General features: G+C 58.8%; 2 protein-coding genes and 1 long non-coding RNA gene across 3 annotated transcripts; 2 read left to right on the forward strand and 1 right to left on the reverse strand.

The window, feature by feature from the left end:
- The first annotated feature begins 14,318 nt into the window (after nt 1-14,318).
- Nom1 (nucleolar protein with MIF4G domain 1) lies at nt 14,319-31,531 on the forward strand. The gene is made up of 11 exons (XM_069997205.1): nt 14,319-15,404; nt 15,662-15,789; nt 18,030-18,225; nt 20,962-21,285; nt 22,711-22,821; nt 23,403-23,570; nt 24,266-24,387; nt 26,486-26,618; nt 27,998-28,129; nt 29,624-29,733; nt 30,803-31,531. Exons 1-11 carry the CDS (start codon nt 14,319-14,321, stop codon nt 30,975-30,977), a joined length of 2,685 nt encoding a protein of 894 aa, XP_069853306.1. The 3' UTR covers nt 30,978-31,531.
- A 16,990-nt stretch (nt 31,532-48,521) lies between these two features.
- On the reverse strand, nt 48,522-52,553 carry Mnx1 (motor neuron and pancreas homeobox 1). The gene is given in 4 exon segments (XM_069997183.1): nt 48,522-49,090; nt 49,332-49,492; nt 51,862-52,150; nt 52,152-52,553. Coding segments are annotated over 4 exon segments (1,215 nt in total). The 3' UTR covers nt 48,522-48,727.
- On the forward strand, nt 50,239-55,261 carry LOC138809978 (uncharacterized). Its single transcript, XR_011366975.1, has 3 exons — nt 50,239-50,396; nt 54,639-54,827; nt 55,102-55,261. It is a non-coding gene; the product is annotated as an uncharacterized lncRNA (long non-coding RNA).
- The last annotated feature ends 14,421 nt before the right edge of the window (nt 55,262-69,682 follow it).

The following is a 69,682-nucleotide window of genomic DNA, read 5'->3' on the forward strand; positions in this document are numbered from 1 at the left end:
CTCTGCCACTTTGAGCCACAGCTCCACTTCTAATTTCCGTAGGTCACTTCTTTCTTTTTCTGAAAGATTAGTTTCAAAAGCATTGCAAATCCCCAGGGGAATAAATCAGGTTAATTTTCAGAATTAAATTTCAGAATTAGCAGGGCTAAGCTTTATTCTGAAATCATGGACGTGCTATTCTAATTAAATTCAAATGTGGTTAATTCCTCTTAGGCATGTGACGGTCATAAATCGTGGACTTGGCGGTAGGAGGTGACTCCCCGGGTCCTGAACAATAATTAAATTGGTTGGCTCACACCGTGTAACATCCAGCGTTGTAAAAACCCCAATCTTCTACTTCTGTCCCATTAGCAAAAACAAATAGTGTTGGAGACACAGACGGATGCTGGGAAGGAACGCAGGACCGTCCAAGGCGGGCGGGGGGGGGGGAACCCCAGGGCTCCCACAGACTGGCCGCGGTCCCTGTCACCGAAGAGCATGGACGTGCCGAGGTCAGCATCTCCCGCCCAGTTCCTCCACTGGGCGACCTGGGCAGGGGTGGGGAGGGCCACGGGGGTCAGCCCAGGTAGGGGCGCTGGACGGAGACCTTTGTCCTCTCCCCGAGGTGGGCAGTGGGAGCCCCAAGTTGTCCGTGCGGCGCTTCTAGGCAGGGGCAGGACATGGCTGCAGCCTCGGGAGCCCCTCACTGCCCCCGCACCCGCCCTCCCGCCTCCCCCCTGCACAGGGCAGGTGCGTGCTGCTGCTCCGAGCTGGCCACTCGCTCCTGCTCTGCGCGCGCACACGCGGGTCAGCACCCGGCTGCCACTCGAGACTCCGGCCAGCACTCTTCCGCTTTCCTCTCCGTTCCCGTCCACTCGCGTAGCTCTCCACGGCTGGCCGGCCCCACGTCGGGCACTCTCCCCGGAATGAGAATGTTTACATAAATTTGTAAGGAAATACTGAATCACACCAAAGAGAATGCTTAACGAGTTCAGCTGTCTTGTGCTTATACTGCAGAAAAAGAGATGTTCAATGAGTTACCTAATTAAACCATCGGGTAATCCGTAAGCACAGGTTAGGTGCAAAGAGCCAGGCGCGGGGGCACACGCCTGGCATCCCAGCTACTCAGGAGGCTGAGAGCTGAGGATCCCGGTTCAAAGCCAGCCCGGGCAGGAACGTCCATGAATGAGACTGTTCTCCGATCAGCCGCAGCAAGCTAGAGATGGAGCTGTGGCTCCCATGGTAGAGTGCTGGCCTTGAGCAAAAACAAGCGCGGGACTGTGCCAAAGGACAGAGTTCACACCCCATGACTTGCGAGAGAGAGAGAGACAGAGAGACAGAGAGACAGAGAGACAGAGACAGACACAGACACAGAGACAGAGACAGAGACAGAGACAGAGACAGAGACAGAGGCAGAGCGAAAGAAAGAGGGAGCGGGAGGAGAGACAGGGAGGGGGAGGCAAAGAACTGTGGAAGGCAAAGGCGGAAGTGGAGGGCCCCGAGGCCGGGCTGGGGTGAGTGCAGCCGGCTCCTCCCAAGGCCCCACGGCCTGACGGATGCCAGGCCGGCGTCTCTGCACCAGGGAGCCGGGGGACCCATTCCTCTCAGTCCAGCAGGAACACTGCCCACAGGCCCAGGACTATTGGGGTTCCCTGGAAACCAGTGACTGGGCCATGTGTGCCCTCCCTTCCCTGAGGACCCGCTGGGGGTGGTGTCTCCGGCCCAGCGCAGGCGGCTGGGAGGCCCTGCTCCCCCCACGGCACAATCAGCGATCAGTGCCTCGTCCAGCTCCAGCTCAAGCAGCCAGACGCGCCATGGTGCTGGGCACCGTGAGTGAAGCACAGCCCGCGGAAGGCGCCGAGGTCTTCCTTCCGAACAGGATGACTGGCCACAAGAGCAAAAAGTCTCTCGGAACGACCAGGGCACAGGAAAAGGCTCTGTCACACCCAGGCGCGGCGGCTCTGCTGGGGATGCGAGGGGATTGTTCCAAGACCTGGCATCAAAAATACAGCTGCCGAGCTCCGGTGGCTCACGCTGGGCATCCTAACACCAGGAGGCTGAGATCTGAGGATCAAACCCGAAGCCAGCCCGGGCAGGAAGTGAGTGAGACTCATCTGCAGTTAACCACCAGGAAACCGGAAGTGACTCTGCAGCTCAAAGTGGTAGAGCGCTAGCCTTGAGCAAAAAAGCTTAGGGACAGCACCCAGGCCCTGAGTTCAAGCTCTATGACCAACAAATAATAATAATGATGATGATGATGATGATGATGATGATGATGATGATGATGATGATGATGATGATAGCAAAAAAGACTGAAGGCATGACTCAGGCAGAAGAACATTTGCCTAGCATGTATGAATCTGAGTTCAAATCCTACTACAAAAAAATGACAAGAACTAGAAAAATAAAAAATAAATAACTACACATTTTCTGGAGGCAAGTAAAAAGAGAAACTTCAGTAAACAAAAAGAAGCTATTCACTAGGGACCAGTGGCCTAACCATATGGGAGGCTAAAACTGGGAGGACTGTAATTTGAGGCCAGCCCAGGCAGAAAAGTTTTTGGAATCCCTTCTTAACTTTTCTTAACGGAGAGCTGAGTGCCTGCTTTCTCAGCTGCAATGGCACACTGAACCAGGTGGGTCATGGCCCAGGTCACACAGGGTAGGAAACAAGATTCTGTCTCAGAAACAACCTGCACAAAAGGGCTGGAAGAAGCTGATCATGCCGGAAGTGGGTGTCAGAGGCCACAGCTGGCCGCCATGAGCTCCCTTCCTTCCTTCTTTCTCCCCTCCTTCCTTCCTTCCTTGCTTCCCTCAAGCCCGTTGGGCTCAAGTCCTCTTTGTCCAGGCCCGAGCCCAGCTCCTTCATGGTGTTAAAATTTCTCATGACAACTGGTGTACAGGAAATGCTGTGTGTGTGCACATTTGTGTATGTGTGTGTGTGTGCGTGCACATAGGCACACATACACATACACCAGTCCTGTGGCTTGAACTCAGGGCCTGAGTGCCATCTCTCAGCTCTTTGGCTCAGAGCTAGTGCTCTATTACTGTGAGCCACTTAGGCATTTTTTGGTTAATTGGCCATAAGAGTATCATAGACTGGCTTTGAAGTGCAGTCCTCAGATCTCAGGCTTCTGAGTAGCTTAGGATTACAAGCGTGAGCCACTGGCACCCAGCCCTAACTTTTTGTCTGTGGTAGCCTAGAACTGTCCCCTGTCTCTGCCCTCTGGAGGGTTACTGGACCACCTTGCCCAGCCACCTGTGAACATTCTTTTTTCTTTTTGGCTATATGAAGACTTAGTCTCAGGGGCCTTTCCCTTACCCAGCTTTCTTGCTCATGACTGATGTTCTACCATTGGAGCCACACCACTAGTCTAGATTTTTGCTAATTAATTAGAGATAGAATCTCTTGGGCTTTCCTGCTCAGACTGGCCTTGAACAGTCTATTCTACAAATCTCTGCCTGCTGAGTGGCTGGGATTACAGGCCTGAGCCACCAGCACCTGGCAGGAAGGGACTTCCTGGACTGATTTGCTGTAGATCTCCTGCTGCAATGAACGTCTAAGCCTGTGATGCTAAGAGTCTGCCTCCCAAGCCAGCCATGGCCTGCCTCACGGGAAGCAGGCCTGGGAACTCCCACCGGAGCCTCACAGAGAGGCACTGGGCCGGGTGGAACCGTGGGAGGACCAAGGAGGGAAGGACCTTCCGCTGCCCCGGCTACCCGGGTCCCTTTCCAGGTCTGCTGAGCCGTGCAGCCCCAGGCCCAGCCCCAGCCCCAGCCCCAACCCTCACCTTCTCCAGCTCAAACCCAGGGTCGCACTCGACAGCTCTATTTGGTGCAAATCAAACACTAAGTGGGAGAGTTTCCAAAAGAAAAAAAAAAAGGTCTAGAACAACCCAACACACCTAAACTCTTCTGGTAAAGCAGAAGAGGCCATGGTGGAAAGGATTAAGATTGGATTCAGATCATCTTTCAGAATGTCTGGCTCCTACGTGATTGTGAGATGGTGGTAAACTGAGGAATTATTATAATTGTACCATAATTTACTAAGATAAATAAGTACCACTGCTTGTGCCCGATTGACTAATATGACCCGAAAAGAAATAAAGTATTGGAGGGGATGAGGTGCCAAGATTAAAGTAGATTAGTGACAGGACCTTTGTGTCCAGTTTTGATATAATTAAAGTCATGATTTAATGTGTTTGGGCTGAGGATGATCATGAGGGTTTCTTCTGTATGCACAGGGGTGCGGCCCGCAGCGAGGAGAAGTGGTAATATGTCTGCGTCTGGCTGGCAGGGGCGTCCAGCCTCCTCCGCAGGGCTGCGCGCTGGTTTCCTTCTAATCAGTCACCGGCGTTATTTAATGATATTAATATCTCAACCCAGGGCTCACAAAGGCCTTGCCGTAAACCAACGGACAAGCCTCCCGACGGGTGTATGCCACGGAGCTGGGAAGAAGCTCCGGGACAGGCTCATCGAAGGCGGCCAGCCTGGGGGGAGGCACCCCAGCGCCCCAGAAATGACTCCAGCGCTATGTCAGAGGAGCTGGCTGAAAGGCACACATGGTGTAAGCCAGGAGCAGTGTGCACGGCTGCCATCCAGCCCTGGAGAGGCGAGAGGGTTGTGAGTTCAAGGCCAGCCTGGGCAGTACAGTCACAACCCGGCTCGTCTCAAAACGGCAACAACTGAAAACATACATGATGTAACTGCAGAACGGAACATCGTGCTTTTTCAGCTTCACATATTGTGGGCTTGTATATTGCAAAATGACACGTCCTGTGTTAGATATGGGCATTAGGAAATAGAAAGGTGCAGGTGCTGTGCTCTTGTTTGCTTGGTACTTGGACAGTAAGGGGCTCCCTTAGTCCCGGACTCCTGGCCTGATCCCCAAGAAGACCCCACCCCGCTCCCCAGAAACAGCTGCAGCTGCTTTCATCCCCCGCTCTGAGCTCTGTTGAAGGAAGGCGCAGACTACCCTCCCTCCCCATGGCTGTGCAGCCAGTGTACAGAGCACGCCTGCAACCGATTCTCTATCTCCAGATCAACCAGATGCCTCCTGGCATCACACCCAGCATGAGTGTGCGCTGGGGGCCACACCAGTCCAGGGACACAGCTGGGTCACCTCTGGCCTTTCCCCAGAGCCAGGAAGCCTGGCCCAGTGAGCAGGCTACGGCCTGTGTCCTGGGGACGCAGGCACTGGGCGCTGGGCCGGGACTGGACGGAGGGGACGCGCGCACTGGGTCAGACAGCATGGTGGAGGGTCCCTGCACAGCCCAGCCCAGTTGGCTCTTCCCCGATGACGCGATACACACCGGGCCGGGCGAGGGGTGGGCCTGGGCAGGGTGGAGCCAGGCCAGCGGCTGCACACTGGGTGCCGGCCGGTCCCTGATTATACAGTGAGGTGTTTCCATCCTGTTATTTATCCACACCAAGTACGAAGACAGCATGTCCTACAGAGAACCGGGAGTGCAAGCTGGTGCCACGCCCACCTCCCCGTCCTCCATGGGAGACACCAGTTCCCTTCTCCACAGGGGGAGGGGGGAGGGGGAAGGGGGAGGGGGGGCTGGCCTCCAGCACAGCTTGCAGGGAGAGGCACTGCCTTACACAATTAAATATGGAATTTGCAGTCAGGCCCTCCCACCCACTAGGGTTTTCTTGGAACCCTCTGACAAAGGCAAACTGGGGGTTAAAAGCTTGGGATCTCTGCAGAAGCAATCACGTCCATCCACAGACAATCCCTGTCTTGGGCTCCATGTACCAAACAGAGGTCAATACATGAGTGAAGACTTCTACATTATTCCCACCCAGTCTTGCTGCAGATACCAGTGGGTGCTGTCAGCCGAGCAGAAAAGAATGTCCACAAGTGCAGTACCAAGTGTGGAGTTTACTCCAGTAGAATGGAGACTGTTCAGGGCAGCGTGGTGCGCAAGTCTCCATCATCGCAGCGGCCGGCCATGCTCTCTGGGTCAGTAGATGCTGAAGATATTTACTCCACAGAAATGATGTTCTATCATCATAAACCAGTATTTTCAACTCACCAGGAAGAAGGCAGAACAAGCAAGTAAATGTGTTTTGGGGAATGTGTGCTGTGAATATGAGTTCCGAATGATGCCGTGATACATGCAAGGTTCCACAGCGCTCAGCCGGGGAGCGGACATTAGACCTAAATGAGCATGATCGGCTAGGGACCGTCAACACCCCCCCAGTCTCTCCAACTCAAAGGATCTCTTTTCCAGCAGCAAGGAGATTAGTCATACATTTCATGAAAGAAGCAGGAAGTTTGGTAATGCAAGACCTTGATTTACAGTGGCCTCCTGATTTATTTTTGTGTATTTTTAAATCAGCCTATTTAAAACACAGCTCACTTAAAAGCTGGTGTTTAGGCGTCACTTGACTATTGCTAGAGACTTCCTCTGGGCTAATAAGAAAAGGGTCCCGCCCACCTATCCAGCCCCTCATCCCAACCTCAAATACAATCATTTGTCAGGTGATAGATACTAGGGGGGGGGGCTCTGGGTCGTTGTTTGTCTTGTTTGTTTAAATGTGACAGAAGCCCACATAAAAACAACACTTAATAGTAACAGTCCTGCTGGTGAATAGAAAGGGTGTTTTTATCAGCCTGTATTACGTGTACAAAGTAATAGGTTTCATTTTGCTTGGTGTGTGTGTGTGTGTGTGTGTGTGTGTGTGTGTGTGTGTGTGTGTGTGTGTGTGTGTGTGTGTGTGTGTGTGTGTGTGTGTGTGTTGGGACTTGATCTCCAGTCCTGAGTGCTGTCCCTTAGCTTTTTCACTGAAGGCTGGTGCTCTACCACTTAAGCCACAGCTCTACTTTTAGCTTTTTGGTTGATTAGCGGAAGGTAAGATCTCATGGCCCTTCCTGCCCAGGCTGGCTTTGAACCGTGATCTGGCCAGAATTATAGTGAGGAGCCAGTGGGTGGCAATGATAGGTTTCATCCCGGCCCTTCCCTCTACGTGCCTGTGTGCCTTTTCCATATCCACCCCCACTGCCTTCTGACCCTCTCTCCCTCCCACATCCCTAGCAGTCCCCACTGTCTTCAGACCCCCACAGCCTAAATTCCGCCCGAGACAGAAGACACGTGATCACGCCCTGAGCCTGGTTTTACCTCATTAATACGGTGATCAGTGCCACCCAGCTCCTGCGTGTGACAGCGCTTCATTCTTTAAGGCTGAATACAGCTCTATTTTCAGACACACCACATTTCCTCTGTGCGTTCATCCACTGATGGGGACCGGGGCGGGCTCCCTGACTTGGCCACTGAGCTGTGCGGTGGTAAAGGGGGCGTGAGGGCGTCCCTGGGGGGCACTGCTGGCTTCCGTGGTAAATACTCCAGCGAGTAACACAGACCTGGGGGAGCCTGAGAATGGGGAGGAAGGCTGGCGTCGGGTCTGTGGGAACACCACCGCGGGGGCCGGGGAGTGGGCCCGGGACATCCTGAGTGGCGTGTCAGGACACGGGTGAACCAGCAAGTCCAATGACAGTTCTGAATATTCACAAGGTCGCAGGCAGCAGAATGAACCCCGTGACATGTCCAGCAAACCACGCCTCCACTCCTCTTCTACGCCGGGGTCACAGTTCTCACCTGCTAACCCCTCACCAGCCCCAGTGGGACTTCACAAGCCGTCTTCACAGCCAGCCTGGACACGGGCAGGGCTCCAGAAAAAGACTCAGAGATGAACCTCACTACCCCCTCCAAAAGGCGTCTGTGTGAGCCAGACGCCAGTGGTTCACACCTGTAATCCTAGCTACTCAGGAGGCTGAGATCTGAAATGGAGGTTCGAAGCTAGCCTGGGCAGAAAAGTCCCTATGAGACTCTTACTTCCAATTAGCCACTTACAAAATGGAAGCAGGCTGGCATCTGTGGCTCATGCTTGTCATCCTAACTACTCAGGAGGTTGTCTGAGGATCATGGTTCAAAGTCAGCCCAGGCAGGAAACTCCATGAGATTCTCATCTCCAATTAACCACCAGAAATCAGGAAGCAGTGTTGTGGCCCAAGTGGTAGAGAGCTAGCCTTGAGCACACAGAGGCTCAGGGACAGTGCTCAGGCTCTGAGTTCAAGCCCCATAAATGACAAAAACAAAAACAAAACACATCTGTGTGTAGGAGAGTCTGATGCTGAGGAAATCGAGAATCAGACTAGGCTCTGCAGAGGTAGAGAACTTGGACTACACCGGACACTTCTGGGTAGCAACCCAATAACTTTTCAGGGCTTGGGTTTTGCATTTAAGCTGCTGTGTTCGATGGTTCTTCCAGAACATACTTTGAAACAGAGAATGCCATCCCAGTCTTCATGGGAAGAGAGACAGAGAAGGAAAAAGTCCAGGAAGGGAGGGTGTGGGGAGGCCAGGCCCCGGCGGGCAGCTAGGCCTCAGGGATATTTGGGGAACTGTCCAGCGGGCCCAGGAGAGGGGAAAAGGGGCCCATGGACCCTCCGGTGCCCAGTCATGAGGGGCTGACACAGGGAGGGTGGGCTGGAGAGGGCAGGCGTGCCCTGCCCTGCCTCACCTTAACTCCTTACAACAGAATGAAGAGTTTTTTGGCTAACAAGGGGTTGAGGCGCAGCTGTTACTGTGGCCGTGCATCTGGATGGGGAGGGAGAGGTCTTGAGGCGAGCGAGTCCGTCAGGGGACAGTGCTAGACGGTGTTGCATGCTTTTGAAAAAATTAGCTCTGAAATGCTGGTACTTTGTTCCTGGGCAAAACGAGACGGCTCCACGGACAGACAAAGGGCACGCACACATGCAGCAGAGCCCGGGTCCAGCTGACACCAGACAGATTGGGGCAGATTGGCTTGTCATCAAATATTGGTGGGAAACAACCTGGGTTTAAGTTTGACTTGCACGAGCACAAAATGTTCGTCCATAAAGCCTTGCACAGAAACTGCAGAACACAAAAAAGTCAAGAAAAAAACTTTACATGACTAACAAAGCAGGTTTGACTTTATCAACAAGGAGAGATGTCCACGTGGCCAAACTGCGGCTGCCCGCATTCAAGGGCACTGAGGCAACTTTGCTGCAAGGGAGACGCGGTCTGTAGACAAGAGGAAACAGAGACAATAGGGACCGTGCACGCACAGCAAGCGCTGAAGGGCTGATGAAAATGAAGATGCAGCTGAGATTCAGCCAGAACAGAGCAGCTTTCTGCTTGTCAGATACTGAAGAAGTGGCCAGCACAGCTTGTGCCAGGGAACCAAGGTTTTGCAAGGACTTTGGCCATCGAGGTAAAATTGATAACCATAATGAAAGCCTCCACATGAACAATACAGGGTCAGCGACACACACGGCGTGTTTACAAATCACTTACTCAGCGTGGGGCCCGCAACGCCCCCGATGTCTCAGCTTTCAAATTTATTTATAGATCCATGTCCTAATGTGATAAACAGTTGGCCTGGAAGCTGAAAGTCACATCGAACCACAGCTTCGTGCCTTCTCTTCGGGTCACCAAGCTGCCGGTCCAGGACAAGTCCTTACTCATCTGACAAATGACGACGGTGTCAGAGGCTGCCAGGCTGGTAACTTCTTCTAAACAACAACCCAGACCTGTGTAAACAAGCTCGGCCAAGACCGCGGACCCCAGCGGCCAGAAGCCTCTTCCCTCGCCAAGGCCCCTCCAAGCCCAAGGCAAACACGCGGCACAACGGGGCTGCAGAAGCCCCGCAGCAAACCCAAGCTCCCAGCTACAGTTCACACCCAGAGCCGCGGAGAGCTCAGCCTCACCTGGGTGGCTGTCTGTACTCCCCTCAATGTAGCCCTCCCCTCCCTCCCTCCCTCCTTCCCTCCCTCCCTTCCTTCCTTCCTTCCTTCCTTCCTCCCTTCCTTCCTTCCTCCCTCCCTTCCTTCCACCATAGACACACGTGTACAAGACACATGTTTTTAATGGTGCATTTTAATAGAACAAGAACGCGTACGTTTGTTAAGTGAATAGACAGGGCATGTGAATGACAACACGGAACCGGAACCGTAAGGAAAGACTGCACACCTGCCATCCCAGCTCTCGGGAGGTAGAGATGGACTGTGAATCCCAGGCCAGCCCGGACTCTACAGTGAAATGCTGTCTCAAAAATGAGGAGGAAATGTGGGAGGAAAGGAGGGAAGGGGGAGAGGGAAGGAAGGAGGAAAGAGGGAGAGAAGGAAGGACGGAAGGAAGGAGGGAGGGAAGGAAGAGAAGGAAGGATGGAAGGAGGGAGGGGGGAGAGGGAGGGAGGGAGAAGGAAGGAGGAAAGGAGGGAGAGAAGGCAGGACGGAAGGAGGGAGGGAGGGAAGGCAGGACGGAAGGGGGGAGGGAGGGAAGGCAGGACGGAAGGAGGGAGGGAGGGAGGGAGTGGATCTGGATCTTGTGGATGCAGCTAGGCCCAGAGCTGGGGAGGGGCGGGAGGGCAGCGTTGCCCCCGCTTCCTGCGGATGATCTAGCTCCCTGCTGACCCAACACCCACAATCTAGATCCATGACACAGAAGTAACCCCAAATCTGCTTCTATTCTAACAGGCTCGCCGTTGAATGCGACGTATGACTTCTGTTTTGTTTCAGAATGCTTTGCTGTGCTTATTCAGTGCTTTAACTACTATATATCCAGGGGTATTTCTTTGCAGTTACTGTGCATTCGGTGCTTTGTATGCCTGCTCCAACTGGATGATTTTTTTCTCAATGCGTGAATGTTTCTGATATTTTATTGAATAGGGCTATCTAAGCCTTTAGTTTCTATTTCTTCTGTTCCTATGATTCATAGATTAGGTCTTTTGAAAGTCTTGTAAATTTCAGAACTATTTTCCTAGTGTCTTCCAATGTCTTTGATTGGCTGATCTAATTTCTCTGCTTTATCTTCAGTCCCTGATGCTCTATTTTTAGTTTGTCCTATTCTATTAGCAAGGTTCTTCTAGTGGGTTTTAAGATCTGAGCTAATTTTCTCTTTCTTACCAAAATTCCAATTTCATTTTTTTCAAAATTTCTCTATCATTACCAAATTTATCTTCTATATCCTGCGGTCTTCTTTAACCCTCCAGCTATTCATCTGAATTCTCTGAGCTCTGGGATTGTCTGTGCCTTACTTTAATTCACTTAGCTGCTCAGATATCTCTTTAATGTCTGATTATTCTGGTCCTCCTTTTTTTGATTTGTTGTTTGGAATTGCTTCCTGTTCACTGTCACTAAAAGAGCAGGTATTGGCTTTTAAGGGAGACATGTTGCTTTGTTTATTAATGAATTTTGTGGTTTCTTTGCTCTAAGATGTATGCACGTGGAGCCTAAATTTTAGATGGAGGTTTCAATCTCCTGTATCCTTTCACTTGATTATTTAAGACTGAGTGGTGGCTGGGTTGCAGTGTATTTTCATGCTACTAGATTGCAGGAATGCAGCTCAGAAGTGGTATGTTCAACTTCGATGTCAATGAGAGACGGTGCAGACCTCTTCTCTACTCTGGGTAAAGAAGCTTAGCTATCAAAACTTCGGCAGATGGGAGCTGGTGGCTCATGCCTGTCATCCTAGCTACTCTGGAGACTGAGATCTGAGGATCACGGTTCAAATCCAGCCCAGGCAGGAAAGTCCATGAAACTCTTATCTCTAACTAACATCCAGAATACTAGAAGTGGGGCTGTGGTTCAAAATGGAAGAGTGCTAGCCTTGAACAAAAGAGCTGAGGGACAGTGCCAGGCTCTGAGTTCAAGCCTCATGATTGACAAATAAAAAATGAAAAAAGCTTTTGCAGTTGAACCATAACCTTGTATGTGGCAGTCACCAAAGAAGGCCAGCCTGGCTACGGCTTCGGTGTCTTTATGAAGATCTGCCTTGATGACCCAGGAGGACCTGTGTGAACCATGCTGGCAAGGGAGCAGTGTGGGGGGGTGTTTAGGTGGGGAGGCAAGGGGGGGGCGCAGCTGAGCTTAACAGCAGGGGCTCTGCAGAGAAGATCTAGCTAATGTGTTGAGGGAGGAAAGGAGGGGGTGAAGAGATGAAGGAACCGACCAAGTGCACACACACACACACACAGAGAATAAGGCATTCTAGTTACCAGCTAAACGCGAAATCGATATAGAAGAAAATATGAGCATGTGATCAGTTCTACTAGTAGAGGAAAGGAAAGCGTAAGTGGAGAAGGTGACAGGAAGGGCGGACACTGGGTTGAATGCTGTTGTGGCTCAGATATGATGACCAGGGAGGAGGAAGAGCTGGAGAGGGGAGGGAGGGGAGGAGGGGAGGGAGGGGAGGGAGGGGAGGAGGGGAGGGAGGGGAGGAGGGGAGGGAGGGGAGGAGGGGAGGGAGGGGAGGGGAGGAGGGGAGGGTCATTGTATTCACCTATGTCACACAGAGTCCATAAAGTCCAACCAACCAAACCAGAACTGCAACAGAAGCAAACAAACTTGCACAAAACAAAATATGAGTTTCCAGTTGTTCCTATGTGGGGTGCAAGAGACCCTGGGTACACTGTGCTTGGGAGAGTCTGCCAGAGGCTCTGCCGCACCGCAGACCAGTGGAAGGCCTTGGAGGGGGCGGCACTTTGCGGTCTCCGGTCGGCTGCGGCCTGGGCTCCAGCGAGGACCACCTCAGCGAGGGGACTCTCCGGCCACCTCGCCCCAACCTTCGGCTCCCGGCTCCCTCAGTGGCCCCTGGGCCAGCACGCTGGGCATGGCTGCTCTCCCCACGTGCCCAGGGCAGCCAGGACACCCACGGGCCTGTGTGTGCCACTACCGGGCCGCAGGGAGTCCTTGCGTCTGCCACCGCCAGGTTTCACGCAGTTGCTTGAACTTTGGTGCCCATGCTGCCCGACGCCGCCCCTCCTCAGCCATCTCCTGTGTCCCAGAATCCATGGCACCGGTCACCAGCCTCCTTGGCTTGCTGCTCCTTGATCCCAGGTCCCCAGTGACCCTGTCTCCGGGTGCCGCCTTCCTATCACTTGCTGCGGTCTGTTCTACATCAAGGCTGCCTCTCGCCCTGGGTGCTCACGGGCTAAGTCCTGCCTGTACGAGCTGGGCCCGCGGCTGGGAGCGGTGGTCTGCTGCCAGGGCGTCTTTCTTCCCTCCTCCTGAAATCCTCACCTGTCCTGCCCCTGCTGGGCGAGGACTCCTCCACGCTTTGCTTCTGTCTCCCCGCCTCCTCCTTTGTGCTTCCTGGTCTTCTTCCTCCCTCTCCTCCTGCAGAACCTCGCAGTGCGCAGCAGGCTTGGAGGCCAGGGCAGCGGAAGGAGGCCTCCTGTGCCACACTTCCCTGGAAGGATGGACAGACACACGCACGCACAGTGGGGATTGGCTCAGTGGCGAGGTGCTGGCCTACCAAGAGCAACGTCCTGATTCGATCCCCAGTACAAACAATAACAGTAATAGTAACCGTAGTGAGGCGAGAGGCTGGACGCGCGCGGGGAGTCCCGCCGCCCCGGCCCCGCCGCCCCGTCACCCCCCCCCGCCCCGGCACTCCCACCCCCCCCCCCCGGCCCCGCCGGCCCCGCCGCCCCGTCACCCCCCCCGCCCCGGCACTCCCACCCCACCGGGCGGCCCCGCCGGCCCCGCGCGCCCCGGCCCCGCGCGCCCCGGCCCCGCCCCCCCGGCCCCGCGCGCCCCGGCCCCCCCCCCCGCCCCGCGCGCCCCGGCCCCGCCCCCCCGGCCCCGCGCGCCCCGGCCCCGCGCGCCCCGGCCCCGCCCCCCCCGGCCCCCCCGGCCCCGCGCGCCCCGGCCCCGCCCCCCCGGCCCCCCCCGGCCCCGCGCGCCCCGGCCCCCGCGCGCCCCGGCCCCCGCCCCCCCGGCCCCCCCGGCCCCGCGCGCCCCGGCCCCCCCCGGCCCCGCCGCCCCGCGCGCCCCGCCCCCCCGGCCCCGCGCGCCCCGGCCCCGCGCGCCCCGCCCCCCCCGGCCCCGCGCGCCCCGGCCCCGCGCGCCCCGCCGCCCCGGCCCCGCGCGCCCCGGCCCCCCCGGCCCCGCCGCCCCGCGCGCCCCGGCCCCGCCGCCTCGGCTTCCGGCGAGCGCTCGAGCCACAGCGCCACTTCCGGCTTCCCTGGCGTGTGGGTGAGGACTCGAACCCAGGGCCTGGCGCTCGGCCCGAGCCCCAGCGCCCCGCGGCAGCGCCCGTATCTCGGCTCGGATCGCCAGCGTGCGTCGTCGCGCCCCGCTTTTGCTTAGCCTTCGTGGGGTTCGGTCACGTGTGTTCCCCCCCATGCCGGTCCTCCCCCCTCCCCACGTCCCCCGCCCGGTCAGCCCCTGCGCCGCGACTCCCCCTCCGGACAGCAGGGGGCGCCGCTCGGCCCCGCGCTCGGTCTCCGCGCCGCGCTCTCCTCCGAAAGCCTCGCCTCGCCGGAAGTCCCGCCTCCGCCGGAAGTCGAGCGACGACGCGTCCCGGATGATGGCGGCGGCCTCAAGCACGGGGGCGGCCGGCCGGGGCGGCTCCGGAGGCCGCGCGGCGCGCGCGAAGCGTGGCGGCGGGCGCCGCGGCCTCGGCGGGGGCGGCGCGGGGGCCCTGAAGCGTCTGCGTCTGGCCGTGGAGGGCTTCGTGCGGGCCGCCGCCGACGGCGAGGCCCCCGCGGGCGCCGAGGGCCGAGGCGGGGCGCGCTCCCGCGCGGGCGGCGGCAAGAGCCGCAAGGAGCTGCGCCGGGAGAAGCGGCGGCGGCGGAAGGCGCGGCGGAAGGCGGGGCCGGGGCCGGGGGGCGCCGGGGACAGCGCCCGCACGCCGCCCGCGCAGGCGGCCCCGAGCCAGGCCCCGGCCCCGCCGCCCCGCCCCGGGAAGGCCCCGAGCCAGGCCCCGGCCCCGCCGCCCCGCGCCGGGGAGACCCCGAGCCAGGCCCCGGCCCCGCCGCCCCGCGCCGGGAAGGCCCCGAGCCAGGCCCCGGCCGGCCCCGGGAAGGCCCCGAGCCAGGCCCCGGCCCCGCCGCCCCGCCCCGGGAAGGCCCCGAGCCAGGCCCCGGCCGGCCCCGGGAAGGCCCCGAGCCAGGCCCCGGCCGGCCCCGGGAAGGCCGCCGCCGCCGCCCGGCAGCGGGCGCTGCTGTTGGCCAACGAGGAGGAGGACCGGGAGATCCGGAAGTTGGAGCGCCGCCTGGGTTGGCACAAGCGCAGGAAGAAGGGCGACGGCGGCTCGGTGCCGCTCAGCTTCGCGCGGGACGGGCTGGACTACATCCTGGGGGCCCTGGAGCCCCGGGGCGGCCTGGGCGGCCTGGGCGGCGGTGACAGCGGCGGGGAGGAGGAGGAGGAGGAGGAGGAGGCGGCGGCGGCGGGACGACACACCCGCCCCGGGAGCGACCCGGGGAGCGAGGAGGAGGAGGAGGAGGAGGAGGAGGAGGAGGAGGAGGGGGAAGACGAAGACGAAGACGCCGACGCGGGGAGCCTGGAGGAAGCCGAAGCCGAGGCGCGGGGGGAGAGCGCTCCGAAGAGAGTCCGTTTTGCAGACGAAGAGGAGAGCCAGAGTTCCTCGGAGGAGGACGACGCGCCGTGTCAGGTACAGCGGGCGCAGCGGGCGCACCTCCTAGCCCCGCGGGCCTTCCCTCGGGCGCGGGGCCTCGACGGCTTGACGAGGCCCATCGGGGGAGGCCAGGCCGCCCGGCAGGTTCTAGACGCCGCAGCCAGAGCTCCTGTCCCGCGTACAGCCGTGGCAGGCGGCAGCAGCTGCGCCGAGTGTCTGGGAATTTAAATGTAAATGTGCAAACATATGAGGTAAGCTTTTTTTTCTTCTCTCAATGTATTCCTTTTTTCCAGGGGAGCCCTTGTGAGCCTGGTAGGAAGTACATCCCGCCTCAGGTGAGGCCAGAGGAGGGCACAGGGGATGTCCGCAAGAAGGAAGAACTAGAAAGGCTGAAGAAGCAGGTTAAAGGCCTCATTAACAGGTAACCTTCCTGATGGCTGCATCCCATGCCCCAAGGCCATCCTGTGTCCCTATACAGAGACTGTCCTGGGATTGAAGTACCTGTGACGGGGTCTTTGCCTGTAGAGATGCATCCAGACCCATAGTATTATGACAGGGGAGGCCCGGCTGTTTGGTACTGGCTGTCTGTTTGAACGCAACACCTGGCCCACACTGGGAAGGAATGGGACGGAGACTGTTCTCTCGGGAAGAGCAGAGAAAGCCTTGTGAGGGAGGAGTGAGCCCACTCAGTTGGACAGCCTCTCTCTTCTGGGTCACTGCTCACTTCTGCATTTCCTACTTCCAGTTTAAGAGTAAAACACAGGACTGCAGGCCTGGCTCAAGTGGTAGGGCACTTGCTTATTTGTCTAGCAGGCATGAGACCCTGAGTAAATACAAATCAAATAATGCTTGTTGGAAACCACAGAGATGGGACTTCATTTGTCACTCACACCCCCTCTGTGGTTCTCTAGCTTTGAAAACTGACTGAAACTCTTGTCTGCTAATACTTTTCTCCAGTTGTCCCATTCTCCTTACCCAGAGGCCCTTTCCAGCCCTCTTCTGGAGGTGGCCACTGTCCTCACCTCTAGTTTCCAGTGTGTTTTACTTTGTTAAACGTTCATTTGGGAATTACTACAGATTCACAGAGACCTGCAAAGGCAGGGAGTTCCTACATACCTTCCTCCATTTCCCAAACACCTGTGTGTGATTCTGTGGCTTCATGGGATGAAGATTATGTAAACACCACCACAAGATAGAACCATTCCATCACAAGATACAGAACATTTCTCCACAAGCTATGGAACCATTCCACCACAGGATGCAGAACGATTCCATCACAGGATACAGAAGCATTCATTCCACCACAGGATGCAGAACGATTCCACCACAGGATACAGAAGCATTCATTCCATCACAGGATACAGAATGATTCCACCACAGGATACAGAAGCATTCATTCCACCACAGGATACAGAAGCATTCATTCCACCACAGGATACAGAAGCATTCATTCCATCACAGGATACAGAAGCATTCATTCCATCACAGGATACAGAACGATTCCATCACAGGATACAGAAGCATTCATTCTATCACAGGATACAGAAGCATTCATTCCACCACAGGATGCAGAACGATTCCACCACAGGATACAGAAGCATTCATTCCACCACAGGATACAGAAGCATTCATTCCACCACAGGATACAGAAGCATTCATTCCATCACAGGATACAGAAGCATTCATTCCATCACAGGATACAGAAGCATTCATTCTATCACAGGATGCAGAACGATTCCACCACAGGATACAGAAGCATTCATTCCGTCACAGGATGCAGAACGATTCCACCACAGGATACAGAAGCATTCATTCCGTCACAGGATGCAGAACGATTCCACCACAGGATACAGAAGCATTCATTCCATCACAGGATACAGAAGCATTCATTCCACCACAGGATACAGAACAATTCCACCACAGGATACAGAAGTATTCATTCCATCACAGGATGCAGAACGATTCCACAACAGGATACAGAAGTATTCATTCCATCACAGGATGCAGAAGCATTCATTCTATCACAAGGCTCTTGTTCTACCCTTTGTCACACTCCCTCTTTCCTACATTGCTTCTGTTTCTAAGTAAAGCTCAAACACTTTGTACAGCATCTGCTGGAATTGTACCCTGCTGTTTTGATGTTCAGTGGTAGCCCAGGTGCAAGGTGGGTAGTCTGGATACACATGGCCTTCCTTCTTCACCTACTCAGATGGAGCAGCCTGTTCTCAGTGCAGAGATGGGCACGGGAGTATTTCTCTCCTCTTCCCCTCAGGCTCAGGACTTGAATTCAGGGTCTGACACTTTTACTGAAAGCCTGGAGCTCTACCACCTGAGCCATGACTCTAGCCCCAAAGGAAGTGTATTTTCTAGAGTGGTCCCAGGTTCTTGGGATATCAGTTCTTGGTCCTATAGGCACATCCTCCATCCCGGAGACCATGGAGTGCTTTGGTTGCCACAGGAGACAAAGGGACAGTTACACCTGAGATTCTGAACTATATGATTATAAGAAGCGCACACTGGATTACTGCAGCGGGCTCAGAGTGGAGTAAGAGTGGATGGAGTAGGATGGCTGGGTAGTATTGGTAACTCCTTAGTTTTTCGTTGACTTGAAAAGTCCTACATTTAGAACACCATTGCTTTCTTTGCTCTCTGCTGCTGCAGGCTGAGTGAGCCAAACATGGCCTCCATCAGTGGGCAGCTGGAGGAGCTATACATGACCCACAGCAGGAAGGACATGAACGACACCCTTACCGCAGCCCTCATGGGCGCCTGCGTCACTGCCACGGCCATGCCCAGCAGACTGATGATGGAGCACGTCCTCCTCGTTAGCATCCTTCACCACACGGTTGGGATCGAGGTATTGTCCGTCCCTCCTCCCCCAGTCACTGTCTGTGTCAGAGTGGTGGAATTCCTCTCCTCCAGGTGATGGGTGCAAGTGGCCCAGAGGACTCACTAAAGGCTAGTGATTCACCATGGTAATGGTGGAGGAGATGTTCCTGTCGACCTTGTGCTTTCCCCCTTTTCCTGGCTGGCTACAGCTCCAGGAGTCTTTGCTATGCCTAGACTGTCTTCTAAACTCTGCTATACAGCAGTAGTCTCGTTGGAAGACAAAGGCCTTCAGACCTGTTGGGCCCAGGGAGGGTGTGGGTAGAGGAAGATGCCAGCGCAGCCCTCGACCCCTCTGATCTCTGCTGTGCAGCATTTGTACCAGCTGCGTTGGGAATAGTCTTTGGAAGTAACTTTTTGTTCCAAGAGCTATACTCACTTCACACGTGAGTGAGTCCATTTTCTTCCCATTACAAAGCATAATGGAAGCCATGGACATGTTTCTTTGTGCCCTGCGATTGCCGTAATTCATGTTGTTCTGTGGCTTGCTTAGTACATCCCTGTCTTCCAAGGGCACGCTGGTGCACTTCATCAGACTTTGTAATGTATGGTTTTTGTACAGATAGGATTTCAGTGAGCTATAGTGAAAGTCATAGACCTGACCATCTACGGCACATCAGGGATTGAGTTGATTGCAAACATGATATCATTAGTCCTACTTCTCATTTAAACCTTTGCTAATAGCATAAAGGACAATGAGATGACTTGTTCAAGGGGAAGTCATTTAGCTAATGACATCCACTAAAACTCCTGCCAGGGATGTGATGAGCTTTCAGGACCCTGCTCCATTAAACTTCCTCTGGTGCTGTCTGAGGGAAGTGTCCTCACAGGAATTCATGGAAAGAAGAAGAGATTAGAACATGATTCCAGCTACTGCATTGCTCCAACACGTCATCTAAAATCAGACCTATGTAGACTTGTGCTAATATGCATGCATCAGGGTCAATGTATAGTTTTGCAAAATGAGTCATAATTTTTGCATCATGAATTATATTCGTGTTAACTGTTATAAAACTATGTTTAGTTTTGAAGACAATAGAATTTAAATTTTGACAAATTTAAAACTAAATCTACTTGTAATGTTGGACACATACCTGAATGTATTTGGAGCCTGGATTTTTCTGCCTATCTGTGGGGAATTCTGATTCCTTAACTCATGCATGGATTTAAGACGGTAGTTAGTCAAGTACAGAATATTCTTCAGGTTTATCTTGAGTAAAGGGTCTTGAGTGTGAGTTTTCAGGTTACATGAAGTCTCAGTCTTCAGTTTCAACTTCTAACAATTACCATTGCCTCCCTCCTGATAATCTGTTGTCCTCTCTAGATTCTTGCAAGGCTGTGTGTGTATATGTTCCTATTGTGCTCTGAGCCATGTCTCATCCTCCCCTGAGATTACTGGCACTTCTCAAACATCAGCATGTCCTGCCTGATGTCCTGCAGTGATGCCTAGAAGGCCCTTGAAGGGATTTATCCAGCCCCCTAACCTGCTTCTTGCACATTCATTACCCAGGGCAAACCCTGGGGATTCCTAGCCAGCCAGTAATTTGCCCTGCCCTGTCAGCGGGGTCTCTGTGCCCAGACCTTAGTCCCCAGTCCGGCATGATGGCCTCCTTGGAGCCATGGCCTCCAGCTGGACTGCTCCCTCTTCTGCACCTTACCACCAGGCCTGTCTCTGTCTTCTCCCTCATTCTCAGATTGGCTAGGAGTTGAGAACAATGGCTTGCCATGATTCTTTCAAAATACTCTCTGCCATTCCTGCCTTTGCATTTCATTGTCCCAGTTTAAACCAGATAAATTCAAATCCAGGCCTTTCTCCTTCAGTACCAAATTACTGAATTGGGAGTAGAATGTTCCAGAACAGCAATGGGAAGGTGCCATAGTAACGTCACCAAGCTTCATGGGGCTGCTGCTAGTTCCTGACTTGATTCTGTCTTTGAGCCTGGCAGCCGGTAGCTGTGGGGCTCCTGAGGAACAGTGTGCGTGTCTCAGCCAGGGTCTCTGGGAGTGGGCTGGGGCAGCGTGTGTTCACCACTACCTGTCCTTGCGGAGCTGCTGGACCTGCCTGCTCTTGCCCTTCACTTTCCCACTTGCGTTCCTTCCTGATCAGGAATTAACTTGGAAGAGATATCTGGAAGAGGTCTTCTGAGAAATGAGTATTGGCCAAGCAGTGGTGGTACATTTTTAGAAATAGACTTGTGTGTGCCTCTGAGTGCTGGTCCTGGTGCTTGAACTCAGGGCCTTGTACTTAAGCTTTTTTTCCTCAAGGCTAGTGCTCTAACACTTGGGCCTCAGCTCTACTTCTAGCTTTTTGATTGCTAATTGGGGGGTAGAGTCCTAGGGACTTTTTTGACCAGGTTGGCTTTGAGCCGCAGTGCTCTGATCACTACCTCCTGAGGAGCTAGGATTACAGGCATGAGCCACCAGCACCTGGCCAGAAAAAGACTTTTTAAAATCAAGTTTATTTTTCCAAGGAACCGGAAATGATTTTGAAGAGAAAAGTACATCTTTACAGAAAATATTTGTGTACTGCAGCAGATGGTAAAGTGCTGTCCCTTACTAAGTGTGCAGTATTTGTTCGTGTGCCATGAACTAAGCAGGCGTGTGTGTTAGTAAGGCTGTGCCCTGTGTGCTTGTTGTGTGTTGCATAAAATGTAACAATGCGGTTTGAAGACCACCATGATGACATGGGTCCTCTTGTCCCATTCAGGTTGGCGCTGGCTTTCTGGAGGCTGTGGTGAGGAAGTTTGATGATGTCTATAAAAATGGAGGTGAAGACAAAGAGTGTGACAACCTATTCACCATCGTTGCCCATTTGTACAACTTCCACGTGGTGCAGTCTCTTCTTGTCTTTGACATTTTGAAGAAACTCATTGGAACTTTCACAGAAAAAGACATTGAACTAATCCTATTAATGCTAAAAAACGTGGGCTCTGCCCTGAGGAAGGATGATCCGTTGGCATTGAAGGAGCTGATCACAGAAGCCCAGGCCAAGGCCAGCGGGGCAGGCGGCAGATTTCAGGACCAGACCAGGGTACGAGTGCCACTGAGCTGCTTCTAAGTGCCCCCAAAGCAAAGCACCCTAAAAGTATTTGGGGTAAATATTATACTTCATTTCCTATGATTTCTGCTTCCTTCATCCCTGTCGTACAGTGACTTTATATCTAATCTACAAACCAATTTTGCTTCTTTATTAAAAATACAGATCAGCCAGGTACCGGTGGCTCAGGCCTATAATCCTAGCTACTCAGGAGCTGAGATCTGAGTATCATGGTTCAAAGCCAGCCCGGGCAGGAAAATCTGTGAGACTCTTATCTACAATAAACCACCACCAGAAAACTGGAAGTGGTGCTGTAGCTCAAGTGGTAGAGCACTCGCCTCGAGCTGAATTGCTGAGGGACAGCGCCCAGGCCCAGAGTTCAAGCCCCATGACTGACAAGGACAGATCAGTGTTCTCAGAATTTAAAAATCAGCTCCAAAAAACAAGTACCAGTGATACCTGTAATCAAATCCTACTATTAAGGAGACTTGAGATCTGAGAGTCATAGTTCAAAGCTAGCCTGGACTCTTACTTCCAGTTAACCAGGAATAGCTCAGAAGTGTGGTTATGATAAGAGTGCTAGCTTTGACTGAAAAAGCTAAGGTGCCAAGGCCCTAAGTTCAAGCCCCAGTACTGGCACCACCAAAAAAAACCAACCCCATCAGCATGTACATTTACTGAGGAGGTAAGCACGCCTGTGGTGTGGGTTCAAGTGCCACACTGGCTTGATGTGTGGCTCTGCTTGGACAGTAGCAGAGCCCATTCAGCATGTACATTTACTCAGGAGGTAAGCACAGCTGTGGTGCCCGAGGGGGTCTTGCTAGCCTCGGTTCCCCTGTCTGTGACTTGACCCTGTATGGGTCGTGCTGGGAGCTGTGGAGCAGCCCGAGAAGCCCTCTGAGGAAGGGAGAAACGGGAGTCTTGCCCAGTCCCTGTGAGAGCCAGCGGGGGTCCTGTGGAACCTGGAGTGCCGGTGGCCTTACTGTGTCCCGACTGGCAGCCAGGATTCTGACACAGGCTCCCAACTGTCACTGCTGGAGATGGGGAAGGAGTGATGTTTTAGTTTTTGTTTTGTTTCCCAGTCGTGGGGCTTGAACTCTGGGCCTGGGCACTGTCCCTCAGTTCTTCAGCTCAAGGATAACACTCTACTGCTTGACCTACAATACCACTTCCGGTTTTCTGATGGCTTATTGGAAATAGTTTTCGTGGCCTTTCCTGCCCAGGCTAGCTTTGAACCACAATCCTCAGATCTCAGCCTCCTGAGTAGCTAGGATTACAGGCGTGAGCCACCAGCGCCTGGCCTGACTTCTTATCTGTAGGAATGACCATGAGTGTCCACAGCGTCATACAATGGTACTGTGTGGAACAATCATGCAGACATCCAAAAAGATCACTTTTTTTTCTTTCTTTTCCTTGAAGATAAGATTTATGCTGGAGACGATGCTGGCGTTAAAGAACAACGACATGCGCAAAATTCCAGGTTATGACCCTGAGCCTGTGGAGAAACTGAGGAAGTTACAAAGAGCTCTGGTAGGTTCCTTCCCATTCTGGCTTGTCTGCAGCCTCCCCACTACTAGGATCTGTTTGATGATGATGGAGACACAGACCTCCAGGTCATGTATGTGGCATTACCCGAGTGTCCGGAGAAAGAGTGGAAGGCACTGGGTGTCTACAGAGAGATTCTAGGCCAGGCCTGCCACAGATCTCCCTCTGGGACACTTCATATTGGTTGAGAATATGATTTGCCCCAGAGCGCCACCGCTAGTCTTTAGGGTCCTCTGGTGGCCCTCTTGCAGCATGCCAGCCAGTCAGAAGGAACCTGTTGTCATGGCTCTCATACGTTCTCTGTCTAACAGTCATGGCTTTTCAGAACCCTGGCTCGTGGTCCCATTCCCGCTGGTGCTGAGCCTGAGGCAGTGGTCTTCCCCTGATATGACTGCTTTCCAAACACACCGAGTTATGGCCCAAATACACCATGTATTTACTACTCCTGACAACTGTCCATTGTTAGCAATTCATCCCAATATTCATGCACCAGAAATGCCATTACAAGCAGGAAGATATGCTGGAACAAGTTAAGAACATCTCACAAGACCCTTTCCTTTAATCAGGTGCGCAGTGCTGGCTCAGGTTCTGAGACTCAACTTCGTGTCTCCTGGGATGGGATCTTGAATGCAGAGCAAACTGGCCGCTGGTGGATTGTGGGGTCTGCATGGAGTGGAGCCCCCATGATCGACAGCAGTCACCATACACACCTGCAGAAACCACTTGCTGGCAAGGTATGGAGATCCTGTGCTCTAGGCTGCCAGGCCGTGACTCATGCCACCGCCATCTAGCCCTTCTGAGTTTGTCAAAACCCCAGACACATCACAGAGATGAAAACATTGAATGGAGTGAAGGAAACATACAAAAATCAAAACACTCATTCTTCAAATACCTATTGCTAAGACCTGGAAGTTCAGCCCCATTGGCTTGGATTTCAAATTGTGAACATTTTTTGTGTTTCTTTATGGTGTGTGTCTGTGTCTGTGTGTGTCTGTCCTGGTCACGGTCTGTGCATTATCCCTGAGCTTTTTTTTTCTGTGGGTCATAGGCTTGAACTCCGAGCCTGGATGCTGTCCCTAAGTTCTTTTGCTCAAGGCTACCACTCTGCCACTTTGAGTCACAGTGCCACTTATGGTTTTCTGGTGGTTAATTGGAAATAAGAGTCTCAAGGATTTTCCTGTCCAGGTTGGCTTTGAACTGCAATCCTCAGATCTCAGCTTCCTGAGTAGCTACGATTATAGGCTTGAGCCATTGTGTGCCTGACCAGTGTTGGCTCTTATGTACAAACATTCACGAGTAATTTGCAACTGTATTGAGCTCAAGCCACAATATTGTACAAATTACACTTTAGAAACTTGAGTAATGCTAAGCCATAGGATGGCATATTTCATCTTGTGTGTTAGTCATATATGGATCTTACTCTTTTCAGGTGAGCTCAAAGATGCTGGAGCTTGCCCGGAAGCAAAGGATGAACACCGATGTCAGGAGGAACATATTCTGCACAATCATGATGAGTGAGGACTTTCTGGATGCTTTTGAAAAGCTACTCAAGTAAGCATCTGTGTCAGCCTTTCTGCCTGTTGTATTTTCAATGTTGGCAGAGACATTAATTGATCTGGTGTTTGTGTTTTGATTGCCTGAATGAATAGTTGGCTTTTCTTGTGACTGTCCTCTTCTCTGTCTGGGTGGCACATGTGTGGAGGGAACTACCACTTTGGCCATGCCTCCAGTCCTGACCAGATAGTTGGAGAGGGGGGTCTCTCATCTGTCTGCCTGGGCTGGCTCTGAATCGCAACCCTCCGATCTCAGCCTTTTTTTTTTTTTTTTTGGTGGGTCGTGGGGTCTGAGCTCTGGGCCTGGGCGCTGTCCCTCAGCTCTTCAGCTCAAGGCTAGCGCTCTACCACTTGAGCCACAGCGCCACTTCCAGCTTTTTCTGCTTATGTGGTGCTGAGGAATGGAACCCAGGGCCTCATGCATGCAAGGCAAGCGCTCTACCACTGAGCCACCTTCCCAGCCGATCTCAGCCTTCTTGACCAGTGTCACCCCTTCAATCATTCTCCCCTGAACCTCTGAGCAAGAGGTGGCTTGAGTTGAAGCACAAGGGGGAAGCAGGCTTCAGTTGGGGGGGGGTGGTCTCTGCAAAGCCTGTCCTGTCATGTTAGCTTTCTTCCTTTGCTGTCGTGGAATACCTCAGAAAATGGACCTGAAGAAGGTTTCAGTTCGCAGTCATTTTGCCATGCTTTACACAGCACAGCACAGCACAGCACAGCACATCCTGACAGAACATGGAGGATGCTGCTCGAATCAAGGCACCTTAGAAACAACTGGATTCCATGATCTTCCAGGCATGCTCTCATGACCTAACTTCCACCAGATCCCTTCCCAAAGGCACTACCGCCTGCGGGAGTGCCACAGACCAAGACCAAGGCACATGACTTTTAGGCCACTTTCCAGACCTGAGCTGTCTAGAGAAGGCACACCAGCATGGGTCCTGTCTGCTGTGAGTACACTGCTCACCATCCAGCACTGCAGAGAGCAGAGTGTCAGCGCCACAGTAGCACAGGACTTCTGAAGTGGGTTCTGCTGAGTACACGCAGCTAGTCTCTGCCCCTGCTTGACTATATGGCATTCTGGCAGGGGCAGATCTGAAGGGACAGAAAATGCATGACAGCTTGTGTCTTGGCAGAAGCGCTGTATCTTAGCAGAAGGAGTGGTGGTTTGGGAAGATAGAACTTTCCATTTCTACTATGGTGGTTACCTGTTTGGCATAGCCCTGTGGCTTGTCTGCATTTAGAGGGCTGTGTGCTAAAAGAATGAATTTTACTGGACGTTTTACTTCTTAAAAATGAAGCTAAGCCAGGTGCTGGCGGCTCACAACTATAATCCTAGCTTCTAGGAGGCTGAGATCTGAGGATCATGGTTCAAAGCCAAGCCCGGGCAGGAAAATTTATCGCCAGTTAACCACCAGGAAACCGGAAGTGGTACTGTGTCTCAAAGCACTAGCCTTGAGCAAAAGAGTTTAGGGATAGTATCTAGGACCTGAGTTCTAGCCCCATGAATGACAAAGAAAAATGAAGACGCTAGCTGGGCACTGCTGGCTCACACCTGTCATCCTAGCTACTTAGATGGCTGAGAGCTAAGGTTCATGGCTAAAAGCCAGCCTGGGCAGCAACATTTGTGAGACTCTTATCTCCAGTAAACCACCAGAAAACCAGAAGTGGTGCTATGGCTCAATTGGTAGAGCACAAGCCTTGAGCATAAAAGCTCAGGGACAGTGCTTAGACCACGAGTTCAAGTCCTAGGACTGACACACAAAAAATTAAGTAATTTAGTATGACCTGTCTTTATGGGTGTAGCCAATGACTCCTGCTTATTTTCTACAGGCACCGATTTCGGGCTTTAGTAGCTGCCATAAAGCTCATGGTCATGCACTTACCCACATTTTGCCCCACGTGATTGGGAAAACTTGAGGCACAGAGAAATTAGATGGCCCACATCTTTGGCTTCTGCCACCCAGTGTACCTTACCACCACACCTCACCTCACCACACCTCACCTCACCCGACTCTTGTGGACAAGAAGAGTCCTCTAAAAGACTGCTGTGAAAACTGGACGTGGATGTGGACTTAGTGGCTGTTTGTGTGCTGCAGGCTGGGGCTGAAGGAGCACCAGGAGAGAGAGGTGGTCCACGTGCTCATGGACTGCTGCCTGCAAGAGAAAACATACAACCCCTTCTACGCCTTCCTGGCCAGCAAGTTCTGCAGCTGTGAGCGGCGGTTCCAGGTAACGAGATAGACGCTCCCTGTGCCATCGGGCAGGCGCCCTCGGAGCTCCCCGAGACCCTGTGCTGTCTCAGGCAGCGTTGTGGCCAGAATTGACCGTCTGCTTTTTTGTTTCATTTTTGAGTTATCATGCGTCAGTAATAGAAGGGGTTTCGTGGTAATGATCTCTCACAGGCGTAGAGTGTACCTTGAACAAGTTTACCTCCCCCATTCCATTTTCCTCCTCCCTTCATCTTCCCCCTTTTCAGTGTTGTGTTTCATTATGCTGTTTTCCTGTGTGTGTGGACATGCATGTACATGTGTAGTCATATACATAGACATGTATATGGTATCCTTCAGTCCTCGTCACCCCTTCTTATCCTTTACCCCTTCACCCAAACAGGCCCCCCTTTTGCATTCATGTCCCATCATTATTATCATCCTCTTTATTTTAGGTCTAGATTCTACAAATAAGAACATGACATTTTTGGCTTTCTGGGCTTGGTCTGCCTCATTCAACATGATGATCTCCGTTTCCCTCCATTTTCCTGCAAATGACATAGTACCGTTTTTTCTTTGTGATATACATAGATAGATTGTTGTGGGAGGTACACACACACACACACACACTCATCACTATAAGCTTTACTCTTAGCACTGCTAAGAGTCTCTAATTCTCACACTACCAGGGACCAGGCTTCTTCAGTCTTGGTTGGTCTCTGCTGGTTTGAAGGAAGGGCTGTAGGGTAAAGTATTCACTGTGGTGCTGTGCCAACATGGTCTATGAGAAATGATGGTGCTGGGGCTCCTAAAACCCTTCATAATTATCTCATTGAAAACAGGTGAAGCTGGCTGGGGGCTGGGGGCTCAGGCCTGTCATCCTAGCTACTCAGGAGGCTGAGGTCTGGGGATCTCAGTTCAAAGCCAGACCAGTTCATCTCCAGTGAACTACCCAAAAAGCTGTATATGGTGCTTTGGTGCAAAGTGGTAGAGCACTGGTGAGCCTTGAGCACAAAGGCCCAGGGACACACAAAAAAAGTGATGTGGGGTATGTTGGTTACACCCGTAATACTAGCTATTCAGGTTTGAGATCAGTCCTGAGAAAAGGTTGGCAAGGCCCCACCTCAACCAAGAAAATTGGAGTTTGGGGGCCTAGGCCTGTCTTCCTAGCTGTAGGCAGTGTGTAGATAGAATTGTGGTCCAAGCCAGCTGAGGCGTGAACACAGACCCTATTTGAAAAAACAAGTAAGCCAGAAAGAAAATGCTGGGGGCGTGGCTCCAGTGGTAGAGCGCAGCTGACAAGGGAAAGGCCCTCCGGTCAGAGTCCTCCGGAGGGAGGGAGGGGCTCTATGACACGCTCCTAGGGGAAATGCTCATTATTCTTCCCTCCACTCTTCATAGATGACCTTCCAGTTCAGCATATGGGACAAATTTCGGGACTTAGAAAATTTGCCAGCCACTAACGTCTCAAATTTGGCTCACCTGGTAGCGCACTTGCTGAAGACAAAATCACTTCCACTTTCCATCCTGAAGGTTTGTATGATGTAGGAAATCACCTAAAACAAAGTGATAGTAAAATGCTTGGTGTTTAGCACTTCAAAAGTTACATCTTGCCGGGTGCCGGTGGCTCACGCCTATAATCCTAGCTACTCAGGAGGCTGAGATCTGAGGATCGCAGTTACCCCTGATCTGGTCCTGTAAGCTGGGGCAGAGTGGAAGTGAGTGGGACTGGTCTCCTGTTGGACATGGGGTACCCAGTCTCTGGTGTGAGACACTAACGCTGTGGACTCCTACACCTGAAGTGTGTGGGGCCTTTAGAGGCATGAAGTGCCAGCGCCCAGATGTTTGTCTGGAGGGGACAGATGCCCAGACACACGAAGGTGGAGCCTGCCAACACTACGGTCATGGGGCATCAGGATATGGGGATCCTAAAATAATCCTTAACTCCTGCAGACTGGGTTTGGCAGGACCACCATGCAGATGAGTCCGTGCTGACGGTGATGGTTTTCCCGGTCTGCAGCTGACCCATGGCTCCCTGCAGTCAGGCCTGTGACGTCACCTGCCATTGAGCAGGACATCTATGGGACTGGCCCCTGTGCCGGGATGCAGCGCTGAGGAGCCCTTCCCAGTGGTCTGAAGGCCATGGCTTTGGGAGTGCGCACGAGAAGGTTGCAGTTGGACGCAGTCCCCACAGAGAGTGGCGTGGCTGCGGGGGGCAGTGCCAGCCCCAGGGGGCAGTGCTGCAGGAACCTGCTGTGGAGGACATAGCCCCAGGAGCCCCCGACCCCAGATCTGGCTGTACCCCTCTCCCTCCCTCAGACAGCCTTTGCACACTGCTGCGCTGCACCTGTAAACAGAGCAGACGTCAGCGGCGGTGCTGTGCGCCCAGCAGCTCTGTCTGCAGCTCCGCTTGTCTGCAGTTGGTGTGCTACTGGAGAAGTGTAGTACAGTTTCTCTGCTTAATGTTGAGAGCATTTCTGGGTTTTGCAGACATTTTCTTGAGAGAAATATATCGTAAGTCTACGCAGAGCTGTAGTTGGGAGTCAGTTTGGGGGTGGCCGTGGTTGGTTTTAATTCTTCCGCACCTCTGCTTCCCGCCTGCCGCTGCTTGCTGCGGAAGGTGCCGGCCCGCGCCTGCAGCACAGCCGAGGTGCTGGAAGCGCCTCTGTTTTGTTTTGTTTTGTTTTTGGTCGGTCGTGGGGCTTGAACTCTGGGCCTGGGCGCTGTCCCTCAGCTCTTCAGCTCAAGGCGAGCGCTCTACCACTTGAGCTACAGCGCCACTTCCGGTTTTTTGGTGGTTTATTGGAGATAGGAGTCTCACGGTCTCTCCTGCCCGGGCTGACTTTGAACCGCGATCCTCAGATCTCAGCCTCCTGAGTAGCTAGGATGACAGGCGTGAGCCACCGGCGCCCGGCTGGAAGCGCCTCTGAAATGGGGGCTGGCAGGGAGGAGCACTCGTGCTTACAGACTGGGCCACACTCCGCTAACCCTGTCTAATGCTGCTTTTCTCTGTCTCCCGGCCGCTAGGTGGTCGAGTTCAGTGAGCTTGACAAACCCAGAGTCCACTTTTTACGGAAAGTGCTAACTATTGTGTTAATGGAAACAGAAGTTGAAGACTTGGGTTTGATTTTTGCCAAGTAAGTGTCCAGCTTGTCCTCACTCTTGTTGATTTAGAAACTAGTTTAGTTTCAGTTCGGAGCCAATTTGAGTAATGTAAACTTGCCTGATAATGAACAGTTTCTTAGGATATGTTGACTGTTTCTTGATTGTGGTTTTGTTTTGCACTGGGCTTAAACCCAAGACTCGAGTCCACCGCTGAACCTCTTCCTAGTTCTTAAACCCAGGGCTCATGCACACCACTGAACCTCTTCCAGGTTCTCTTTTTTAGTGGCGGCACCGGGCTTGAACTCAGGGCTTCACGTTCTCATTCAGCATTGTTTGTTTGTTTGTGCCAGTGCTGGGGCTGGACAGCCCTGCGCTGCCCCTGAGCTCTTGTGCTCACGGCTCATGCTCCACCCCCTGAGCCACAGCTCCATTTCTGGCTGTTATGTGGTCATGGGAAGTAAGAGTCTCGTGGACTTTACTGGCCAGGACAGCTTGAAATCTCAATCCTTACCCAGATCTCAGCCTCGTGAGCAGCTAGGAATACAGGCGGGAGCCACCAGCACCCGCCTCATTCAGCTGTTACTCGTAACTACACCATACTACTTGAGCCACACCTCCACTTCTGGTTTTATGCTGGTTAATTAGAGATCAGTCTTGGGTATGTTTTTAATTAGCCACACAAGGCTGAAATCCACCTGAAATCTCAGCCACTCGGGAGCCAGAAGTAATGGGAAGATAGTGGTTCAAGGCCAGCTGAGCAAAAGATTCTATTTTTGAAAGGAACTGGGTGTGGTGAAGTACAGCTATCATCCCAGCTGCTCAGGAAGCTGAGTCAGGAGTTGAAAGCCAACTTAGGCAACACAGCCAGACTCCACCAAGAAAGGAGTAGAGAGAGGAAGGGAAAGAGAGAAGGATTTTAAACCGGGAGGCGGGGCTATCACTCGGGGGGTAGGGTGCTTGCCCAGCATATGCAAGACCCTGGGTTTGATCCACAGCACCCCAAAAATGGATACAAGAATGTGGACCCTCCCTCGGGGTCGAAGCACCTGGTATTGAAACGTGGGAGATGAGCCCATCCTGCCTCCATCTGCTTCCTTCCAGAGTGTCTGACAACCCAAAGCTGGGCGTGTTGCGGGAAAGCCTGAAGCTCTTCATTGGCCACTTCTTACTGAAGCACGTGCAGGCCCACCAGAGTGCCGAGGAGGCCAGCGAGCTGCGAGAGAAGGCTGGCCTGGCCACCAAGTCTCTCCAGGGCAAAGCCACGCTGAGGATGTAGGGCTGCGGAGCGCAAGCAAGCGGTACTCGACCAAAACGTCCTGTCGTCTAGTGTGTAGCCACACGCATGTTACATCCTACAGCATCGCACATCAGAAGATTGTACAAGGGCTTAACAACTCTCGTCACTTTTTAAATATTGTATTGTGAGAGATTATTTGGTTACAAGGTTTAAGCATCCTGCTTAAACTACACCCCAGCCCTTGAGATAATTTTTGTAATCCAAGCTTATATTGTAATCCAAGCTTATAAAATAACACGTATTTAAGTTGGGAGAGGTGAGCGCTTCCGTGGCTGTGTTTTCTATCTGGACCCATCTACGTGCTTGTCTTCATTCTTGTAGTGATGGACTCTGCCACTAGAGGGTGCTAATGGTCACTAATATTGGTCAAAAGGTTAAAAACCAGTTAACTGATACTTAATGTGTTTATTAATACTTTCAATGCAATTGAATTTTGACAAAGTCAGTTGATAGTCTTGTAAATATCTACTACTGTGGATTGAAATTTTATTGCTCACCCAACATTTTCATGCAATAGAGGTTATTTTATACTATTTTGTGTCTCTCACTCATTAATTCTGTGTTACACCTTTATGATTTCTTAGTATTTTGGCTTGCTTTGATTTTGTGTGTACGTATATGTATGCGTACACCCATTGGTAGGGCTTGAACTCAGCCTGGGCACTGTCCCTGAGCTTTTTTTTGAGGGGGGGGATGGTTCCGGTCGTGGGGCGTGAACTCTGGGCCTGGGCACTGCCCCTCAGCTCTTCAGCTCAAGGCGAGCGCTCTACCACTTGAGCCACAGCGCCACTTCCAGCTTTTTTCTTTTTGCTTATGTGGTGCTGAGGAGTCGAACCCAGGGCCTCAAGTATGCAACGCAAGCGCTCTACCACTGAGCCACCTTCCCAACCCCCTGAGCTTTTTTGCTCAAGTCTAGCACTCCGCTGTTTGCACCACAGCTCCACTTCGAGCAATTTGTTACTCAATTGTAGAGAGTCTCACGAACTTTCCTGCCCATGCTGGCTTCAAACCATCCTCCTGAGTAGTTAGATGACAGGTGTGAGCCCCCGATTCCTAGCTGGTTTGAATTTTTGAGACATGGTCTCACTGTCCAACTCAAGATCCTCCTGCCTCATCTCCTGAGTCCTAGCACTGGGGTGACAGGTGTGGCCACCACACCCATCTGTGAGCCACTAAGTGATGTCACTTAGTGGCTCTGGCACATAGTGGGTTGTGTGTGGCCCCTGGGTTCCAGGCGGTGGAACATGAATGACACAGTGTCAGGCTGGTGGCGTAGCGCATTTCCTACCCGGCAAACTCACTTCTCTCAGATTCTGTAGACTCTTCACTTGAGACCAGCCACCCAGGTATATGATAGAACAAATGTCAGAATGTTCCTGTCAGAAACTGTACCACGGCACTGTCGGCCAGAATCGCCGTCACTGCCACAGTGCTGTTGGCCACAGAGCCATGTCCCTGTATCACAAGCTATCATCCAGAATTGCCATCCCTGTACCATGGTGCTCTCAGTACAGAGCCATTGTCCCTGTATCACAGTGCTTCGGCCAGAATCACCATCCTGGCCCCACAGTGCTGTCCTGTACCACAACACTGTCACCACAGTCATCATCCTGTACCACAACACTGTCACCACAGTCATCATCCTGTACCACAACACCACAGTCATCATCCTGTACCACAGCGCTGTCACCACAGTCATCATCCTGTACCACAGCGCTGTCACCACAGTCATCATCCTGTACCACAACACTCACCACAGTCATCATCCTGTACCACAGCGCTGTCACCACAGTCATCATCCTGTACCACAACACTCACCACAGTCATCATCCTGTACCACAGCGCTGTCACCACAGTCATCATCCTGTACCACAACACCACAGTCATCATCCTGTACCACAGCGCTGTCACCACAGTCATCATCCTGTACCACAGCGCTGTCACCACAGTCATCATCCTGTACCACAACAGTCACCACAGTCATCATCCTGTACCACAACACTGTCACCAGTCATCATCCTGTACCACAACACCACAGTCATCATCCTGTACCACAGCACTGTCACCACAGTCATCATCCTGTACCACAGCGCTGTCACCACAGTCATCATCCTGCACCACAGCGCTGTCACCACAGTCATCCTGTACCACAACACCACAGTCATCATCCTGTACCACAACACTGTCACCACAGTCATCATCCTGCACCACAACACTGTCACCACAGTCATCATCCTGTACCACAACACCACAGTCATCATCCTGTACCACAGCACCACAGTCATCATCCTGTACCACAGCACCACAGTCATCATCCTGCACCACAGCGCTGTCACCACAGTCATCATCCTGCACCACAACACTGTCACCACAGTCATCATCCTGTACCACAACACTGTCACCACAGTCATCATCCTGTACCACAACACTGTCACCACAGTCATCATCCTGTACCACAACACTGTCACCACAGTCATCATCCTGTACCACAACACCACAGTCATCATCCTGTACCACAACACTGTCACCACAGTCATCATCCTGTACCACAACTGTCACCACAGTCATCATCCTGCACCACAACACTGTCACCACAGTCATCATCCTGTACCACAACTGTCACCACAGTAATCATCCTGTACCACAACACTGTCACCACAGTCATCATCCTGCACCACAGCGCTGTCACCACAGTCATCATCCTGTACCACAGCACTGTCACCACAGTCATCATCCTGTACCACAGCGCTGTCACCACAGTCATCATCCTGTACCACAACACTCACCACAGTCATCATCCTGCACCACAGCGCTGTCACCACAGTCATCATCCTGTACCACAACACTGTCACCACAGTCATCATCCTGTACCACAACGCTGTCACCACAGTCATCATCCTGTACCACAACGCTGTCACCAGTCATCATCTTGTACCACAACGCTGTCACCACAGTCATCATCCTGCACCACAGCACTGTCACCACAGTCATCATCCTGTACCACAGTGCTGTTGGCTACAGAACCATCATCCTGAGCAGACAGCACACACCCTGACACTCAGCCCTAATTCAGAAACGGTGCCTGCTGGTCCTGCCCTGCTTTCGCAGCTGTGAGCTGGAAGTTTCTGGAGAGGGTGCTTGTTATACTTAGCCCATTTCCAGTTCCTATCCCAGAATGCTTGCAACTGCTCCTGATCCCGAAAAGGGGTTCATTAGGGTCTCGGTTGCGTGGGCTGTCGACAAAGATCCGGCGGATCAGCCTGTTGGGGGGAAGCAGGGGGTCCAGGCCGCCTCCGATGCCGCTCGCGCCTGCCGGGAGAGTGGAGCCAGACACGTGGGAGACAGGTGCCCGGCCGGCCACGCGTGACATCGCCCTTGGGAAAACGGGAGCCGGCGTCTGCTCCCAGCGGGCAGTGGCCCCCAGAACACGCGGAGGCCTTTGCGGAGCGGAGCGAGCAGACGCGTCTGAACTTCATGCCTTCACACCGTTCTCACACAGTGGGGAGGAGAGCGAGGCCGCCTCCCCGTGGGCCTGAGTCTCTGTGGACCGGAGGACGTGGCTGCTGAGGCATGAGGAGGTCAGAGCCAGGGGAGGAGGTGCACACCAGCCCGGGGAGAGTTCAAATCCTGAGAACTGAGGCTGAGGAGAAACTCGAGGCACATGCGCAGTGGGATGCAGACCACCAAGCCGTCCAGTCCGGCTGGATGCCCAGCAGAGGGCTGGGCTGGGCCGCAGAGGCTGCTTCCCACGGCGGCCACACGCTTCTCCACATGGCCAGCTCCACACACACACACACACACACACACACACGCACACACACACACACACACACGCACACACACACACACACACACGCACACACACACACACACCACGCTGCGGCCTGGGCCCGGCCAGCACAGCCGTGCAGCACCAGCATGGCGGGCAGGACGTCCCGCTGCAGCCGCCGGCCGCCTTCTCCCGCGCCTGAGACACCGGGAGGGAGCCACACACAGGGCAGCCTCCCACAGGAGCCAAGATGATCCGGGGCGGGCTTTTTCCACTTTCCTGATTGTTATTAAGGGGTTGCACAGAGGGCCGCCGTCTCGTAAATGGGTCTCCAGTTCATTGCTCTTTTGGACAACGGCACCCTTCCATCCCCGCCACCGCTGCGTGCTTCGTTTCCCACATCAGCCTATGAACACCAGGCCGCATCTGTTCACCCTTCCTCCGTTCCACCCTCTTCCTCCTCCTTGAAAGACAGAAAAAAGACACAAAAAAGCAAAACCACCACCAACCACAAAAACTGCTGTTTCCTGGAATTCGCTTCCGTACGCAGAATTTGAATGCTGAGAGGCGGTACACCTTTGGGTTCCGTTGTTCCTGTGTGCGTGTCTGGAGCCTGCGCACTTGTTGTTCCTGTGTGCGTGTCTGGAGCCTGCGCACTTTACCGCAGCCTGGTGTAGTTTCGATCTGGCTTCTGCATCTGAGAGAAATCAGGTGCTGTTTGTCTCTCTGAACTTGGCTTACCTCACTTAACATGTTTTGTTCTAGATCCATCCATTTCCACATTTCCATTGTGTCTGGGTGCCACATTTGTTTCTTCTTCACTTGTCCATTGAGGGGGACCGAGCCGTTTCCAGAACTCGGCTGTGGTGAATAGTGCAGCGTGATCATAACCGTGCGGATGTCTCATTGCATCCTGACTTGTGATGTTCTGGGTGGATGCCCAGGAGCGTGTGGCTGGGCCACAGGGCATTCTGCGCTCAGTCTCTGAGGACCCTCCGAGCCTCCTTCGAGCGGCTGCCCTGGCTCACACTCCCACCGCAGCGCCTGGAGCCCCTCCCCCACACCCCCCAGCACTGGTGGGTTCGAGGTTTGGGTGTTGGCCGACCTACCGAGGCTGAGCTGCGCGCTCGGGCTGTGTTGGCGTGCGTCCTTTTGTGGCTGGGGTGATGAGCATTGTGCATGGTGACAGACTGGGATCCGCTTTAGTTTTCGGTGTGTGGATGCCAGGGTGGGTTCTTGAGCCGCCCTGCCACGATCGCCCAGGCCGGCCGCGCCTTTCACTTCCCATTGTCACACTATTTCCAAGAAAGAGCAATTTATTTTTTTTACTTTTTGGTTTGTCAATGGCTAAGTGTTCTCCACTCTATTCACTTTTACACAGGTTTGAGCGTGCAGCTGTTTACACACATGTACCCACACATACATGCACGTGCATCAGACACACATATGTGATGGCGTCATCTGGAAACAGACATCATGTCTTTACCCCTGCCGTCAGCCCCCCCCCCGCACCCCGCGCACCATCGGCACTCACACGCACACCGGCTCCAGCCTCGCGCCACGCAGCCCACGCTGCCAGCTGGGCTGAGGGGATGACTGTCGCTCTTTTCCTAGGAAGGTGGAGTTGGGGTGAAACGTTGCATCGCCCCATCGTTTCTCTCTGGCTTTCAACTTTCCACCACCTGGGCTCCATGCGAGCTTGGACAGGTGTGTCTCGAGTGGGCCTCGTCCTGGCCGGCTGGCTGGCGTCTGCGGCGCGGGCACTGCCCAGGCTCCACTCGGGAATGCAGCACGTGGCTGCGGTCAGAGCCCTGGGCCCCAGAGCCCCGTTTTACCTTTGCAGTAAGGGAAATTCATTTCCAAAACTAAGGACGTTTTACAAGGGCACGGCATGTAACAAAGTGTGTGATTCTGTGCGTGTTCTCGGACAGTTGAGGCCTCTGGTGCTGACCCCTGCCATGGGGTGTGGTGTGTGAAGTGTGCACGCGGTGCTGACCCCTGCCATGGGGCGTGGTGTGTGAAGTGTGCACGCACAGGATAGGAAAGGAGCCAAGTGCCGCAGGAGGAGGGCAGCTGGTCACGCTCACCACACGCGTCCAGCTCCGGCCACGCATTGTGCCGTCCTCCTGCGGCTTCACCAGGGCCTCTCCCAGCTTGCACACACCTGAAGACCTGACACGGGCAGCAGGGACCCAATGCCAGGTGCACCACAGCTCTGGGCCCTTGTGGGCCCTGGTGGGCGTGGCCTGCAGACAGGCTCTCCTAGACAAGACCCGCAGGCAGACGCGCGCTCTTGCTGTGGACAGGAGGCCTCCAGATCAAACCCTCTCTCCACGTGCCTCTAGCGTGCCACGAGCGTCACACAGGGCGTACGAGAACCCACTGGGTGACCCTCAGCCTGGACGGATTGTCCAGGACCGTTACGAAGCGTGTCCTTGTGAGAGTGAACCAAAACTTCTGAAGGCCCCCAAGGGGGGGGGGGTCGGGACCGGCCAGCACACTCCCTGGGACCAAGGCGCGGATGAGTCTTGTTCTCGCTCAGTTGTGCACCATCTTGGCTCGAATCCTGGTTTCCTAGAAAGAGGCAACGCGAACACATGTGTCCGAAGGCACAATCATCAGACGAGACGCAGGTGATGCCCAGAGCCAAGCTTCCCGCTGAGCACTTAAACAGAGTCTGAGCGGGCGCCAAGGCCGGGGGGCGTAACACACACCTACTCAGCTGGCGGAACACACAGGTGATTAGTGGAGATTTATGTCACCTGTGCCCGCCGATGGCCGCTGAAGGAAATCGTGCGCCCAGCTGCTGAGCACCCCCCGCCGCCGGCCAGAGCCTCTGTTTTTGAGTCAGGCCCTGCGGCCCAGATGGCTTGTGTTTCCACTTAAGATGCGGAGCTAAGCTGATAAATCAAGCTCTGGCCCCAAGCGAGCTGCACGGCTGAGCAGGGAGCCGGGCCCGCGTCCTGGAGTCCTGCTGCCCAGGAAGGCGCCCCACGGCGCGCACCGCACGCACCACCACACACCGCACGCAGCACCTCACACAGCACCACACACCGCACCACACGCAGCACTGCACACCGTACGCAGCACTGCACACCGCACGCACTGCACACCGCACGCAGCACCGCATACCGCGCACACTGCACACCGCATGCAGCACCGCACACCGTGCACAGCACTGCACACCACACACCGCACGCAGCACTGCACACCGCACGCACTGCACACTGCACACCGCATGCAGCACCTCACGCAGCACCGCACACTGCATGCAGCACCTCACGCAGCACCGCACACCGCATGCAGCACTGCACACCGCATGCAGCACCCCACACCGCGCACAGCACTGCACACCGCATGCAGCACCGCACACCGCACACAGCACTGCACACAGCACGCACTGCACACTGCATGCAGCACCGCACACCACGCACAGCACTGCACACCGCACACACTGCACACTGCATGCAGCACTGACGCACACCGCTCACAGCACCGCACACCACACACCGCACACCACACACCGCACGCAGCACTGCACACCACACGCAGCACCGCATGCAGCACCTCACGCAGCACCTCACGCAGCACCGCACACCGCACGCAGCACCACACACCGCACGCACCGCACACCGCATGCAGCACCGCACACCACACGCAGCACTGCACACCACACGCAGCACCACACACCGCATGCAGCACCTCACGCAACACCACACACTGCACTGCACGCAGCACTGCACACTGCATGCAGCACCTCACGCAGCACCACACACCACATGCAGCATCGCACACTGCACGCACTGCACACCGTGCGCAGCACCGCACACCGCACGCACTGCACACCGCACGCAGCACCATAAGACTGGACCAGGGCGAGGGAGGGGCTTGGGAATCTCCTTCCAGCAGCTGTGTGGAGGGCGTTCTGGGGTGTCAGGGAGTTGTCATTCTCATCTGCCTTTCAGGGACTTGGGTCCCTGGGAGAAGCCCAGACCTGGAGCCGCATTGAGCTGGGGGCGGCCCGGGGGCCCTGTCCTCCCCTTGGGCTGCAGCTGCTGGCCCGCGAGACCAGGGCAGGAGGGGCAGAGAGGGGCGCGGCTGCCCCCGGCCCCACTAGGGCCTCCAGAGCTAACGGGAGCCCGGGCCGCTGCCCCCGGCGCCCCCGCCCGCCTCTCCACGCCTGATGGGCATCCCATGTGGAAAGGGCGGGGGTGTCCGGGCCCCTCTGCCCACGGGGGGAGGGCAGCCTCGCTGGACAATGGGAGCCCTAGGGCACCCCGCATCATACAGCTCCCCTCCCCTGTGCGGGCCAGGTGAGTAAAAGCAGAGCGTTATCAGCACCTGCGCCAGGGCGGCTCTGGGCAAAACGTGGCGGCTTCGGCTCTGTCCTCTGACCCTGAAGTCACCGTGTTTCCCATCAGTGGCGGCTCCACTGGGAGGGACACCGCGGCCACAGAGCCAATCCGCTGGGAGGGACACCGCGGCCACACAGCCAATCACTGCTTTACAAAGAGAGGGAGAGAAGGCCTCCAAACCTTGAAGTCCAGGAGGGGGGGTGGACACTACAGGAGGGCACAGGAGGGGGTACGTGGCAGCGGGTACGTGGCCTTGGTCATGATCCCCAGCTACCTCATCCAGAGCACAAGAGACACTCCTGTACCTCCAGGATGTCTCAGAGGTTTTCTGGCAGTTCTGGAAGCTTCCAGGAGCTGTGCCAGGGCTGGCAAGGGCAGGGATTTCTGTGGGGGGTGAAAGCGGCCCGTATTTCTGGTCTCAGTGTAATTTAAAAAGAACCAAAACAGGGCTGGGAAGGTGGCTCAGTGGTAGAGCACTTGCTTTGCATGCCTGAGGCCCTGGGTTCGATTCCTCAGCACCACATAAGCAGAAAAAGCCCAAAATGGTGCTGTGGCTCAAGGGGTAGAGCGCTAGCCTTGAGCTGAAGAGCTGAGGGACAGCGCCCAGGCCTCATGACCGACAAATGAATGAATGAATAAACGAATGAATAAATAAATAAATAAAAACCAAGACACCTGGAACAGACGCGGGAGCTTCCGCGGGAGCGAGGCTCAGCGGCGGGCAGGGCGGATCCAAGTCCAGGACGCACGCTCGGCGTGGCCGCTGCGCTGCGTGGGGGCCGCGTGCGAATGGTCGAGTCAGGGTCACCTTGAAGGTCCGTTCCCACCCTGGGAAGCTGGGCAGGGTGGCCGCGGTCCGGGCTTCCGTGAGAGGCCGGTCCAGCCGCCCGCCCCTGGAGAGGGCAGCGTGCAGGGCTGAGCGGGAGCCAGGGCCGCCCCCTGCCCGGGGCGCAGGCCCGCGCAGCCCGCCCCGCACAGCCCGGGCTCGCGGGAACACGGGGGTGGGGGTCCGTCCCCGCGGCTCTGACGCCCGCGTCCCCAGGCCGGGCCCGGCGCTGTCCCCGCGCGCACGCCGCACGCGCGCCGCACGCACGCCGCACGCACGCCGGCGGCCCACGCGTGGGCGCAGCAGGAGGACACGAGGGGGCGACGCGCGCACTTGGTGGCAACTTTGCAGCCGCTGCCTTCCTGCGCCGCGCTCCGGAACCCGCGCCACCCGCGCCTCTGGGGACCCCTGCGCCTCCGGGGAACCCCGCGCCACCCGCGCCTCTGGGGACCCCTGCGCCTCCGGGGAACCCCGCGCCACCCGCGCCTCTGGGGACCCCTGCGCCTCCGGGAAACCCCGCGCCTCGGGGGAACCCCGCGCCTCCGGGGAACCCCGCGCCTCCGGGGAACCCCGCGCCTCCGGGGAACCCCTCGCCTCCGGGGAACCCCGCACCTCCGGGGAACCCCGCGCCTCTGGGGGAACCCCGCGCCTCGGGGGAACCCCGCGCCATCCGCGCCTCCGGGGAACCCCGCGCCTCTGGGGGAACCCCGCGCCATCCGCGCCTCTGGGGGAACCCCGCGCCTCGGGGGAACCCCGCGCCATCCGCGCCTCCGGGGAACCCCGCGCCTCTGGGGGAACCCCGCGCCTCGGGGGAACCCCGCACCATCCGTGCCTCGGGGGAACCCCGCGGTAACCCCGCGCCATCCGCGCCTCTGGGGGAACCCCGCGCCTCTGGGGGAATCCCCTGCGCCTCCGGGGTAACCCCGCGCCATTCGCGCCTCTGGGGGAACCCCGCATCTCTGGGGAACCCCGCGCCTCTGGGGGAACCCCCTGTGCCTCCGGGAAACCCCGCGCCTCTGGGGAACCCCGTGCCTCCGGGGGAACCCCGCACTGTCTGCGCCTCTGGGGGAACCCCGCATCTCTGGGGAGCCCCGCGCCGTTGGAGCTGTCTGCGCCGGCCCCACCGCCGCGGCCCCTAAGTCGCCTTGACCCCATGGACCGGAAAACCTGCTGTGACCCCCGAAGTGAGAAACTCGTGCCTTGGACTGATTTGCCTTTAACATCCCCGCCCTCAACCCCCTCCTGGCACCCCGGTCTGTCTCTGGGGCTCCCCCCGTGTCCCCGGTTCTGTCTCTGGGGTTCTCCCCCCAGCTCCCCCCCCCCCGGTTCTGTCTCTGGGGCTCCCCCCAGCCCCCCGGTTCTGTCTCTGGTGCTCCCCCATGCCCCCCTGGTTCTGTCTCTGGTGCTCCCCCCGTGTCCCCCGGTTCTGTCTCTGGGGCTCCCCCCAAGCCCCCCTCGGTTCTGTCTCTGGGGTTCTCCCCCCCCCCCCGTACCCTCCAGTTCTGTCTCTGGGGCTCCCCCCATACCTCCCCAGTTCTGTCTCTGGGGCTCCCTCCCCGTACCCCCCGGTTCTGTCTCTGGTGCTCCCCCCAGGCCCCCCGGTTCTGTCTCTGGGGTTCCCCCCGTGCCCCCCGATTCTGTCTCTGGGGCTCCCCCCCATGCCCCCCCCCCGGTTCTGTCTCTGGGTTTCTCTCCTCCCCTGTCAGGGGCCTAGTGCTGAGCGAGGCTGGCTGATGCGCGCCCAGGATGGATGCTCTCCGCAGTTCTCGGCCGCCTCTAATTCCAGGCCCGGACGCTGCCCAGGCTCCAGGTCCGGGCGCCAGCACAGCCGCTGCCCCTGGGGCCAGTCTGCCCCTTCCTACGGGCCCCTTGGCCCTTGTTGGCTGGAGGGCAGGGGTTTTGGTGCGTTTGCCGATGTGCCCCTCGTGGGAGCCCCAGCCCGTGCCCAGTGCGTGGACGGACTCGGGGTCCCGTGCTCGGTCAGTGCGTGGACGGACTCGGGGTCCCGTGCTCGGTCGGTGCGTGGACGGACTCGGGGTCCCGTGCCCGGTGCGTGGACGGACTCGGGGTCCCGTGCCCGGTGCGTGGACGGACTCGGGGTCCCGTGCTCGGTCAGTGCGTGGACGGACTCGGGGTCCCGTGCTCGGTCAGTGCGTGGACAGACTCGGGGTCCTGTGCTCGGTCGGTGCGTGGACGGACTCGGGGTCCCGTGCCCGGTGTGTGGACGGACTCGGGGTCCCGTGCTCGGTCAGTGTGTGGATGGACTCGGGAGTGCCATGCTCAGTGCGTGGACGGACTCGGGGTCCCGTGCCCGGTGTGTGGATGGACTCGGGGTCCCGTGCTCGGTCAGTGTGTGGATGGACTCAGGGTCCCATGCTCGGTCAGTGTGTGGATGGACTCGGGGTCCCATGCTCGGTCAGTGTGTGGATGGACTCAGGGTCCCATGCTTAGTGTGTGGATGGACTCGGGGTCCTGTGCTCAGTGTAGATGGACTCGGGGTCCCGTGCTCAGTGTGTGGATGGACTCGGGGTCCCGCGCTCAGTCGGTGTGTGGATGTTCTCAGGGTCCCGTGCTCAGTGGTGTGGATGTTCTCAGGGTCCCGTGCTCAGTGTGTGGATGGACTCGGGGTCCTGTGCTCAGTGTGGATGTTCTCAGGGTCCCGTGCTCAGTGTGTGGATGGACTCGGGGTCCCGTGCTCGGTTGGTGTGTGGATGTTCTTGGGGTCCCATGGTCAGTGTGTGGATGGACTCAGGGTCCCGTGCTTGGTCGGTGTGTCGATGGACTTGGGGTACAGTCTCGGCTCATAGACCGACTCGGGTTGGGTAGAGGGGCTCCGTTCTGCGGGAGAGCTGGGGAAGTGGGTCTTAGGACCAGCCGCCCTGCAGGTGAGCAGTGCGCGGCCTGGCGTCACAGCATTTCCTGTCGTCTATGCTCACTTCCAGCAGGGCTCTGACAGGAGGGGGGAGGGGGGAAGGGAAAGGAGGGTTGGAGTGCAGGGAGTGGAGGGGCTAGGGTACAGGGGTGGAGGGGCTGGGTGCAGGGGTGAGGGGCTAGGGTACGGGGGTGGAGGGGCTGGGTGCAGGGGTGAGGGGCTGGGGTATGGGGGTGTGGAGGGGCTGGGTGCAGGGGTGAGGGGCTGGGGTATGGGGGTGTGGAGGGGCTGGGTGCAGGGGTGAGGGGCTGGGGTATGGGGGTGGAGGGGCTGGGTGCAGGGGTGAGGGGCTAGGGTACGGGGGTGGAGGGGCTGGGTGCAGGGGTGAGGGGCTAGGGTACAGGGGTGGAGGGGCTGGGTGCAGGGGTGAGGGGCTAGGGTACGGGGGTGGAGGGGCTGGGTGCAGGGGTGAGGGGCTGGGGTATGGGGGTGTGGAGGGGCTGGGTGCAGGGGTGGAGGGGCTAGGGTACAGGGGTGGAGGGGCTGGGTGCAGGGGTGAGGGGCTAGGGTACGGGGGTGGAGGGGCTGGGTGCAGGGGTGAGGGGTTAGGGTACGGGGGTGGAGGGGCTGGGTGCAGGGGTGAGGGGCTAGGGTACGGGGGTGGAGGGGCTGGGTGCAGGGGTGAGGGGCTAGGGTACGGGGGTGGAGGGGCTGGGTGCAGGGGTGAGGGGCTGGGGTATAGGGGGGTGGAGAGGCTGGGTACAGGGGTGAGGGGCTGGGTGCAGGGGTGAGGGGCTGGGGTATGGGGGTGTGGAGGGGCTGGGTGCAGGGGTGAGGGGCTGGGGTGCAGGGGTGAGGGACTGGGGTACGGGGGTGGAGGGGCTGGAGTGCAGGGGTGAGGGGGCGGGGGCTCCCGCAGGGGAAGGAACACAGCAGGTGCTGGTGGAGACGCAGTTTGCAGGAGGCAGCTAAGCCCAGGCTTAACTGACCAGAACGGGTGGGTAGTGATGGGGTAATGGGGTGGAGGGGGTGGATGGGGTGGGGTGAGGTGGTGGGGAGGGTGGGGTAGGGGTGGGGTGGGGGATGTGGGGTGAGGTGGGGAGGGATGGAGAGGGGGGATGGTGAGGGGTGGGGAGGGGGCGGGGTGGGGTGAGGTGGGGAGGGGGTGGAGGGGGCGGGGTGGGGTGAGGTGGGGAGGGGGTGGAGGGGGCGGGGTGGGGTGAGGTGGGGAGGGAATGGAGAGGGGGGATGGTGGGGGTGGGGTGGGGTGGGGTGGGGAGGGTGGGGGACTGGGGTGGAGGGGGCGGGGTGGGGTGAGGTGGGGAGGGGTGGGGAGGGGGGATGGTGAGAGGGTGGGGTGGGGAGGGGGTGGGGGGAGGGGGTGGGGTGGAGGGGGCGGGGTGGGGTGAGGGGGAGGGGTGGGGAGGGGGGATGGTGAGAGGGTGGGGTGGGGAGGGGGTGGGGGGGGCGCCCGCCCAGCCCTCCCCGCCCTCCTCAGCCCACTATTAAATTCCAGCATGGACGACTCTCGTCAGCCCTGCGCCGCGCGCCCCGCGCCGAGGCCCCGGGCCGCGGGCCTGGGGTGCTGGGTGCGGGTGGCCGGTCACCCGCGCCTGACCCCGCGCCCCGATAAGCGCCGCCTTTGTTCCTCCCCAGCTGGGCAAACCGCGCGCTTTGTCCCGGGACAATGGCGGCGTCCGGCGAGAGCGGCGGGCGTGCGGCGGAATGCGGGGTCGGCGCGGGGCCGGGGGGCGGCACCGGGCGCAGGAGGGGGGGGCGCGGACACGGGACGCGGGCGGAGGCGGGGGGCGCGGACACGGGCGCGGGGTCCGGCGAGGCGGGGGGGCGCGGACACGGGCGCGGGGTCCGGCGAGGCGGGGGGGGCGCGGACACGGGCGCGGGGTCCGGCGAGGCGGGGGGGGGGGCGCGGACACGGGGGGTCCGGCGAGGCGGGGGGGGGCGCGGACACGGGCGCGGGGGGTCCGGCGAGGCGGGGGGGGGGGCGCGGACACGGGCGCGGGGGTCCGGCGAGGCGGGGGGGGGGGCGCGGACACGGGCGCGGGGGTCCGGCGAGGCGGGGGGGGGGCGCGGACACGGGCGCGGGGGTCCGGCGAGGCGGGGGGGGGGCGCGGACACGGGCGCGGGGGTCCGGCGAGGCGGGGGGGGGGGCGCGGACACGGGCGCGGGGGTCCGGCGAGGCCGGCCCTGCACCGGGCGCGCTACCAGGGAAAGTCGCCGTGGATCCGACAGAAACGCGAGCCCAGCCCGCGCCGCGCCTCGGCGGGGCTCTGACCCCGGCCCCGCGGCCCCGGCAGAGGACCGACCCGGACCGACCCCAGCCCGCCCCGCGGAGGCGCGGGGCCGTGGCTCCCGCCCGGGCTGAGAACCGGGCAGAGGGGAAGAGGAGGAGGCGGGGGGGGGGGGGGGGGGGATGGAGGAGGGGGAAGCGGAGGCCCGGGGCCCAGCCAGGAAAGAGAGGAGGGCTGAGGCCAGGGGAGGCCGCAGGGCTGCACACCCTTCGGGCCTCCTTTTCTGTTTTGCCTCCAACCCGTGATGGATGGCAGCAGCCCAGCCACCGGCCGAAACCGCCGGGCACGTATCCGTCAGCCGGCGCGCACACGTGCACACCAGTGCACACACACGTCGGTGGGACCCCACACCCATCCGGGTGGTGCGCGCGCGCGCGCACAGAGGCGGACACGGAGCACACAGAGGCGCGCGCACACAGAGGCGCGTGCACACGGAGACGGACACGTAGCACACAGCTCGCGCCCCACGCCCGCGCCAGCTGCCCTGACCCCCGGACCCCTCCCCGGACCACCCTGAACCCCGGGCCCCCTCCCCAGGCCGCCCTGACCCCCGGGCCCCCTCTCCCAGAGCCGCCCTGACCCCCGGGCCCCCTCCCCGGGCCGCCCGGACCCCCGTACCCCTCCCCGGGGCCCCTCCCCGACCCCCTCCCCGGGCCGCCCTGACCCCGGCCCCTCCCCGGCCTCCAGGGCGCCGGGGCTACCGGTGTGCACTGCCTCCACCTTCAACTGTCGGTGGTGTGTTAGGCCACCGCGCTCTAGAACTTTCCCCGGGCAGCCCCGACGCCCCCAGCCCGGCAGCCTCGGCCTTCTGTCCCCGGCGGTTTGAGGTCTAAACGCAGCCTCCTGTGGCTGAAGTTGGGCCGCACCGGCCCTCGGGCCTCTGGGCCGCAGGAATCGCCTGCGTTTGAGGCCAACGGGCGTCGGTGAGCGGCGGGGTGCGGCCCCAGAACGACCGCGACCGTGGGGTTCAGAGCCAAGCCCTCCGGGCGTTCTCCTCCAGGAGAACCGACCCACTGTCCCCGCCAGCCGCCGCGCAGGACGCCGGAAGCCTCAGCTCGCCCAGCTCTTGCTATGGCTTTAGTGTGTGCCCGGAGCACGCGCGCCTCTGTGTGCTCCGTGTCCGCCTGTGTGCGCGCGCCTCTGTGTGTTCCGTGTCCGCCTGTGTCCGCGCCTCTCTCTGTGTGTTCCGTGTCCGCCTCTGTGCGCGCGCCTCTGTGTGTTCCGTGTCCGCCTCTGTGCGCGCGCCTCTCTGTGTGTGCTCCGTGTCCGCCTGTGTGCGCGCCTCTCTGTGTGTGCTCCGTGTCCGCCTGTGTGCGCGCCTCTGTGTGCTCCGTGTCCGCCTGTGTGCGCGCCTCTCTGTGTGTGCTCCGTGTCGGCCTCCGTGTGCACGCGCGCGCGCCGTCCGGATGGGTGTAGGGTCCCACCACGTGTGTGCACTGGTGTGCACGTGTGCGCGCCGCTGACGGGTGTGTGCCCGGCGGTTTCGGGGGTCTGCCGCTGGCTGGGCTGCTGCCATCACGGGTTGGAGGGGCGCCGCCGTTGCCTGCGCGGGCCAGGCGCTTGGCTCTGCTTGTGGCTGGCTGTGGTCTGCGGGCCTGGCGCCGCCCGGCCGGGTTCCAGGCCGGCCGAGCCCTCGCAGTGGCGGGGTTTCCACGCGGCCGCGTGCCATTTGCCCGCTCCTCCCACGCCCTTGCCGGGACCCTTTCCTCCGCTTCCCCGGCCTGTCGGGGGTGGAACCCGCCTGGCTCCTTTCTGGCCTCCTCACTAATGCTGGGGCTCACCGGAGCTGCAGAGGTGACTGCCATCGGCTGTGGTCTCTGGTCACCAGAGGACTTTGTCCACATACATTTTTGAAAGCCAAGAAAGCGGCTGAAAAGAGGACAGGCCCTGCTGGGCAGCCAGGCCACGGGGGCGAGCCGCCAGCGGCCGGGGGGTGGGGCCGCTGCTCCCCGGGACTGGGGGCTTCCTGGGGACACCATGGGTCTGTCTGGAAACAATGTGTCCAGCTCCTGTCCTCAGGACCAGCCAGCTAGCTGGGGCCTCGACCCTGGTCCTGAGGGCCTTGGGGTCACGGGAGGCCTGGGTGCGGTGGGAAGCCCAGCGACCCCGAGATGGTACTGGAGACGGGGCCCGCCGTGACGTCAGCCGGGAGGCCCGCCGTGACGTCAGCCGTGACGTCCGCCGGGAGGCCCCGTCCCTGGTGCCCGGGGTTGTATGTAAACCTGCTGCAGCGGCCTTGGGCGGGAGCTGCGCGACTGGAACGGTGATCATTCCACCGACTCGTGAGATACACGCCGCCGCCGCCGGTGGCGGAGGCCTCGCGCCGCCTCCTCCCAGAAAGGGGTCCTGCCCTCCAGGAGACCCGCTGGGCCCGGGCACGAGTTCCGCCAGGCCGTACAGGGGCCGGCCGGCTGCTGCCCGAATGACCCCCAGGTGTGGGCCCAGGAGGGAGAGCCGCTTAGGACGGAATTTCGCCGTGTTAGAGATCTCAAAAATATCCGGGTTGCTGATCTTCCCCCTAAAGCAGCACCACCACCATCACCATCACCACCAGCAGCACCATCATCACCATCATCATCACCATCACCATCATCACCATCATCACCATCATCATCATCATCACCATCACCACCACCATCATCATCATCATCACCACCATCATCATCACCATCACCATCATCACCATCATCATCACCATCATCATCACCATCATCATCACCATCACCATCACCACCATCATCATCACCATCACCACCATCATCATCACCATCACCACCATCATCATCATCACCATCATCACCATCACCATCATCATCATCTCCTCCTCTCCCTCCCCCTCCCTGTTAACCCTGTCCCAGGATCCCCAAACACCTTTGGGCAGGGCCCCAGCTCCCAGGGTGGATTTTAGGGAAGGAGCCGGGGTGCAGCCCCACTGATGGGGGGGGACAGAGAAGCAGGAGGCAGAGGGAGGGCAGAGCAGGGTCACTGCTCACTAAAGCCCAGGTGTGGCCCAAAAAGTGACCAGCCAACGACGGGGACCCCTTTCCTTTCCCCTTTCACGAGCGCTTTGGGCGGGAGGGCGGCCGCGGGGACGGGCGCGGCCGGCGAGGGTCGTGACCGAGGCACAGCGCCCGCGCGGCCCCGCACGGAGGGCGGGGGGCATCGACCTCCGAACTCCTGCTGCCCCTGCGGGCCCAGGGCGGATCCCAGCGAGAAGGGCGGCCAAACCCGGAGTCCAGGGCTGAGCCCCGGGTGCGAGCCCGGCGCGCGTCCCCGCGCGCGCCCCCCCCCGACCCCGCCCGCGCGCCCCCGACCCCCCCCACGCCCCGGCCGCGCGCCCCGGCCCAGCCCATGGACGCGCGCTGGCGGCGGTTGGAAGAGAGCGGAGCGGTTTATTGCGCCCCGCGCCGGCGGCGGCGGGGCTCGGCATGCACGCGGGCGGCCTCCATATAAATACAATGTACAAAAATAAAGGCGGCGCGGGCCCCGCCGCGCTCCCCACGCCCGCGCCGCCGCTCCTCCCGCGGGGTCGCGGCGGGGCCGGGGAGGCTTCAAGTCTGCAGGTCGTGTAACACTGTGGGGTCGGGGCCGGGGCCGCCTACGGGGCCGGGGTCGGGTGCCCGGGCCCCGCGGGCCGCGGCGGCGGGGAGTCGTCCTCGGAGGAGCAGCCCGAGGAGGCCGCGAGGGCGCCCGCGCCGTGGCTGTAGGGGAAAGGGTCGTCCTCGTCGTCGTCGTCGTCCTCGTCGGGGTCACTGTCCCTCAAGTCCCGCAGGCGGCGGCCGCCCGCCTTGTCCCCGGCCGCCGGCGGCGCCAGCGCCTCGTCCGCGCCCGGCCCGTCCGCGCCGCCCTGGCCGCCGCCCCCGCCGCCGCCCTTCTGCTTCTCCGCCTCGTGCGCCGCCTGCTCCTTGGCCTTCTTGCTCCGCTTCCACTTCATCCGGCGGTTCTGGAACCAGATCTTCACCTGCGGGCGCGGGCGCGGTGAGAGCCGGCCCGGGCCTGACGGGCGCCCCGGTCCCCAGCCCGCGCCACCCAGACCCCGAGGACTGCGCCGTCCGCGGACCGGACGCCCGACTCGCTTCGCTCCCCGCCCCACGCCAGGCTCGGGTCCGAGGGTCGGGGACGCCAAGCCCCGCGCGCGGCCGGGCCGGGCAGGGACCCCATGCGGACGCCCGGCGGGGGGAAGCCGCGCCCCCGGGCGGTACCTGGGTCTCGGTGAGCATGAGCGACGTGGCCACCTCGAAGCGCTTGGGCCGCGACAGGTACTTGTTGAGCTTGAACTGGTGCTCCAGCTCCAGCAGCTGCTGGCTGGTGAAGGCGGTGCGCGGCCGGCGGCACTTCCCCAGGAGCCCCGACTGCGCCTGGGCTGCGGGAGGCAGCAGGAGAGGCTTCAGCGGCGGGGAGGCCTCCCGCCACACCGCGCAGGTCCCCCGCACGGTCCGCTGCGGCCGGCCTCCAGGACCCACCCCCCGGGGAAGAGGAAGCGACACGGGGCCCTGATCCAACGGGAACGGGAAGGCTTGGAGTCCACGAGGGCCAGTCCTCTTGTGCGGGGCCAGGCTGGCTTAAAGAAGGCCGCCGTCCGCCCGCGAACGGTACCGGCTTCCGCGCACCGTCTGGGGCCAGCCCCCCAGAGTCACCCCCACCCCCCTCCTTAAAGCAGACGGAGAGTGGAGGGGGAGAGGCCCGATCGGGGCCGCAGAGGCTGTGGGGCCGGACCGGTTACACGCGCGCTCTCAGCGCCCCTCCCGCCCCGCGCCCCGCCCCGCGCCGGGAAACCTCCCCGGACAACTCCCATTACCCAAATTGAAGGCGGAGGGGGGCGGATCCGGCCCCGCGTTCTAAAGCCGGTGCGGCTTTATTTACACAACTTGGCTCGGTTACATCACAGAGGGTTTACGACCTCAAAAACGAGCCTTCCCTTGATTTCCCAGGAGGCTGACAAGTGCCCGACAATAAAAGGAAGGAGGAAGGAGAGGAAGAAAGGAGGGACCCGGCGGCCGCCCGGGGGGAGCTGGGCGATTGGCTTTACAGGGAGGCCCACGCCCCCAGTTTTAGTTAAACAAGACCCGAATTCCCCACGCGACAATAGGCTGGAACGCTAATGAAAGCGCGGCTCCGTGGGAGGCTCGGGGAGGCGGCAGTGGGAAGCCGCGGCCTTTCCCGGGTGGAAGAGAAGGCCGCGCGTCCCTCCTCCGCTCTGCCCTCCGGGAGCCGGGCCCAGGTCCCGCTTCCACACCGCCTGTCATTCGGCTAAGATGGGGAATCTGGTGAGGAATCAGTTTTGAGTGACCCGGGGTTCCACGTGGATCCCAGAAAAGTCTGTGCGGCCCTGGGCCTTACAACACCTGCGTGGAGGCTGGAGGCGGCCGGCCTCTCCAGCGGCCTCCTGCGGCCCGGGGGTGCACCCACGTGGGTTACTCTGCACCCCGTGCACCCTCCCACCGCAGGCCTAGTAACAAGGAGCCGCTAGTGGCTTCCCATCCCAGGGGTTTGCTGGGCTCTGCGGCTAGGCTCAGAGCGCCCGGGTTTGTGAGCTTATGTCTGAGCTACTCAACCAGCTTTGGGGGTCAAGAGGGCTGAGTCTCCCCGGAAAAGGATGGGCGCCCCGAGGGCCTTCTTCGAGCCACGCGGGGAAGAGCCCCTGTGGTTTGGGGCAAATAGCGCGGGCTGGCATTCCCTCACCCACCCACGACCTCACCGGCCCTCCGGGGTCCTAGCTTTCCTCTGTTTAGTCACAACCGCGGCTCCTCGCAGAGGACCCTGAGATCCTGGCAAGTGTTTATTTCTGTTTTTCTTCTTGCTTTTTCCTCTGGGGTGTCTGCACTGCCCCAGCCTAAACAAATCCACCCAGACGGAAACAATGGGGTCTCTTTGTTTGGGTGTTTGGCAGCTGAAACCCTAAAGCCGTGGACATCTTCTGCTCTGGTGGCTGGCTGTGGAGAGGCAGGGCCCGGGCGCCGCACGCACCCGTGTCCCAGGAAAGCCTGCTCCCGCCGGGCCTCCTGGAGGTGTCCGGCCTGGTTGGCGGGCGGTTCCCTGCGCCCGGGCCTCTTCCTGCGGGCGACTGGGTCCCCCTGGTTCCACCCTGGGGAGGAGCTCTGTGCCCCTCTGGGCACTCAGATTTCCCAGGCAGACACCTGCTGCTTGGAGTCCCTGCAAGCCAGGGCTCAACCGGGGGCCTCCTGGATGCCGCTCGCGGCCAGGGCGCCCTTCCTGGGGCACCTGCTTTGGCAGAAGCCAAGGCATGGCCAGGCGTTGGCTCTGCGGCCCTGGGCGGAGTCCGTTCCTCCAGTCTCTCCAGAGGACGGAGGCTTTTCCCTGGAGCCCCTGGCGGGGAACCTGCCTAGTTGTTTCCCCAGCGCTGAGCCCTGGCTCTGGTGACCCCGGCCCGGCGCGCCCCGCCCGGCCCCGCTCAGCGCGCCTTCCCGCCACTTCCTCCTCTAGGCCGCAGGTTAATCATTAGATGTCGGTCTCCCACCTCGCGCCGGCCCTTCCCGCGAGGAGAGGAAGAGAAGGCAAGGCCTGCGCGTGGCCATTTTAACGATCCGCCCAGGCGGGCCGCGGAGCCGTGTCGGCCGGGGCCGGCGGAGGGCGAGGCTGCGCGGGGCCCGGAGACCGCGGCCGGGGGAGGAGAGGCTGCGCGGGCCAGGGGGCCGGGGGAGGGCGAGGCTGCGCGGGGCCGGGGCCGCGGCCGGGGGAGGAGCGGCTGCGCGAGGACGGCGGGGTACTCACAGCCGAAGTCCGGCATCTTGGGCAGAATCATGCCTGCGGTGGACGTGCGCAGCCACTGGTCCAGCTGGAAGGTGCCGGCGCCCAGCTTGATGGGGTCCGCGGGGTGCGCGGGGTGCGCGCCCGGCACCTGCGGGTACGAGTAGGAGAGCGCCGGGTGCTGGCCGGCCAGCGCGGCCGCCGCCGCCGCCGCCGAGTAGCCGTAGACCGGGTGTCCGTAGAGCGCCGCCTGCGCCGGGAGGCCCGCGCCGCCCTGCGCGCCCCCCGGGTGCAGCCCGAGCGCCAGGCCCCCCCGCGGCGGCGGCGGCGGCGGCGGCAGCGGCGGCGACGGCGGCCGCGGCCCCGGGGTGCGCGTGGGGATGCGGGGCCCCCGGCCCTCCGCCCGCGCCGCCCGCGCCGCCCGCGCCCAGGAAGCCCGGCTTGGGCAGCAGCGCGCAGTGCGCGGCCAGCAGGCGCGGGGGCGACGGGCTCTCGGCCCGCAGGCGGTCGGCGGGCGCCGCGGGCGGCTCGGGGGGCGCGGGGCTGCAGCTCCCGCTCGCGCCGCCGCCCGCGCCGCCCGGACCCGCGCCGGAGCCGCCGCCCGCGCCGGCCGCCAGCGAGGCCACCAGGGCCAGCGGCGCGCTCTGGGCCGGGGCGGCCCGCGGGGGGTCCACCGCCAGCAGGGCGTCGATGCGGAAATTTTTGGACTTTTCCATGGGCGCGGAGGGGCGCGGGCGCGGCGGCCGCTGGCGGCCGGAGTCGCCGCGGGAAGCTCAGCCCAGGGCCGCCAGGGCCCGTGCGCCCCCGCCGTGCGGCCCCGGCCGGCCACCCGCGCTCGCGCTCGCCCGCTCGACTCCCCGCGAGCGCCCGGGCGACCCGCGCCCCTCCGCGCACTTGAAGCGCAGCGCGGCTCCCGATTGGCGCGCGCGGCGGGGGGCCGGGGGCGGGGCCGGCGGCCCGCGATTGGCCGAGGGCCGCCCCTGTCCCCGCCCGGCCGGCCGCCGCCCCGCCCCTGCGCCGCCGGGTCCTAAGCTGCGCGGCGGGCCGGGCCGGGCCGCCCGGGCGGGGCGGGGACCGCAGCCGCAGCCCCGGCCCCCGTGGGCGCTCCGCGGCCTCCCGCGCCCCCGCGCCCGGGCGCCGTGGGCCGGGGGAGCCGGGCGGTTCCGCGTCCCGGGCCGCCCCGGCCAGGCTGAGCCGCTGAGCGGCGGCCACCCCCGAAGACCGCGGGCCCGGGCCGCGCGGAGGGCCCTGCGCCCAGAGGAGCCCCGCGCGGACTCGGCCTTCGCCGGGCCGCGGGTCGCTCACGCGCCGTCCGCCGGGCCGCGACGACAAAGCTGCTGGTGCCGGGCAGCGCCAGCCGCGGGCACGCCGGCCCTCGGTCCTCGGTCCTCGGGAGGGAAACGCGGGTCCCGCCTCCTGCTGCCGGCCGTCCCCGGGAGCACCGGGGAGAGGGCTGGCGAGGTCCGGAGGCTTTAGCCCCCGATGGGCGCGCGCGCCAGAGACAGACACACAGACACACACACAGACACACAGACACAGAGGGAGGGGTGGAGAGGTGAGGAGGCTTTAGCCCCCGGCGAGTGCGCGCGCGCGCGCGCGCTCACAGAGAGACAGACAGACACACACACAGAGGGAAGGCTGGCAAGGTCCGGAAGCTTTAGCCTCCGTGAGCACGTGCACACGCACACACATACACACACACACACAGAGACACACACCAAATATTTACAGTAAAAGCATTTCTGAGCTTTTCCTAAGCTGAACCAACAGGCAGGTCAGGAGGCCAGGCCGGGTGGACAGCTCCGTTAGACTGGTTATCTCCCCACACAGTCTGGGAGGGAAGGAGCGAGTTTGAGGTGAGTGCAGCAAGGTTCTGGTGCCGGTGAGCGGCGAGCAGAGGACAGGAGGGGTCCAGGGCCGCAGACCCAAGAGACACTGAGTGCCAGGAAAACTTCAGCAGAGGCAGCAGGCCAGGTTATTACAAGAGGGGATTTAAAAGGTGATAGAAGACCACAATTTCTCCTCAAAAGGCCTGTCACCCAGGTGGGGCTTGAGACAATGCTGGGCTGGCGTTTGTAGGATTTCCTCCTCTTGTGACAGAGGGACACGCTGAGGTCCACGGCACTGGCTGTGGTACTGTGAGGCTTGGAAATCATGTTATTCTGCGTTGGGAAAGTTAACAGCTAGTGGACAGAAATCACGGTGTATGTAGAGTATGCTCCCGATTTCTCTGTGGAAGAGAAGAGCTCAGCCAGCCTCTGAGTGGCAGGGCCTGGTATTTCTCCAGCATGTATGGGGTACCTACCGGGTACTCATCTTCCTAACGGTCACAGCGATGCTGGAGGGACTTTTGGCTGGTCCTCAGAGCTGGGGGTGGATCTCCCCCCTGCCCTACCCCAGGAGACTGTGTCCACAGGCTCGGGTGTCTTCCCGGGTCCTTGGGGGAGGGAGGGGTGGTGAAGCAGCCCAGGAATTCTCAGCCACCTGTGCGGGTCCTGGTCAGCGTGGGGCTGGAGGACGGCCCCTCTCTCCAGGGGAGCCTTTACTCCAGCTGACCCACAGTCTCACCCCATCCCCCCCCCCCGCTGGGGGGCAGGTTGCTCCTTCCCAAGGGGAATGAGTTAAAAAGCGGAAGGGAGGGGCTGCCAATGAAATCCCCAGAATGTGCCTCAAATAACCCATTGCCGTCTATGGGCTGCAGGTGTTTTAGTAGAGGGAGGAGTACACCGTCCAGACGGGCATGACCCTCTTTCCCTCAGCACCACTCCCAGGGGAGTTCACCACACCCCCTCATTCTGCAGCGTTCAGGCCCGTGCACTCCCTCCTCCGCCCCCACCAGCTGTCAGCCCCAGGTCTGCCGCGTGCCTGGGGTGGGCCGGCCGAATGCAGGCCAGCTTTGCAGTTCCTGCACTTGGTGGGTTTGCTGTCGTGTTGGACTGCACGCGGCCAGGTGACTTACGCCGAACCGAATGCTCCATTTCTGTTGGCGGGTAAGTGAACAGGTGTGGGAGGCGCTCTGCCAGTTGTCTAGAGAGAGGTGGGTGCGTGGGGAGGGACTATCTGAGGGATGGGGTCTTTGTGCAGTTTATGATGTGTGAAGTGAGCCTTCTAGGTCTCTTCCGGTCCTCTCCCGGTGTCTGTATTGACCCAGCCCAGAGGGCATGGGGGGCAGCAAGGGGGGCCTCCGGGAGCGCTGGACAGAGATCAAAGGTCTGGTGGAGTGGGACTCCAAACCCTGCACCTCCAGGTTGCTCATCTCTCCAGAAACTCCAGGAATGGATTCAGTGTGGGAGAGGAGCAGGGAGGAAGTCCTGGAGCTCTCTAATCGCCGGTCCCTTTGGAGGCCTTGTGTGGAGTTAATGAGTACTGTCCGTGATGAGGAAGACTCCCAGTTCATAGAAGAGCGACTCATACAAAATTCAGAATAAACTGCTGTCATCTATGTTTATGTTCACCTGGAATTACCCGTGAAGCTGGGAGCCTGTGAGGACTTCAAACGACACCTGGTCACAGAGGACAGGCAGGTGGCCTCCTTCGCTGGTCATTGTACACCTCTCCCCCGTGTAAGGAGCCCCTGCACAGCCCTGCCCCCGTGTGGCTCAGGACTGGGGAGAAGGCAGCTTTTCCTCGCTGCACTGCCACTTTTCCCTCAGAGAGGCTTCCAGAAGCTTATGGCCTAGCTGTCCTTCGGACAGTTCCGGGGGATCAGCTCAGTTCAAGTTCAGCTTGCGCTCTCCAGGTTCCTACAGAGGATGAGGGCTCAGCACTGGACTGCAGGAGAGGCACCGAAACTTCCTCGGGCACTGCAGACCCAGGCTGGGGGGCGGGGGGGGGCTGGGAGGGCCTGGGGTTGGTGGAAGGCAAGCTCAGGGAAAAGGGCACTAAACACTTCAGCCCACACCACAGCCCTGTGGAGCCCGGAGGGCTCCTGGTCGGCACCCATCCTCCACTCTCCGGCTCCTCTTTGACCCCTGGGAGCAAGAGGACTCACCACCCCACCCTGGGGTGACTTCTGCCAGGGCTGACCTTCTGGATTTCTCATGCCTGGGTTTCCTGTCACCCTCTGTGCAGGTGTGTGTGCAGGTGGGGGGGGAGGGGCTTGGATTTAAGGCCTAGGTGCTGTCCCTGAGCTTTTGGCTCAAGCCCCACCCCCACTCCTGGCTTTTTGGTGACCAATGGGAAGTAAGAGTCTCAGGACCTTCCCCATCCTCAGATCTCAATCTCCTGAGTAGCTAGGATGCTTGTCACCCACCTCTTTAACGAGAGTGCTCACCCCTGACCCTACCCAGCCAGCTGGTAGCGTCTGGGCCCAGCTGGAACCCCAGCGCACACTTGGGGGGCTGTATTGCACAAAGCACCCCCCCAGCAATAACTGGGCCTTTGTTTTTGTTTTTCTTTAAACTGTTCCTGGCTCTCTGTGCTGGGAGTGCGGGCAGTGTCCCCAGAGCCCTCCAGCTGTGGGGAGCACTTCCAGGAGTGCGGAGAGCCCCCACGGCTCCAAGGGCAGCTGCACACGCAGAGGCTCCGGGCCACACACAGCCAGCGGCCATGGTGGGGCTCCCGGAGCTTCATGCGGTGCCCTAGGCAGAAAGGATGGATTTCTCAGGAATGGCCTGTGTGTGCTGCAGGATTTCGTTTGCAGTGGGTCTGCACAGAGCCTGGGCTATGGCTGCCATGAAGAGCCGGTGGCGGCATCAGACTGCCATGGCCTGGGAGCCAAGGCCTTGAGCACCCCCCCCCCCCCGCCCTGCCCCGCATGATGCGTGTCCAGTGGGGGGTCCTGCAGCTGAAGACAGGAACAATGGCTGCACTTTGAAGAGCTGGCTTCCTGTCTGACACCTAAAATGCGCTTCACTCTCCACTTGGTCTGCAAAGGCTTCTGCTGTCCATTTCCACTGCTCAGCCGGAGAGTGAGTGAGAGAGTGGGCAAGCACACCTCCCTAACCCGCCCACCGCCAGCCTAGCAGCCCAGCCCCTGGGAACCAAGGACACAGAGCCGGCGCCCCAAACAATGTCGCAAGAGGTGACCCCGGCCGGCCTGCCTGCCACCGGGACCAGCGGCCGGGCCGCCCGGCAGGAGCACGCGGGGAAAGACGGACAGTTTAATGCTGCAGTGAGTGACTCGCACTAATGTCCAAACCGCGTCAGATAATGGCAGGAAGTCCTGGCCAACCGCTCTGCTCACCACTTGCTGAGGTGGCGGAAGCTGAGCCGCAGCAGCGGGGCGGGGTCTGCATGGCGACCGGGAATTCCCTCAAGTTCCAGGTCCCACCGACCAGTGCCTCTTCCCCCGGCCCGCTTTCTAGGTCCAAGGAGGGGCCCTGGGGAAGCCCATAAGGTCCAGGAGGGGCCTCTGCCAGCAGGCCCCGGCCAGGCCGCCCAGGCCTCTCCCACAGCCCACCCGCCTCAAGGGCATCCTCCTTTCCACGGTTGTTTTTCTTTCAGTGGTACTGGAATTTGATCTCAGAGCCTCTTGCTAGACAGGCACTCTACCATGCCCCAAGTTAGACAGAGACAGAGACAGGGACAGAGACAGAGACAGAGACAGGGACAGAGACAGAGAGACAGAGACAGAGACAGGGACAGAGACAGAGACAGAGAGACAGGGACAGAGACAGGGACAGAGACAGAGAGACAGAGACAGGGACAGGGACAGAGACAGAGACAGGGACAGAGACAGAGACAGGGACAGGGACAGGGACAGAGACAGAGACAGGGACAGAGACAGAGAGACAGAGACAGAGACAGAGACAGGGACAGGGACAGAGACGGACAGGGACAGGGACAGAGACAGAGACAGGGACAGGGACAGAGACAGAGACAGGGACAGGGACAGGGACAGAGACAGACAGAGACAGGGACAGAGACAGGGACAGAGACAGAGACAGAGACAGACAGAGACAGGGACAGGGACAGGGACAGGGACAGGGACAGAGAGGTTCTTGCTAGTAGCCCAAGCTAACCTCCAACTCTCAATCTTCCTGCCTCAGCCTCACGAGCCCTGGAATCCCAGGCGTGTGACCCCTTGCCTGGCACCCCCACCTAGACACACACACCTCCACCACTTCCGCCACCAGTGTTTTCTAGTTGTTCAGGCCTGGAGTGCAGCAGAAGGCTGACCTTGCAGGGATTCACTGTCCACCCCACACTGGGAACAACGAGAGCCCTAATTGGGCTCACGTAGTGTGCACGTGCACGTGCTCGTGGGTGAAGGGAAGACGTTATATTGAAAGCAGACTCTGGCCTCCTCTTCTGCCAGAGCGCCACACACGCACGTGGTTAATGTGCCATGTCTGCTGCTCCAGCCAACCTTCCCACGCAGCAGTGGGAACTCAGGGCTGCGCTCGCGCATCCCTCGCGATCTGACCCATCACACGCATGGGATCACTTCCTTTTGCATAAGAAGAATTTCCTCACGTGGCTTTTGATGGCTCTGGGTTGTATGGGCATGATGGAGCCCCCTTCCCGCGGGAGCTGTCCCCCCTTCTCTATGGAGCTGTCCCCCCTTCTCTATGGAGCTGTCGCCCCTTCTCTAAGGAGGTGTTTTCTTCCCCAGCTCGCCTCTCCTGTCCCCTCAATGGGAGCGGGGAGGAGGACGCCCCCTCCCCTCTGGTCTCCGGCCTGGTGCTCCGGGCGGGATAATTTGGCTAATGAAGTCATTAAGGGCTTTGGCGACGGCCTCTCGGCCCATCTGGGAAATCCCGTTGAGAGGCCCAGCCGCCGCAGCTGTCGCCGCTGGGGGCGCGAACCCGTGACTCGGGCTCCCTCCATTAAAATAATTACCCCGCGGAACAGGTGGCCCACTGGGGACATCTGGACTCGGGAGGCGCCGGGGGAGCGGCAGCCCCGGCCTGGACGGACGGTGGGGACGGCCGGAGCCGGGGAGCGACCGTGCGGGCGACAGGAGTCTGGGAGGGGCCGGGCTAGAGCTAGTGAGGGACAGTGGGGCCGGAGCCGGGAAGGGCGGCAGGGGAGGGCGGCCAGGTTTCCTGGCCCGGCCTTGGCCTTGGCGCACTGGAGGAGGGGGGCACGTGTGTGTGCGCGCACGGGGGTGGGCTGGGACGCGTGTGCGCACGGGGGTGGGCTGGGACGCGTGTGCGCACGGGGGTGGGCTGGGACGCGTGTGCGCACGGGGGTGGGCTGGGACGCGTGTGTGCGCACGGGGGTGGGCTGGGACGCGTGTGTGCGCACGGGGGTGGGCTGGGACGCGTGTGCGCACGGGGGTGGGCTGGGACGCGTGTGCGCACGGGGGGCCTGGGGCGCGTGTGCGCACGGGGGTGGGCTGGGACGCGTGTGTGCGCACGGGGGGGCCTGGGGCGCGTGTGCGCGCGCGCGTGCGCGTGTGCAAGGCGGCCTCCAGGCCTCCATCCTGCCGAGGTCCCGGCGCTGGGCGGGCGGGCCGGCGGCGCGGGGCGGCCGCTCACGTCGAGCGCCCGCGGACGCAGTTCCTCCGCGCTCCGCGCTGGGCCGGCCGCGGACCGGGGGACCCGGCGGGCATCGCCGCCGCCCCGCGCCCCGAACCGGCCCCCGGGAGAGCGGATTCGTTCGGTCCGTGCCGTCCAGGCCGTCTGGGCTCTGGGACGCGGGCAGGTCGCCGATGGGCTCCGCGAGGGGGCGACGGGGTCGGCGGGCGGCGGCCTCAGCCGGGTCCCCGGAGCTGCGGGCGGAGAGGAGAGGCCGGGGCGGGGGAGGGGAGGCCGGGGCCGGGGAGGAGAGGCCGGGCGGGGCCGGGGAGGGGAGGCCGGGCCGGGGCCGGGGAGGGGAGGCCGGGCCGGGGCCGGGGAGGGGAGGCCTGGGCCGGGGAGGAGAGGCCGGGCCGGGCCGGGGAGGGGAGGCCGGGCCGGGGCCGGGGAGGGGAGGCCGGGCCGGGGAGGGGAGGCCGGGCCGGGCGGGGCGGGGCGCCCTCCCCTCCCCTCCCCCCCTCCCCCTCCCCCGCGGGAGCGCGCCGCCGCTTTCAGCCCGGCCCATCCCCCCCTCAATTTAATTTCATTAAAACAGAGCATGAATATTTCTATTAAACCTAAAATGAAATATGGAGCCATTTAGACTCTGCCCGCGCCGATCACCCAGATTTATGACTTTTATTCATCCCGCCGAGAGCTCGGAGAAATGAATTTTCTTCCCCAGGAAGGAAATAAAACCTCAGGCCTGGTCATTTCCAGAAAGCTGTTCGCTTGACCGCGGGGTAATTACTTTCACAATTAACTAAAATACAAATCACCGTGACAAATCGGGCCGGTTTATATATTAATTAGCCGCCCGAATTTATTCATTATGAAAAGACAATTTCGGGGCCCGCAGTGTCTGTTTTATTGCAATAAATTATTGTTAGGAAATGGGGCTAATAAAACACCCTGGTATTTAAGGTGCTGTCTTCGCGGGACGCTTTATTGACAGTTTCATTTTCCAATTAGCAATTTCGTGGTAATGGGGCTGCGGGCCGGGGGCGGCCGCGGCGGCCGGGCGGGCCGGGGGCCTCGGGGGCGAGGCCCGGGCGGGGAGGCCGCGGCGGGGAGGCCGGGGCGCGAGGCCCGGGCGGGGAGGCCGCGGCGGGGAGGCCGGGGCGCGAGGCCCGGGCGGGGAGGCCGCGGCGCGAGGCCCGGGCGGGGAGGCCGCGGCGGCCGCCGGGGGCCTGGGGGCGAGGTCCGGGCGGGAGGCCGGGGCGCGAGGCCGGGGTGGCGAGCCGGGGCGGGGAGGCCGCGGCGGGGAGGCCGGGCCCGGCGGCTGGCACCGTGGACGCCTCGCGCTCGCGGTCCTCACGAACGTCCTCTGTTAAATTAGAAAATGATTCTCCCCCCGTCTAATGGAGCTCGTTCCTCATTTCCAATTAATTACCGCTATCGACCTGGCCGTATTTTAAGCGCCGGCTTCGTTCCCAGTGAGGCTGCGCGGGCGCGCGTGCCCACCGCCCCGGGCGCGCGCTCCTCCGGGGCGCCCGACGCCCGCGCCCTCCCCGCCCGCCCCGCGCCCTCCCCGCCCGCCCCGCGCCCTCCCCGCCCGCCCCGCGCCCTCCCCGCCCGCCCCGCGCCCTCCTCCGTCCCCGCGCCCTCCCCGCCCGCCCCCCGCCCTCCTCCGTCCCCGCGCCCTCCCCGCCCGCCCCCGCCCTCCTCCGTCCCCGCGCCCTCCTCCGTCCCCGCGCCCTCCCCGCCCACCCCGCGCTCTCCTCCGTCCCCGCACCCTCCTGTCCCCGCGCCCTCCTGTCCCCGCGCCCTCCTCCGTCCCCGCGCCCTCCTCCGTCCCCGCGCCCTCCTGTCCCCGCGCCCTCCTCCGTCCCCGCGCCCTCCTGTCCCCGCGCCCTCCTCCGTCCCCGCGCCCTCCTGTCCCCGCACCCTCCTGTCCCCGCGCCCTCCTCCGTCCCCGCGCCCTCCTCCGTCCCCGCGCCCTCCTGTCCCCGCGCCCTCCTCCGTCCCCGCGCCCTCCTGTCCCCGCGCCCTCCTCCGTCCCCGCGCCCTCCCCGCCCACCCCGCGCTCTCCTCCGTCCCCGCGCCCTCCCCGCCCACCCCGCGCTCTCCTCCGTCCCCGCGCCCTCCTGTCCCCGCGCCCTCCTGTCCCCGCGCCCTCCTCCGTCCCCGCGCCCTGCTGTCCCCGCGCCCTCCCCGCCCACCCCGCGCCCTCCCTGCTGCCCCGAGCACTCCTCTGTCCCCGCGCCCTCCCCGCCCACCCTGCCCCCTCCTCCCGGCCCCGGCTTCCTCCTCCTCCTCCCTGCCCCGCGCAATGCAGGTGGATGCAGGTGAGCCCACGTCCGGCCTGCGGCCCGCGCCCCGTGTGACACGGAGGGTTCGAGGTCGCCCCAGACCCCAAACATGCGTTGGACGCGGGGCCCCACTGTCCCCAGAGCCCAGAGCCAAGGTGGGACTCAAGGCCGCGGCTGACCTCGGCCCTTGGGGAGCTGGCCTCCACTCCTGGCCAAGCGGTCCTCCCTCCCCCGCCTCCCCTCTCCCGGCCTCCACGGGCGTGCCCCCCTCTTGCTACTCCATTTCCTAGAAGGCCTGGGCTCCACAAGCGAGCCTGGAGGTGTCGGGGACAGGAGCAGTGGGACATGGGCAGCGGGAGGGGGGGATGTGGGCAGCAGAGGGGGGACATGGGCAGCGGGAGGGGGGATGTGGGCAGCGGAGGGGGGACACAGACGGCGGAGGGGGGACATGGGCAGTGGGAGGGACATGGGTAGCAGAGGGGGGACACAGGCGGCGGGAGGGACGTGGGCAGTGGAGTGGGACACAGGCAGTGGAGTGAGGACATGGGCAGTGGAGGGGGACACGGGCAGCGGAGGGGGGATACGGGCAGCGGAGGGGGACACGGGCAGCAGAGGGGGACACGGGCAGCAGAGGGGGACACGGGCAGCAGAGGGGGACACGGGCAGCAGAGGGGGGACACGGGCGGCAGAGGGGGACACGGGCAGCAGAGGGGGACACAGGCAGCAGAGGGGGACACGGGCAGCAGAGGGGGACACGGGCAGCCGACACTGGCTAAAGCCAGGGAGGGAGCAGGGTACCGGGCCAGGCCCCTGCCCGGCTGAACATCTGGCCAGGCAGGAGGAAGGCCCCTTCTAGAAGCCTGCAGAGCGTGGAGAAAAGCCGACTGTGACACTTGCTCTGGAGAAACGGAAGCTTGGTGTGCCCGCCTGTGCATACGTAGGTGTCCATTTCAAGCACAGGTTTTGGGGTACTGAGGTTTGAATTGCGGGCACCCCACTGGCTAAGCAGCCCTTCTGCCACTTGGACCACACCCCCGACAACCGACAACCGTTTTCAGAGAGAAGGAGGCTCCAGACTGTGGCTGGGCTCCTGGGGGCCGAGATCTGAGGGCTGCAGCCAGAAGCGGCCTTGGCAGGAAAGAGTCCTGGAGACTCATCTCCCATTAACCCCAAAGCTGCCGGTGTAGGCTGTGTGTGTGTGGGGGGGGGGCACCAGCCTGGAGTGGAAGGCTCAGGGACAGCACCGGGGACCTGAGGGCAAGCCCAGGACAATACAACAAAACTAAAGGAAAGGAAGATTTTAGATTCATTGCATCTGGAAACAGTCCTGAGCTCTCAGGAACCTCGGGTGTCCGTCGGACTGTCTGGCACCAAACCCAGGGGGATGATGGGGAAGGCTGAGAGTTTGAAGTCAAGCAAGATCCTGTCTTGAAAAACAGCCTAGCTCGGGTCCCCCAGCAGATCTGAGCGGGCAGCCTTCCCAGCACGGCCCCTGATCCTCTGTACCCTGCACCCATCTGCCGCAGGTGTGAAAGGAATGGTTTCCTCCTCAGTCAGAAGGCACTGGCTGGTCGGAGTCCCCAGAGCCCCCTCCGGCCCTCCCCACAGCCCTGGGTCTGCCCACTCTGGGGTGGACAGTCCACCCTCTTTTCATGTGGATGCTCCGAGCCCAACCGCGGTGGAAAGGCCGGTCCGAGGGGCGGAGGCCGGCCTCGCCCTGCTCCCCCGCCCGGGCCCTGGGTGGCGGCATGACCCGCGTGTGGCCCTTTCCTGCTTGTTTTCTTTTGGTCATTATCTAGGCTGGATCGCAAGATCCAGGCAGCAGGGCTTAGGACCCTGCTTTGTGTGAGCAGCTTGGGACCAAAGGACCGGCGGTGGCTTCAAGGACTCCAAGGAATTCCTGAGCCTTCTCCAGAGGAATGGCTGTGCACCTGTGCCTGCTGCGGAGTGGCTGCGGAGGGGGGAGCCTGGGGGGGGGAGGTGGCTTTGGGCGGGCACCCGGCCCTGCAGGCCCTGCCCCCACCCTTCCCGGGCAGCGGGATCAGTTCATTTCAGTCTCAGCTTCACCATTTGTGAGAAGCTTCTTTTGCCGTCCCGCAGTCACGCTTTTTTCTTTCTGTGCTGTTACTACAGTCGGTGTGAGCCAAGGGTGCACACTGCCTTTTAGCTTTTTTTGTTTTTTTTTCTCCTGCTTAAGCCTCGTCCTCTACTACTTGAGCCATAGCTTCACTTCTGGCTTTTTTGGTGGTGAATTGGAGGGAAGTCTCATGGACTTTTTCCTTCCCAGGCTGGCTTTGAACCACAATGCTCAGATCTCAGCCTCATGAGTAGCTAGAATTACAGGCGTGAGCACCAGGGCCTGAGAAGCTTTGTACCATTTTTTCATAATATCTGCACTAACCTGCACCCAGCAACAGTCCTCAAGAATTCTTTTTCTCCATATCTTTTCCAGCCAACCCTTAGCTCCCATTTTGTCTTTGTAAACGGGAATGGGTTTCATTAACAGATTTGGGTGTGTGAATCATGTATTTAGAGCATATTCACCTGTTCCCGTCCCACGGCCCCCTTTCTCTAGATTCCAAGTAGCTTTCTTCTAATTTTCTGTCTTAAAAACTGTAGCTTCCAATCAGTGAAAGCTGTTGATCAATACAAGATTCCATTAGAATGTGCAGCTGTGAAATTAAAAAGCCTAGATTTCCCGATATGAAGCAAGTAGTTTTTGTCTTCCTAACCCTGCCTTATATCCTTAAATATGATGACATGTAGTTCCATCTTTTTGTTGCAGATGACATGCTTTTGGTCTTGATGAATCAATAAAACTCTATTGTGCATATTACCACATTTTCTTATCTTCTCTCTCTCTTTCTTCCTCTCCTCTCTTGTGGTTCAGGGATCTGAACTTGCTTGCTCAGCTGATACTCTACCCCTTGAGTCACACATCCAGTTCTGGCTTTTGCTGGTTAATTGGTGATAAAAGGCACATGGATTGCCCTGCCAGGCAGGGCTGGCTTTCAACTGCAGTCCTCAGACCTCAGCCTTCTGCGTAGCTAGGATTTCAGGGGTGAACTGCTGGGACCAAGCCCCACGTTCTAATAGGCACCAGCTGATAGCTCTTTTTTTTTTTTTTTTTTGCCTTGCATCTCCTGATAAGCTGAGCATCTTTTGGTATTGTTGACCTTCTGTACACTTTCTGTGGGAAAATCTGTTCACACATTCAAAAAAGTACTTTCATTGTCTTTAGTTGTACAGCGGAATTGGCATACAACCAATAGTTTATGAGTGCAGTGCATCTGGCCAGCCCCCTCAGCATTCCCGCCCACCCTGGTTCAGCCATTTTCAAATGAAAATATAGAGGTTTGGGGTTTTTTTTGCTGTTCAGTTGTATGGATTCCTCATGTCGTTTGTGTACGTGATGTACAAAGGTTCTCTCCTGCGGCGTAAACTGCCTTTCCGCTCTGCCGCTTCCTTTGCTGGGCCTCTGGGTTGGATGGGTCCCGCTTGCTCAAATCTGCTTTTGGACTCATCTCCCCTCAAAAAGATGTTTCCCAGCTCAGCATCAAGAGCCTCCCACCCTCCTGTGGTGTCCCGGTGTCGGCCTCCTTGGGAGCTGGAGCCCATCTGGAGCTGATCCTCGTGGCTGGTCCAATTGTATTCTTTTGCAAGTGGATACCGAGATTGCCTAACGCTGTTTATTTAAAAGACTGTCCTTTCCTATTTTGTATTCCTGGCACCTTTGTCAAATGTTGGTTAACTATATATGCATAGATTTATTTCTGGGCCTTCAGTTCTGTGCCAGTGATTTATGCACCTGTTTGTATGCCAGTACCATGATATTTTGATTGCTATACCTTTTTGATATAGTTTAAATCAGAAAGTGTCATGTCTACCTTAGCTTCATTCCTCTGCGAAGTTATTTTGGCTAGTTGCATATACATTTTAGGATTTTCCCTTTTCTCTGGGGAATATGCCCATGGGCTTTTTATTGGATTTCATTAAGTCTATAGGTCTCTTTGGGAATAAGAACATTTTAATATATTTTTTTTTTAGTTCATGAACTTGGAGATATCTATTTATTGGTAGTCTTCTTCTTTACACTTCTTTTATCAGTTTTTTAGAGTTTCCAGTACATATGTCTTTGCATCTTCTTGGCTAAATTTATTGGTGAACTTTTTTTGTTTGTTTGTTTTTTTGCTGGTCCTGGGGCTCGGACTCAGAGCCAGGATGCTGTCCTGAGCTTTTGTGCTCAAGGCTAGTCATCTGCCACTTGAGCCACAGCTTTACTTCCAGCATTTTTGTTTGTCATTTGTTGGAGATAAGGGTCTCATGGACTTTCCTGCCCAGGTTGGCTTTGAACTATGATCCCCAGATCCCAGCCTTCTGAGTGGCTAGGATGACGGGGTGACCACAGTGACTGGACTTTAATTTTTTTTTTTGATGCTGATAGAGATGGGACTATTTTCCTAATTTTCTTTCCCCATAATCCATCTGGTAACAGAAATGCTACTGGTTCTATGTGTTGACCCTGTATTCTTCCATTGTGCTGAACTCATTATTTTCGACATTTTTGGTGGCGTCTCCAGAGTTTCCTTTGTATAAGATTATATTCTTTGCAAGCAGAAATGACCTAACCTCTTCCTCTGTGATTTGGAAGCTTTGTTTCTGTCTCTGGCCTGACGCTCTGGCGGGGACTGCCCGTGCTTTGCTGAGCAGGATGGACCTGGTGCGCTGGCTGGGGCCCTGTCAGCCCGCGCTGGCTCGCTGTGGATGCTGGTGTGGCCTTGATAGCCTGTAAGAATGTTCTTTGTCTTTAGCGTGAGAAGGTATTAGCTTTGCTCAAATCCCTTTTCTGCGTCTAACGAGCTGACTGTGTGTATCTTGTTCTCTGTGATTTTGAATTTCTGCGTCACATTGCTTGATTTGTAATTTTGATGTAACCTCATCTCCCAGGAATAAATCCCACGTGATGGCAGCGCATGTTTGTTTAATGTGTCCTTGAATTCCATTTGCTTGTGCTTTCCTGGGACTCTCTGTGTCTGGCTCTCAGGAATACCGCCTGGGTTTTCTTTTCTTGTGAGTGTTCCTCTCTGGCTTTGGTGTCCTGGTACCGCTGGACTCTCAAAGTGAGTTGGCAATGTTGCCTAAAAGAGTGTGTGTGTGTGTGTGTGTGTGTGTGTGTGTGTGTGTGTGTGTGTGTGTGTGTGCGTATGTGTATGTGTGTGTGTGTGGTGCCAGGGATCAAACCTAGGGCAGGTGCTGTGCCCCTGGGCCACACCCCCAGCCTCAGAGAGGAATTGTTAAGGTCTTTGCTTTCTCCAGCCATGTCCCATGCGGGGTCGGGGCACAGGGGCCGGGGCCGCACAGGCCTGGGCCTTGCATTTCCCGCTCAGAGCACGCCACACGGGCGTGAATGGAGACAGGAGACATGGAGTGACTTAAAAGAGAGCCACGCAGAGCTGGGATCCAGGGCTGGAGTGAGCGGGGTGAGTTTCAGGCCGAGGTGATTGTGGAATGCTGCCAACTGCGTGGCTGGCAGGTTCAGTGTTTGCCCGTCGGGCATTAAAATACCATGAATCATTGACAAGAAACCAAACAGTGCTGGATCTATAGAACAATTTGAACTCATATTGCTCCAAGTAAAATCAAATTAGAAGCTCTTTCCCAATTAGAGTATGCAAACGCGGACACAGAGCGGGCCGTGTTTGCCGCCCCGCCTCACACCTCACCCAGCAGATGTCCTGAAGCACACCTATCCACCACCGGGCTGTGTCAACACCCCTCCAGACAATAAACAGGAGACACAGCACACACTGCTTTTAATTGCATCGATAAACCGGGATTAACCCCCAAGTCAGGCTTCACTATTGCAATTAAATGTCCTCAAATAAATGGTTTCCTCAATAAACAAATGGAGGGGCTGTGTTTGCCCTGAGTAATAGCAGGTGTAATATTTTACTGGGTAAAGCTAAGTCTTAAGTGGGATCACTTGCTAGCCCTGATTTATTCCCTGAGATCGGAAAGTCATTTTTCATACGTCAAATGCTGCTTCTGTACTGTATAAACAGCTAATAACGCACTAAATCAGCACCGCACAAACTTGCCTTTCACCAAGCCACCAAGCCTGAAAAAAAAAAGCAAGATGTGGGGGCTGCCTGGGGAGCCAAAGAAGGTCACTGTTCTGAGGAGGTGGCTTTGGCAAATCTTTGGTCTTTTGGCCTTGAGATTCTCCGGGACTCAAACTTCAAGAATGATGCCAAAACCTGCAGCGTCCTGAGCGCAGCTGGCTCCCCCGGCGGAGTTCTCCGGTTCTGTGGAATACACTAGATGCTTACCCCAGGGCAGGCACGTGCGTCCCGCATCCGGCCGAGGCTCCGGTGGTCACGCCAGTCCTTGGGTGGGAACACTTTTACAGGCGATCGTTGCTGTATTTTTCCGGAAGTGGTGGGTAGGTGCTGCACAGCTTGAGACACGCCTCCAGCTCTCCTAGGAAATTCTTCAAGCCAGCCGGCACCAGCGGCTACACTTATCACCCCTACCTACTCAGGAGGGTGACGGTTCAAAGCTAACCCCAGGCAGAACGATCAACGAACAAAAAGCCGGAAATGGAGGGAAGTGTGTCTGAAGTAGTAGGGCACTGGCCTCGAGTAGAAAAAGCCAGAGAAGAGCAGCAGCCCTGTGTGCATGACCTACCGGCATCGAAACCAAAACGAATTCTTATAAGCCATATTGCCCACCCCCCCATCACGGGAAGCCCTTCCCTCCAGTGTCCTAGTGGACACAGGCAGGCTCTGCAGGCTTCTGTCTGGCACCAGCAGCCTGCCCATCAGAGCACTGCACGGCATCAGAGACAGAGCGGGGACACACAGCCTGGTGGCTGGGTGAGCATCACAGCCGGCCTCTCTCAGAGGACCTGTGCTTCGTTCAGTACATTAGAATCGCAGTCTTGTCCTCTACTGTCCCTAGATGCAGGCCGATGTTTTCTTTTTCTTTTTCTTTTTTGTCGGTCGTGGGGCCTGAACTCTGGGCCTGAACTCTGGGCCTGAACTCTGGGCCTGGGCGCTGTCCCTCAGCTCCTCAGCTCAAGGCTAGCGCTCTACCACTTGAGCCACAGTGCCACTTCCGGCTTTTTCTGTGTATGTGGTGCTGAGGAATCGAACCCAGGGCCTCAGGCATGCAAGGCAAGTGCTCTACCACTGAGCCACCTTCCCAGCCCCAGGCTGATGTTTTCTATTATTGATTGATTGATTGACTTCTGTCGGTCATGGGACAGGAGCTCTGGGCCTGGGCGCTGTTCCTGAGCTCTTCAGCTCGGGCTCGCACTCTACCACTGGAGCACACAGCCCCACTTTCAGTTTTCTGGCATTTTATTGGAGATTAGAGTCTTACAGACTTTTCTGCCCGGGCTGGCTTTGAACTGCGATCCTCAGATCTAGGCCTCCTGAGTAGCTAGGATTACAGGAGTGAGCCACCAGCACCTGGCTGGGGCCTGAAAGCTGGGCCCGGGCGCTGTCCCTCAGTACTTCAGCTGAAGGCTAGCACTCTACTACTTGAGCGTCAGCCCCACTTCCGGCTTTTTCTGCTTATGTGGTGCTGAGGAATTGAACCCAGGGCCTCATGCATGTAAGGCAAGCACTCCACCACTGAGCCACCTTCCCAGCCCCGAGCACCTGGCTTTCTATTATTACTTGTATGTGTGTGTGCTAGTACTGGATCTTGAACTCAAAGTCCTGTGCTGTTGCTTGGCTTTTCCACTCAAGACTGGCACTCTACCACTTTAGCCAGAGTGCCACTTCCCACCAGTGTCTTCTAAAAGTGAGTGGTAGTTTGTCAGAACAGAGATCAAAATGAACCTCACTGACTGTCAATTTTTTTTTTTTTTTTTTTTTTTTTTTGGTCTGTCGTGGAGTTTGAACTCTGGGCCTGGGCGCTGTCCCTAAGCTCTTCAGCTCAAGGTGAATGCTCTACCACTTGAGCCACAGCCCCACTTCCAGTTTTCTGAGTGGTTTATTGGAGATAAGAGTCTCACAGACTTTCCTGCCCAGGCTGGCTTTGAACCGTGATCCTCAGATCTCAGCCTCCTGAGTAGCTAGGACTACAGGTATGAGTCACCGGTGCCCAGCGTCAATTTTATTTGCTCTTTTTGAATCATGTATT

This window comes from Dipodomys merriami, unplaced genomic scaffold (assembly GCF_024711535.1).
Source record: "Dipodomys merriami isolate MVZ:Mamm:240054 unplaced genomic scaffold, mDipMer1.0.p SCAF_5, whole genome shotgun sequence".
NCBI classification, from domain to species: domain Eukaryota; kingdom Metazoa; phylum Chordata; class Mammalia; order Rodentia; family Heteromyidae; genus Dipodomys; species Dipodomys merriami.

Coding starts and splice junctions, on each gene's coding strand:
- Nom1 (XM_069997205.1), top strand. CDS start 14,319: ATGGCGGCGGCCTCAAGCACGGGGGCGGCCGGCCGGGGCGGCTCCGGA. Junction 15,405..15,661: donor AGGACGACGCGCCGTGTCAG/GTACAGCGGGCG, acceptor CCTTTTTTCCAG/GGGAGCCCTTGTGAGCCTGG. Junction 23,571..24,265: donor AGAAACCACTTGCTGGCAAG/GTATGGAGATCC, acceptor TACTCTTTTCAG/GTGAGCTCAAAGATGCTGGA.